Source organism: Mytilus trossulus, chromosome 11 (genome assembly GCF_036588685.1).
Source record: "Mytilus trossulus isolate FHL-02 chromosome 11, PNRI_Mtr1.1.1.hap1, whole genome shotgun sequence".
Lineage (NCBI taxonomy): Eukaryota > Metazoa > Mollusca > Bivalvia > Mytilida > Mytilidae > Mytilus > Mytilus trossulus.
This window is the reverse complement of record NC_086383.1, coordinates 17,009,555-17,081,643: the sequence shown is the minus strand read 5'-3', so window position 1 is coordinate 17,081,643 and position 72,089 is coordinate 17,009,555. Positions and strand designations below refer to the sequence as shown.

Here is a 72,089-nt window from a genome sequence, read left to right as displayed (position 1 = left end):
AGAGGCTGCAATGACAAATAGAATGGAACACCATAAAGTCGTCATTGTTCTGCATAATACGAGCATTTCAAAATACAGAGGCTGTGATCTGAAATGTTTCAACATATCCTATTTTACTAATACCATCCAATGTGTTACTTTTGTTTAAAAATGTTGAAAATTTTACGAGTTTTATCAGTTGAACTGCTTTTGAAATTAGATAAATTTTCAATATCTCATAAACTCTTTTTGTGTTCAACATGTTTTATGCCTGTTTATTATGTTTGTTTGTCAAATGCTTATTTATAAAGGAAGGATGATGAATTGTTTCAAGTGGCATACCCATGAGGTATGAGAGATAATTCTTCAAAATGTATTGCAAGTCATGTGTGCAGTTTAACCTATCAGGTATTGAAACAATTAGCCGTTTCAGAATCTAATGCATTCTACGTAAAAGTTTCAAATGCGTTCCCGAAACAGTTGTGATTGGTTTAAAACGTTCTAAACAATGGAAATTTAACCAATGACGTGATGTTATCTTAATTTGATGTACCAACAATGAGATTTTTCTTAGTCCTTTAGATTCTGAAAAAGCGAATTACTATATATGATCATTCATGTTAAATTGTGTTTTTTTTAAATGTATCCTCTTGCAAAGAGATAATTGACTTGTAAGCAGATATTGAATATCTAGACTTTTAAACAATAATACCACTAGTACATGTCTGACCAGTCATTGTAATGCAACTATTAAGTATCAATGATTTTGTACGGGTTACAATTATCTTCCTTCCTGTATGTAACTAAGGAAGCCAACATTTTGAATTTCGGAATGTATTGACATTTATTCTCAAAACATCTTACATTTAGAAATCTTCTTTATATAATTTTTATGACAACTTGAACCGGCCAAAAAGCAAGAAAAACATCAGGTCCTTATGTTTGTGTCGGAAGCCTACCCTTTGACGTCACATAGTTAAGTGGTAAAAAAAGATAACATCATGACATAAATGAAAAGTATAGGCTGAATCATGAATCTTTTGTAAGAAAATAGAAAAATCTGTGTAGTACTTGAAGCTTTGCAAACGTCCATCTGTAGTTTTACTGTCTAAAATATTCCTTATCCCTTAAAGATATTTACGTATGAAGGGCCATCGTAGTGCCTATAAATGTAAACGTGTTTTATTGATGTTATAAGATATCAAAAGTGAAGTCGGTGAAATGAAGCTATCCGTTGAAATATCAATCCAATTATGCAATGCTTCAGACAGAAATGGAAAGTGGACGCTTAAATTGCCTCATTCAAATTTTCCGCTTTCGGTTGTCAACATTTACTTTGTCACTATATGGCGTATTTATAAAAAAAACTGTTATTTATAAAACTAGTTTTTTTAAACAATATCTCAATTTTTCATACGAACATATTTCACATATTGTACCATGTTTACAGTGATATAAAAAAAAATCATCTTTTGCATGTTTTATACTTATATTGCTATGCTTAATTGATAAACTACATGCATCGTGTAAGGTATACAGCTATTCACCTAGATCTTGAAAACTCTGTCCTCGTTATTGATACAATGCTAAGGTTTTTACCTCAGGAATTGATTTCATAAGCTGTATTTGGCAAATTTTTAGGAATTTTCGTCCACAATGCTCTCTAACTTCGTAGTTTAATTGGCCTTTTAAACATTTTTGGAATCGAGCGTCGCTGGTGAGTCTTTTGTAGACAAAACGCGCGTCTGGCGAAAATACAAAATTTAATTCTGGTATTTATGATGAGTTTATATACGTTCAACCACCAATGATAGACGAGTTCAAATCAACTTTCAATTTCTCAGTTATCACAAACCTTGCATACAGTAAGTCCGATTGTTTGGCGTTTATGCATTTAAGTTGGTTATACAGAGTAATAAAGTCAGATTTAGTCCATTCTTTGGCATATAGGAAAATGCCTATACCGAGTCAGGAATATGATAATTGTTTTCTATCTGTTTAATGTGTGTAAGCTTTTGATAATGCAAATTGTTCATGAACTTCGTTTTTCATGTTAGTTTACTTTTTGATGTTCGTGTATTTTGCACTCTATAGACCATTGATGGATGTAAGATTTCCGAAAAAGGGGGCTCACAGACTAAAAAGGAGGGGGCTTGCCCCAATCTGCTTTAGTTATTTCCAAATTTATCACCCATAATTGGGACACGGGCTGCTCATCTTCCCCATATAAATCTCCATTAGATATGGTGTGCTCTAACAGAGTTTTAAGAAGAAAAAGTACTCAACTTGATAGTAGATATATTGTTACGATCACCATCAAGAATTAGTTTACGAATTCATTTATATGTGAATCAACATATAAGCGACATGTGTTTGCAGTTTGATATAATTCTTAAACAAAATAGTCGTTCAATATGTATGTGTATCGCTTGTTTTTTCAAAAAACTAAAAGTGGAATCTATTGACGATGCACCAGGTTTCGCTCTTTTTTGATACATGTTTGGTACTCAATGTTGAATTGTACATGTAACCTTCATTAGTCTTTGTTGATCTATGAAATAGGTTACATGAAAATACAATTGGTATGCACATGCATGACGGCATGTGAGGAGTAACTATGGCTAGTAATCAATTTGATACTACAGCGAACTGGAAGATATGCTTAATCGCCAGCCTTTTGGTTTTTAAGGGTGATGACAGAAATGTATGTATTTTGTGTTGTTGTTAAATATCTGTTATGTGGAGAAGAGAACAATATTACGGTATTTTTTTTTTTTGCTCTATTGTGTTGCTTTCAATGAGGTCCGCGTTTCAATTTTAGATGATTTTGAGATTTATGTTCAGTTTTAATGAAATGATCAGAGGAATTCGGAAAACAAATATGACAAAGGTTATCCCATTTTTAAAGTTTCTATATGAAACTGATTGCGTTTTAACTTATTTTTCAGGCATGCATTTTTTATTGTCTTAATGTATAACACTTCAAAAGTCTTTTTTCTTAAATTCTTTTCTGGGAGTTTTGGTAAACAGATGTTTATGGTCTTTAATTGTTAGCGCTTCTAAAGGGTTTTTTTCAATTGTTTTTGTTTTTTTGCAATTGCGTTTTGATGTTTCTGACACTTTGGATTTGATCTAGTATTTTCAACATATTTGCCAAATGCTCAAAACTGTTTCTATGATGATATATGCAGATTTTCCTCCATTTTAGTAATGACAATAATAATTGACGATCTAACAACAAGTTTACAGAAAGATATTGAATTGACAGTTATTCTATCAATCATGTCACAGAGCTTACATTTGAATGAACATAATTATTCAATTAACCGAGCATGTCTTTCAAATATTATAATGGTTTTACTTATATAAGAAGGAATTACCAAAAAACATCGATAGCATTGGTAAATTCAAGAATTAGGGGTCTATAAAACTGACAAAATCAACTAAAGGATTGCAGCTCTTTGTAACTTTGAGAACTCAAAATGTAACAAATATGGCAAATTTTGCAATTTTTAATTTCAAAGAAATTTAAAGGCATATATGTACAAGAAAACACCTAATTACCAATTTAAGGTATCATTACTACTATGTTTCATTTTTCAAAGTTTTATACAATGCTATAAGTATAAACATCCTCCTAAATAAAGTGAATTTCGTAAATTGAACGGTCGTATCACTTTTCGGTTGACTGTTACTGCATACATATTTCACAGATCATAGCAGATATGATTCAATTTGTATGCGTGAGTTATAAGTAAAGAAATACATATTTTGTTTTTTATCGACTTAAAATCCTTGCTTGTACAACAATATTAAGAGAAATTAATATGGTGTTATATCTTTAGAGAATGACCTTCTTCCAAATACAAACGGGTGTATATGGATCTTATCTAAATTTACAGGTTTTAAAATAAAATTACATTAACATTTACATGATTAAGTTGTAATATGCTGTTTAAATCAGAATTTTACAGTTTCACCTTAACTTCAAAAGTATCTGTGATTATGAAGATATGTGTACAGGAAAGTGTATGAGAAGAATTAGATGTTTCACGGACTGTTTAATGAAATAATCTTGGCATGTAGAGTACTTCTTGTAAACTGAGGGTTTTTTTCTGTGCGTATTATTGTGTTTCTTTATTCTTCATTCTCTAGAAATATAATTATGTGAGTTTTAAGATCCCACAAAACATGTTTAAGCCCACCACATATTTTTCACTATTCCAAGTCTGCCCTTTATTAGTCTTGTATATTTCTTAAATTTTAATTCATTATATGTTTTGGAGTATAATATGACGTCCATTTTCACTGAACTAGTACACAATTTTATTTAGGAGTCGGCTAAGGACCATATCTTGGTGCGGGATTTTTTAAGATGCGTTGAAGATACATTGGAAGCCTTCGTCTGTTATCTGCTCTTTGATGAGGTTGTTGTCTCTTTGACAAAGTTCCAATTTCCATTCTCAATTTAATTACCAATAATAAATATACACTTCATATATCATATTTAATACTTCTTACTTATCCTCTTTAATTGACACATAAATATTTACTTAAACTACTGATTTGACAGTTTTGCAGCATAACTACGTCGATTTGGTTCATCTATTTAGTATGTGCTTTTAGAACAACACGATGTTCGCCTGTTAAGGAAGCTGAGATAACTTTAAATTAAATACAGCCACCATATAATATTTAAGAAATATTTAATGCAAGCTATACTTTATTGCAGTTTTAACATGGATTGGCATTATATTCGTGATTATTTTGCCCGAGCAAAAGTGAGGGCTAAAATAACACGAATATAATGCCTACCGATTTAAAACTACAATAAAGTATAGCTAGCATCAAATATTTCGATTGTCATCAGGACAATTAAGGTAATTTCTATGCCCGATATGTATAAATGAAGGGCGCTTGTGTAGCCTCTTTCATGAACCTCCCTTTTTTGTTGTTTACAATCAAATGACTGGCAATGTGATTTTTCAGAGGGATGGGTTTTGAAGAAACAAACATGAACGGTTGTCGTATCTAGGTCAGATATGTCAATTTCGAATTGCAATACATGACACCCATAATAAATGAATTAGTAACAACATGTGCATCATTTAAGAGTTTGGAAGTGTGTTAAGTTAATGAATTATTAAATGCATGCCAATTTAATAAAATTCATTATTCTGCAGTAGTCAATATACGCATGTGCAAACACAAATTTTATTGGATTTAGAGCATGGGTTTATTCACAAAGCAAAAGAAGCAAGTCATATAAGAAGTTAAAAATAACATGCCTCTAGTGGAGAGATTTCAAATAAAAAGAAGAGGTATAGCCATTTTCACGTGAATTGTATTGACAATCTCGCATTTTTATTTTATACTTTTGGAAAAATATACTGAGTGCCTCTTTTGTTATTCGTGTATGATTCATTTCTAGTGACTTAATATTCTATAATTCATTTAAATGAGCATGGGTACATTTAATTGACATTACACTAATCCTGAGTTTATAAGGCGTGGTGAGGAGAAGTCAATGTGCTGTGTTACCATTTACTCAGGGTCATCAAGTCATCCAATACAGGTTCTATCATAATATCATTTCCGAAAACTATTCTAGAATACCATATTCACTGACATGAAAACTTTAGTCGTTGTTCCTCACTGAATAAAGAGTGTTTAGTATTTGTTACAAGCAGGAACCGATTTAATAGCATTTCTTTCAAAGTTTAAATCGAGGACATCATGAACGTTTACACTATCGCATGATGAGAGGATTTTTTTTCCGAAGAATTTCTTGTCGACTATTTCAGGAGAGAGTTTGTTTCGACACTTTGCAACTAGCAGTCCTGAAAATTTGTAGTGCAAATGACTAATATACGTTAAGCCAAATGTGTCCATAGAAGTTATCAATCAAGAGAAAATCGATTTTATGAACAGAAGAGGGTAATGTTTTTTCAAGAAACCGATACGTCGAGTATCATTTTGATATTTTATGTTTGGTGATAACGTTGGTTACTCGAGTAAAAGAATACTTGCTGGTATCTCTTAAATAAACCATCAGATGAGTTAAAACTAAATGTTTTATATTAGGTCCAAAATGTATCAGTCCGCAGGAATACATGTCGCAAAATCTTAACTATTTTCTCTGAAATTGGCGTGCTTAACAGAGAAGCAGGAAAACACATTCTTAATTTTTTTGTGGGACCCGATTTGATCACAAGACGAGCACGCTTCCACGAGATCACATAGACGGTATTTTTTATGCATAGAAACTGAAGAATTTCATATAAAAAGAATAAATAAAAAATGAAAATTTAACCTCATAAAAGTGTTAACTTCAAATTCTAAATAATCATATTACAAATATTGAAATAACTTTGAAATTCATGAAGAGTTTGAGTTTTAATGAATAGTGTGATTTCTTTTATCTGGCATACATGTTAGACCAACCAAATTAAATCAATTTTTTTAGTGACAATGTTTCGAATGCCCTTTAATGACCTTTAATGTTATATTTACCTTCTTTCGTTTAAAACTGCAGAAGAAAATACGAAAGTGTGTCATAGAATGAAAAAACCTGTGTCAAAATTCTTTCAACTTGTAGCAAAAGCTACATTAAAATTCATATTAAATTTGTGTCTTATATTTAATTTTTCTAACTTACCATAGAATGCAGGACATTGAGAAAAAATCTAAAAAACTAGAAGTTGAGAAAATTACACTCAGAGACGAAATCAGGTTAAAACAGGCTGAGCTAGGAACATTATCAGAGTAAGATATACATTTGTAGTACTGTGGATTCGTATCAGAATTTGTTTTTATTTACAGTTGTGACGATAAGAAAAAAATTAGATCAACGTATCTTATGCTCTTATGGTATAATATACACATGGAAAAAAGTATTGCAACACCAAATTGAAATTGAAATTAAAAAAAACACTCTTTATTTTTTTGTGATATAATTTGGTAAAATAGAACTAGTTAAACATTATTTAAGTATCACCTGAGTTTAATCAATAAATATCGACTCGATAAATTTGTATCTGCACATGCAGCTACTGTACCCGTAAACAGCAAAACAGATGCTTTTATCCTCATTGTTTTCAACACTTTAAATAACCAAGTCTTTAAAGTTATGTGATTGACACCTTGTAGTGGGTCCTTGTCAACTCTTAACTGCAGCAAGATGACAGATTATCAGCATAAGAGAAGCAAGGATGTCGCTGTAACAAATGCACGTATTGTTGGTCATCACCATTCCACTATAAGTCGTTCTGAGAATAAAGATCAGGCAATAAACGCTGTTAAAGACCTTCCGAGAAAATGAAGACCCACTATATCATTTGCTAGGGAAAATCAAGCATAATTAAGGTCAGAAGGAAACCTATTGCATACCAGACAATCATAAAAAGAGAGTGGTGGCCATACAGGAGCCTTTTAACAAGAACTGTTCGAGATCAACTCATCGCTACTGGTTATCGTGCTATAAGACCATTTCGCAGACTTTTGCTAACGAACAGACACAGTTTTCCGTATCCAATGTAGTGCAGAGCTCGCCAAAGTTGGAAATAAGCATCGTGGAGGAAGATTCAATGTTCAAATGGAATTCGGTTCATCTTCCTTTGCCCGATTGTAGCCCGGATTTGAACCATACCGAGCATATTTGCGACACTATTGGGCGGAAAGTGCACGAAAGGACACCCCAGTTCAAACACATCATGAAATAAACAATGCCCTTCACCAGAAATGGTTGCTGATACCTTAGCAATAAATTAGTCGATTTATGACAGGAATCAGAAGACGTTTAGATGCGGTTATCCGTTTGAATGGAGGCTGCGCACAAAGTACCAATTCTTTGGCGTATAACGATCAACCATGATGTGAACAGTCATCTGAAGATTATTTTTGAAATGTCTGACATTGTAAAGTTCGACTACAGTAAAAGTTGAAAAATGCATTTTTTTGTACAAAAAACCCTTCATTTTGTTATTAAAATTGTGGTTATATAAATCATGTTTTTTCAAACATTTTTTGTTCGTTTCAATGCCAATGTTATCATAAACTATGTTTCAATAATATTATACATATATGTTATTATATTTCATCCAAAAAATGAGGCTGATTTTTCAAGATTTAAAAAATCAAGGTGTTGCAATACTTTTTTCCATGTGTTTATATGTTAATTTTTAAGGTAAGGAGGTATCGTTGTGTGTTGATGTTACACTGAAGAATAAAAAAGTAACTTCTTGTTGTTTACTTGTGATAAACGTATGGTTCTGATATATTATACAAACGACGTAATTTTACATTTCTTATTATGTTTATAACTTATATCATATCTAACATTTCTGTTTATTTGTATCTACGTTTTCTGATTGATACACAGATGGGTATAAAAAAGAAGATGTGGTATGGTTGTCAATGAGATAACTCTCCACAAGAGATAAAATGCCAAAATGGAGCTTATTTCACGGGATAGATGTTTTCAGGAACAGCTTTAAGAATGTTAATGTATTGTTTTGTATACGACTTGAACCATTCGTAAATAGAAAAAATAAAAAGTGGTATGAGAAACATTTTAAAAATAATATCATGAGAACCTTAATTTAAACCAAGTGTGTTAATAAAGAATTTTGTATACAATTTTAAGTTGATATGTACTATTTTATTTAGTAAATATTCAGACGAATAGCATTACTGTTTTAGATTATTGCGAGGATCGAGAGAAAAAGAAAGAATATTAACAGAGCTTCAAAATGAAAATGAAAAACAAAAACAAAGAATTATGATAGAATTTTCACAGTAAGTCATTTTTATATGCACTTAATTCTTCGAATTTCATCAGATAGACAATGTATGATTACATATAAGGATCCTTGGCCTAGTCTTTTGTTTCTAACATCTACTATATCGGGTAGTGCCCAAAGATACATGTATATACTTAGAAATATCATGGGTTAAAGAGATCCTAAATGAAACACTGCTTTTCAAGTCATAAAAAAGGAAACAGCGTTTGTCCGTATTGTTACATTTAGAGGTAAATATAACTCAAAATATGGGATGAATCGTCGAATTAGTAAATAGTTCTGACAAAAGTTAAGATTGAAGTTTATATGCGCACGTTTCTGTTTTATTGTTCAATATACAGATTTTCTTGAATTACAATAATTCAACACAAATTATATTTAGTAAATGTTTTGAAGTTTAAAAAGAAATAAGATATTGTTTTAGATCATATTGCATGTACTTGGACCCTTGCTGTCATTTCATCTAGGTTATATTTGATTGAAAGAACAATGCTAATTGCTAATGTAGCTGTGACGCAAATAACAACAAAAAAATCACTTTCAACAAAATACGGAAATAACTTATCGGTTCAAATGATTGCCAGGGAATGTAAACCATTGCATCTCATATTCCTAACTACTCTAACTACAAGGATTTTAGAATTTACGTGTAATTGCAAATTATCTTCGAAGTGTAATCCCTACAATGATTATGTGTACTTGCAAACTTTCCTATTCGTAATGTAAATTTGATATCTACTGTTTTCACCTCAGTACCAGTCAATGCCAGTGTACATCTTCTTTTTGTTTTTCTTTATCCGAAATGATGTATTTAATAAAGCATGTTCACAAAATACAAATAATTGAACCATTACTTACGCAATAATATATTAATATTCTTGTAATATTTAGAAAATATATCAAATAACACCATTACCGACTTCATCCCGATTTTTTATTCAAGTATTAGACGGTTACCCGTGAGGTAACTTTTCGTGACGTTGATACATTCGTGTGGCGTACAGATCATTATTAAATGATGCTGTATTTGTGTTTATTGTTTAGGTGTTTGTTGTTATAATGTGGTTTGAATGTTGCAATTTACTGTTATATATATATAAGTGTCTAAGAATGTAACTTTAACACACTAATGAGTGTTATAAAATTAGGTGTTATATTTTATATATTATTCACGCAATATTTCGCTAAACAAATTAGCTTCATCGGGCGTGTGCATCTATCTGGGTGAAATCGGATACATGACAAAAAATATCTTTGTAGCTTGAGCTACACAAAAGTTTAACATATTGATTGATGATCTGTATAAAACAAATTTTTGCCGTTTATTGTACATAAATATTTATTTCAAAAATTAAAACAAATAGTTGTTTTAGTTAAATAGAAGTAAAATTGATGATTTATTCCTTTGGTTTCGGGTAGAACTGTTTTTCATCCCTCTTATAAGTCCATCAGGTTCAAGAGTATGTAGCTGATGCATCCAGAACCTTTCTCTCTTTTTTCTCATTTCGGAGTCCCAATTTTGGTTTACCTCAATTATTTGAAAGGTGATATTTTCAAAAGTATGTCCTGTTCTTAAGAGGTGTCTCGTATTGGACAGTTTCTTCCTTTTGTATAGAACGACCGGTGGTTGTTTAGTCTGATGTTGAATGTGGTTTCTGTTTCCCCAACATACTGCAGCTTGCAAGTTCCACATGTAAGAATGTAAATACTATTTTCCGTTTTGCAATTAGATGTAACATAGATGTTGTATCGCTGCTTTGTTACTGTGCTGCTGAAAGAGTGGTCAGTGTTGGCGGCTTTACAGCACTTACAGTTGCGTCTACCGCATTGTTTGTAACACCCAAATTTAGAAGTTTCGTGTTTCTTTACTTTAGATGTCACAAGTATGTCTTTGAGATTCTTGGGTCTGCGATAGGCAATAACAGGAGGTGATGGAAAAATTTCTTTTAAGGAAGAGTCATTTTCGATAAGACGCCAGTGCTTTCGGATAGAAGATGAAATATTTGTCAAATCGGAACAAACGGAATTCTATCTGCACGGGTCGTCTTATCTTTGTATTCCATGAGGCTAGCACGATCTTTTTCTTTGGCTTTATCAAAAGCGTCTGTGATGTTTTGGGTTTTATATCCTCTAGATTTCAGTTGTGTTTTGAGTTGTCCCAAACGATAGTTAAGTTTGGATTCCGAGGAGCAAATTCGCTTTAGTCTGATGGCTTGACTGTAAGGTATACTCCTGGAGCAGTGTTTCGGGTGACAACTTTTTGGAGAAAGGAACTGGTGTTTATCAGTTTTCTTTGTGTGGAGGTCAGTTGTCATGACCCCGTTTTTTACAAATGTGGTGGTGTCGAGAAAAGCAATTTTCTCGCTTGAAAATTCAGATGTAAATTTAATTGAGTGATGGAACTGATTACAATGATCTAAGAAATCTTGCAAATGTTCTGCAGTATCGTTCCATTTCATGTCAATATCATCAATAAAACGGAGCCATGACAAGGGTTTGTATGGTACACTCAAAAGGATGCGTTCTTCGAGATCCCCCATAAAAATGTTGGCAAAAGAAGGTGCCATTTTTGTTCCCATACTAGTTCCGTCAATCTGTAAAAAGTGCTTGTCGTTGAAAATATATATATATATATAGTGTCTAAAAATAGCAACAATCAACATTCAATCTATCTAGGTGTGGATCAGTTTGTAAATAAACTGATGCAGTTACTAAATTGAATTATATAAGTGTCTAAGAATGTAACTTTAACACACTAATGAGTGTTATAAAATAAGGTGTTATATTTTATATATTATTCACGCAATATTTCGCTAAACAAATTAGCTTCATCGGGCGTGTGCATCTATCAAGGTGAAATCGGATGCATGACAAAAAATATCTTTGTAGCTTGAGCTACACAAAAGTTTAACATATTGATTACTGATCTGTATAAAACAAATTTTAGCCGTTTATTGTACATAAACATTTTTTTCCAAAAATTAAAACAAATAGTTGTTTTAGTTAAATAGAAGTTAAATATGATGAGTTATTCCTTAGCTTTCGGATAGAACTGTTTTTCATCCCTCTCATTAAGTCCATCAGGTTCAAGAGTACGTAGCTGATGCATCCAGAACCTTTCTCTCTTTTTTCTCATTTCTGAGTCCCAATTTTGGTTTACCTCAATTATTTGAAAGGTGATGTTTTCAAAAGTATGTCTTATCTTTGTCCAATTTCTTATAACCTCGTTTTGTCAAAAATCCGCGAAGTTCCTGTAACCGTTTCGTGACAGCCTCCTCAGAGGAGCAAATCCTCTTGACTCTGAGAGCTTGACTGTACGGGATACTTTTTGTACAGTGTTTGGGGTGATAGCTTTGGGGAGAAAGGTATTGATGTTTATCTGTGGGTTTACAGTAGAGGTCTGTTGATATGACACCGTCCTTTATAGATGTGGTTGTGTCTAAGAAAGATATCTTAGAGTCGGAAATTCATACGTAAATTTAATTGAATGGTGGGCGTTGTTTGCATGTCTGATGAAATCATCCAGTTTTTGTTGAGATTCAATCCATTTCATGTCAACATCATCAATGAAACGGAACCAAGACAAAGGTTTGGATAAAGATGTTGCAAAAATTTGATTTTCTAATTTTCCCCTGAAAATATTGGCGTAAGACGGTGCCATTTTCGTCCCCATCGCTGTCCCGTTAATTTGAAGGTAATGCTCACCATTAAAGGTGAAATTGTTGCATTTCAGGACCAGAGTAAGCAGCTGGACTAAACATTCAGTAGGTGGTTCTAAAATGTTGCGCGAGTCACATATTTCCCTACAGGATTGTATGCCGTCATCATGAGGTATGTTGGTATACAATGAGGTGACATCTAAAGTGACAAGGAGGGTTTCCGGAGGAAGAGGGTTCATGGATTCCATTTTACGAAGATAATCTGTAGTGTCTTGAATGTGGGAAGGAAGAAATTTCTACATGAGATCTTAAATGAAAATCGACGAATTCCGAGATTTTCTCAGTCGGATGGCCGTTTGCGGATACAATGGGTCTACCAGGGTTGTTAACCTTGTGTATTTTGGGAAGAAGATACAATCGACCAGGCTTGGCATTCTCTGGCTTTAAATAACCAATTGTATCCTCATCTATGTGACCGTCATTGTACATGGTTTGTAACGCAGTGATTATTTTGGAGCTAAACTCGGAAGTAGGGTCATAGTCTAGCTTCTTATAAAATCTCTCATCAGAGAGCTGACGCACTGCTTCCGCGATGTAGTAAGCTTTGTCCATTATCACAACGGCACTGCCCTTGTCTGCTGGTTTTATCACAATATCATCTCGGTTTCTCAGCGATTGTATGGCTTTTTTCTCGTCAGGAGAGGTGTTGTAAAATGACGAGTACTTGTTGCTAGCTAGATGAACAACATCCGATTTGATTTTGTCGATAACATCTTCCAGTGTAGCAGATTTACTAGGTTTTGGAATCCATGAACTCTTCTTTTTAAAATGTGGAATTATGATTTCTTCCTCCGAGTCAGACGTGTCTGTGTCCTCCTCATTATCCACCTCTTTATCCTTGTTACCAAAATATTCTTTGATTCTGAGGGTTCTAGCAAAGTTATCAAGGTCATCTCCCAGTTTCATATCATCTATTTTATTGGGAGTAGGGCAAAAATTCAAACCCTTGGACAAGACTTTAGTTTCGTCCTCAGATAAAGAGACTGAGGATAAATTGACAACCGTGTTGTTGGGATCAATCGGAACTCGAATATTTCTTTTAAATCTACGATTTCGAGGCTTTTTCTTAGATTTTGTAGAGGGTCTAATTGAAGGGTGGTTAATTTGCACACCATCACGTTTAAATTTGTTGATCTGTTTGACGTGGAGCTCATGTGATTCAATATGGTTGATATTACCAAGACGTACTTGAATTTCGTCAAGTTCAGGATCAGACAAATGTTCACGGGATCGGCAGTGCAAATTATCACGTAGTTTATAAAAATAATTAACTTGATGAATTGCTTCTTGACGTAAGAGATCTATCAGACGAAAAGAACTGTTGTATAAAATGTTGTTCCATCTGTGAAAAAATCTGTTCGACTTTTCTCCTGTTGTAAGTGGGGAGACCTTTACAATAAGTCCTTTCGGAATAATTCCTTGGTTAATGTAGGTTTCTAAATTTGAAATGTGATGTTCTGTTTTGATAATTTTGAAAGTAGAAGATCTTAATTTCTTAAAATAAAATTGAAAATGCATGATGGAATATGCAGTAAGAAAATCGGATCGGGTGAACACACTCGATGCAGACTACCAAAAAGGCAAAAATATTAAATGACTGAATAAATAGTCAACGATCAATCTTACAGGGCGATGGATCATGTAATATGATTCTGTACACTACAAAATATAATATATAACAAGTCAAAAAGGGTACAACATCACCATAAAATAACTATAAAATATACAAATATTAGATATTTCGGATAACAGATATCCTTCTTCAATAATAGCACGATGTCAAATGAATCATGTCAATTCAAATTGAGACTCTATCAAAATCTTGATTTATACAATTTAAGCGAACGCTGGAACAATTTTAAAATTTCCAAACACACCGCAAAGACTACAGAAATATGCCAAAAATAAAAATAGTTATTTACAATGTGAAATGGCACAACTCTAGATTTCCAAAGGATGTGACAGTTGAGATGTAATAACTGCATTGAGGGCAGTCCTCAAACAAAAAAATCAAAAAAATCAAATATGTCCTAACCGATCCAGGATGGTATAAATTAGACAACGGCAGGGAAATTACAACAGAACTTAAATATTTATAAAGCCTTCCAAACGAATAGCAGTCTAATAGTGATTGAAAAAAAAGTTTAGTATAATGAGGTACAATAATTGAACGTGGCAACGTACTTATACATCATCCCGAATCAATGAAAACCTGTAATTTAAACTGTTATTTTAAAAAATAATTTGGAACTGTAAAGCCAGTACTAAATCAGGCGTTGTTTGAAACAGGTGGTCACAGAAAAATGAGGGACTCGTTCTATGTTTTTTTCATTTATGCCCTCTGGGGAGACTGTCCGTAACTTTCTTATCCAAAATCTTTCCCGAGCGACTCTGTCGACCTTCGACCAACACTCGTTGTGGTCTATAATCGTGATGGTAAGGTTTTTGAGATCAGCTTGTGTGTGTCCAGGTGATCTCAAATGACGACTTACGGGTAGGTCGGGCTTGCAAGTGTAGTCACTTCGATGACCATTCATGCGTTTGTTAAATGGCTGCTCTGTCTCGCCAACATACTGCATGCCACATCAACACTGAAGGAGGTATACAACATTCTGTGTTTTGCAAGTTACATTGCAATATATAGTGTACACAGACCCAGTCGAGTGGCAAGTGAATGTTTGAGTATTCAGTATTTGTTGTCAAGTCAGGCAACGTCTGTTACCACATGACTTGCACCATCCTGCAATTGAACAGCTTTTATTTGAGGAGACGTCAGCTCTAACATATATAGAGTTGTATATATATATATATATATAGCCCAGGTGGTCGTGTGGTCTAGCGGGACGGCTGCAGTGCAGGCGATTTGGTGTCACGATATCACAGTAGCATGGGTTCGAATCCCGGCGAGGGAAGAACCAAAAATTTGCGAAAGCAAATTTACAGATCTAACATTGTTGGGTTGATGTTTAGACGAGTTGTATATATATATATATATATATATATATAGATTGCCTAACAATGTAATTTTAACACACTATTTAATATGTAAATATAAGAATGTTTAAAATATTTACAAAATGATGAAAATAAACGCAATATTTCGCTAGACCAACTAGCTTTATCAAGCGTGCATCTATCCAGGTGAAATCGGATGTAGATGATAAGAAACTTTTGCAGCTCAATGTATATGTTGAACTTAGCTGCCTTGAAAATAAGAAAATTTTTTAAGAAAATTTTGCAGCTCAATGTCTATGTTGAATTTGGATTGAGCTGCCTTAAAAATAAAAAAATAAATAAATTTTTGCAGCTCTATGTATATGTTGCTCTTGGATTTAGCTGCCTTAAAAATACATAATTGGAAGTTGAAATTAGCAACGTCCATTGGCCGATATTACGGGATAAAAAGGACGATGCTTTGTTTTTAAATTATTCTTTATCTTTCCTGTATCTTTTCTCGTCTTTTTCGTTAAGACCATCAGGTTCTAAAGTGTGGAGTTGGTGGATCCAAAAGTTTTCTCTTCTCCTTCTCGCCGTGGTGTCCCACTCGGTGTTGACTTCTATAATTTGGAAAGTGACATTTTCAAAAGGATGTTTCGTAGAACGAAGATGTCTTGTGAGGGGACAGTTTTTGTTGGTTTTGTACGATGAACGATGGTTATTAAGCCGAATATTAAATTTGTCCATTGTTTCTCCTACATACTTAATGCCACAAGTGTCACATGTTAATATATAAATTGAGTTCTCCGTTTTGCAGTTGGAATTTGAGTAGATTGTATAATTTTGTTTAGTAACGGAGCTGATGAAAGAACTGCTTGTATTGGCAGCTTTACAACACAAACAATTCCTTCGACCACATTGTTTGTAGCAACCGGGCGATGGAGTAGGCTGCTTTACTAATACAGAAGTCACTAATTTGTCACGGATGTTTTTAGGTCTTCTGAAGGCCATGACTGGTGGTGATGAAAATACTTTTTTTAGATTTAAATCATTTTCTATAATTTTCCAATGCTTCTGAACAATGGATGACACATTTTTAAAATCAGGATGGTAAGTGAGTACAAGGGGTGTTCTGTTAGCTGCTTTATTCTTATCTTTGTACTCAAGAAGTTCTTGGCGACTAGTTTTGTTTGCTCTTTCGAAAGCGCTATCAATGATGTTGTTATTGTATCCTCGAACAACTAGATGTTTACGAAGTTGTCCAAGTCTAGTATCTTTCGTATTTTCATTAGAGCATATTCTCTTGATTCGTAATGCCTGGCTGAATGGGATACCACGGGAGCAATGTTTAGGATGGCAACTTTTTGGAGAAAGGAATTGATGTTTGTCCGTTTGTTTGGTATGAAGGTCCGTTATAATGGTTCCGTTCTTGATGTAACTCGTAGTATCGAGGAAGTTAATTTTCTCCATAGAGAATTCAGATGTAAATTTTATTGAATGGTGGAAAGAGTTACATCTGTCCATTTAAAATCAATATCGTCAATGAATCGGAACCATGATAAGGGCTGATATGGAGCACTAGCCAAGAGGCGTTTTTCAAGTTGGCCCATAAATATGTTGGCATATGACGGTGCCATTTTTGTGCCCATACTAGTACCGTCTATCTGGAGATAGTGTTTTTCATTGAAAGAGAAGTTGTTATTCTCCAGAATAATGGACAGATTCACAAGAACATCTTAATGAATTTCTAGAACACTGTAACTCTTTCCACCATTCAATAAAATTTACATCTGAATTCTCTATGGAGAAAATTAACTTCCTCGATACTACGAGTTACATCAAGAACGGAACCATTATAACGGACCTTCATACCAAACAAACGGACAAACATCAATTCCTTTCTCCAAAAAGTTGCCATCCTAAACATTGCTCCCGTGGTATCCCATTCAGCCAGGCATTACGAATCAAGAGAATATGCTCTAATGAAAATACGAAAGATACTAGACTTGGACAACTTCGTAAACATCTAGTTGTTCGAGGATACAATAACAACATCATTGATAGCGCTTTCGAAAGAGCAAACAAAACTAGTCGCCAAGAACTTCTTGAGTACAAAGATAAGAATAAAGCAGCTAACAGAACACCCCTTGTACTCACTTACCATCCTGATTTTAAAAATGTGTCATCCATTGTTCAGAAGCATTGGAAAATTATAGAAAATGATTTAAATCTAAAAAAAGTATTTTCATCACCACCAGTCATGGCCTTCAGAAGACCTAAAAACATCCGTGACAAATTAGTGACTTCTGTATTAGTAAAGCAGCCTACTCCATCGCCCGGTTGCTACAAACAATGTGGTCGAAGGAATTGTTTGTGTTGTAAAGCTGCCAATACAAGCAGTTCTTTCATCAGCTCCGTTACTAAACAAAATTATACAATCTACTCAAATTCCAACTGCAAAACGGAGAACTCAATTTATATATTAACATGTGACACTTGTGGCATTCAGTATGTAGGAGAAACAATGGACAAATTTAATATTCGGCTTAATAACCATCGTTCATCGTACAAAACCAACAAAAACTGTCCCCTCACAAGACATCTTCGTTCTACGAAACATCCTTTTGAAAATGTCACTTTCCAAATTATAGAAGTCAACACCGAGTGGGACACCACGGCGAGAAGGAGAAGAGAAAACTTTTGGATCCACCAACTCCACACTTTAGAACCTGATGGTCTTAACGAAAAAGACGAGAAAAGATACAGGAAAGATAAAGAATAATTTAAAAACAAAGCATCGTCCTTTTTATCCCGTAATATCGGCCAATGGACGTTGCTAATTTCAACTTCCAATTATGTATTTTTAAGGCAGCTAAATCCAAGAGCAACATATACATAGAGCTGCAAAAATTTATTTATTTTTTTATTTTTAAGGCAGCTCAATCCAAATTCAACATAGACATTGAGCTGCAAAATTTTCTTAAAAAATTTTCTTATTTTCAAGGCAGCTAAGTTCAACATATACATTGAGCTGCAAAAGTTTCTTATCATCTACATCCGATTTCACCTGGATAGATGCACGCTTGATAAAGCTAGTTGGTCTAGCGAAATATTGCGTTTATTTTCATCATTTTGTAAATATTTTAAACATTCTTATATTTACATATTAAATAGTGTGTTAAAATTACATTGTTAGGCAATCTATAATTTTATTTGTGTAATTGAATTAATCTCTGTACTGATATATATATAAACGAGTCTAAATTGAAAACTACGTTCAAACCTATGATTGCGTTGGATAAAAACCGCAATTTTTATACGTGTGCATGTCAAACAAATTTCGTTGTAGAAGGGTCTAGAAACAGCACAAACAACATTTTCCAAAAGACCAAAAAAGTGAAAAAGTATATTTAAACAAAACGCATTTGACTTACAGGTCGAACAACTGATGTTCTTTAACCCTGCTGACTGCCATTGACGATTGCCAAATAAAATTGATCACAAGATGTAACAAACTGGATCTGAATATAAATTTAATACGTCACAGAAAAAAAAATGTTAACTTGTGGCTACGATGTATTGCCACAAACATTCGGTGTCAATATTTCTTTAGTACACCAGATCTAGATTTCGACAATATATGTCTCTTCAGTGATGTTAGGGATCGAAACGGTATTTGGAAGGCCATATAATTTACTCTCAATTTAAGATTGACTCTTGAATTTTAAGAGACAATATATAGGATGAACGGATCATATAAAGCGGAGAGAAAACATGATACATGCCCAAACAAAAAATATAAACGAGTCTAAATTGAAAACTACGTTCAATATATAAGTACGTCTGAGTCAGTGACAACCCTACAACAGATGTATCCATCGGATCGCCATCAATTATGGTGATACATGGCTGTGTACATAATGTATATACAACTCGTCTAAACATCAACCCAACAATGTTAGATCTGTAAATTTGCTTTCGCAAATTTTTGGTTCTTGCCTCGCCGGGATTCGAACCCATGCTACTGCGATATCGTGACACAATATATATTGATATAAAAGAAGATGCGGTATTAATGCCAATGTGACAATTCCACCCAGGAGACCAAATCGACACATACATTACAACTATAGATAACGTACGGCTTTCAACAATGATCAAAGCCTCTACCCTATAGTCAACTATAAAAGGCCGCGAAATGATAATGTAAAACAATTCAAGCGAGAAAACTAACGGCCTAATTTAATTTAAAATAAATATGAACGAAAAACATATGTAACGCATAAACAAACGACAACCACTGAATTATAGGCACCTGACTTGGGACAGGCACATATATACATAATGTGGCGGGGATAAACATGTAAGCGGGATCCTGGGACAGTGGTATAACAGTACAACATAAGAACGAACTATAAAAATCCGTTGAAAAAGGCTTTACTCATCAGATGAACAAAAATATAAGTGGACGTGGTCGGGTACAGTAAACTGACTACTAGTTCGATGCCACTGACAACTAATAAAAAAATCTTGCATCTAAGACTGAATTAGTTTTGTATGTATCTCTCTATCCGGGATGTCCTTTAATTAATTTGTAATGTATTCCTGTCACGTAATGTTGTCATTTTAGCGGTATTTGTAACATTGCCATACAATGTTTGGCTGTACCGATTCAGGAATATGAGAGTTGTTGCTACAGTCTGTTTCTGTGTACGTTGCGAGTTTGTTATATGTTGCAGTTCAGTGTTTCTGTTGTTTCCTTCTGCTTCCTGTTATATAATTATTGTTTCCCACAGATTAAGTTTGTGGACCGGATTTTTTCTTTTTCCTGTTAAATCGATTTAGAACTATTGAACAGAAGTGTACTGCTATTGCCTTATGTAATAATTTGTTATTTTACTAACATTAAATTATGTGTTCAATAACTTTTATTTTTTTTATTGCAGATTAAAGCAAACAGAAAAAAAAGTAACCGGACTAGAAGAAGAGAATTCCAAACTAAAGGCTGATATAAGATTTAAAGAATTAGCTGATATTGATAAACTATCGAAGTAAGTTAGTTAAAGAAAATAAATGTTTTGCTTGGCGAAAATACCATTTAATTAAAGCTACTCTTCTCTTCAATTTGTATTTGTTTTTTCTGAAAGCGTTAATGTACATGTACAATGAATAGATATATATGTTATGAGTTGTAGACTATCCAACTTTTGACCGTTTGTCTTTTCTCGAGTGTTGTCCGTTTGTTTACGAATCATGAAATTGAATGTCCATTTCGTATCTTCTGCCTCTATTTTACAGGGTGTTTTGCAAAGACAAACAATTACGTTAATGTTTGATATTAACTAATATAATGTTTCAAGGGATTACTTATTTAAACAATGCTTCGCACACCAGTAAATGATATTTGAATGGGTTTCTGCTGGTCATTCTTAACCGATTATTGCATTTTTACTTTGGAGCTTCAATTATTACGTAATGTCTCTGGCACAATTTATTTTGTTGTCTTTAATGATTTCTAATACCTGTTGTTCTAATTATACAAAGCTGTTATCAAACCAACGATTGTTGAGAAATACCACGGAGAAACAACATCAACAAAGCATACCATTGCTTTATCTTGTTATAATTATATGTCAACCATAACTTTTTTCAACTGTTAAGGAAACGTGATCATAGGTTTGAAGGTTGTTTTCAATTTAGACTTGTTTATAATTTTAATAACATTCAGAGTTGTTTACTTTTTTAGATTTAAAGAAAACGAGAAGAAAGTAAACGAACTACAAGGCGAGAATGCAAAACTTAAGACTGACATACAATTTAAACAAGATGAAATAGACAAAAATGTTTCAGTAAGTTAGAATTTGTTTATCATAACAAATCAGTTATCAGTTTGTATTGTTTTATACCAAAGTTTACGAACTTTTGTGAATTCATTTTTTAAATACAAACATAGTTGGGACTTCTGTTTTTCAAGTGTGTTCTAGAAATACTAGAAGTTTAATGTATTGTCTATTTTTTGTGTGCTTTTCTGTGTTAGCGCTGTCAACAAAACGAAAGTTCTTTTTTTATGTATATATATATCGTCCATTATGTACACAGTGCTGTGCATGGACTGTCAGTGTAGTTGATGGTAAACTGCATAATAATTCACATGCCTTCGAATGTTATTTAAATGTGTTTCTCTCCTCAGTCTATAAAGTTTGTTTTATGTACTTGTGTATCAAGTATGATATGTGGTTTTAGATTATGTTGCTTTTAAAAATATTTGATTTTTTTTAAATCTGCAGCATTTTGAATGTTAACTAAGCTATTATCAAACACACGAAGCTTCGGACAGAAACACATTTAAATAACATTCGAAGGCATGTGAATTATTTACGCTGTCCCTGTCCGTTTCCGTTTTCTGTTTTTGTTATTGACTTTGGTTGTTGGTACCTTGATTTGTATGTTTCTGGTTGAAATCAACAAGATGGGAACAATGTTAAAACAACTGTCGCCTCATATGCCATTTTTTGTGATTGATTAAAATTGTATTTGATGTAAATTAATCAATGATATATACTATAGTAATACCGTATAGCAGGTCATTTTCGCGGTTGAAAATTTCGCTTTTTAGGGGTAATAAAGAATACGAAAAATTTTGGCGGTTTTAATTTTGTTGGATTCTTGAGGATGTGTTCTTCCGACATGTGATACAAGAGGCAAATATTACGGAACTTAGAAAATATCATACACAAATATAATTCTGTGAAAAGTGTTTTTTAATGATATTTTTGTAACCCATCAAGTCAGTCTTTTTAGCCAACAGATTGAAAAAGTAGCTGAGGGGTAATAGAAATGATTTTACCAGAGACTTGTTCATCCCATGTAACTTTCTTTCTTTTTTCAGATTTCTTAAATATGTAATTTAAAATCATTTCAAACAGAGAAGTTGAAAAATATGCATTGTGTGCTTAATACAGCGAATAATCACAAATTTACAAAATTGACAACAGGATAAATTTGACACAAAAAAGCATCAAAAAATTATATTTCTTATACAATCCACTATCGGGTTTTTTAAGATAAATGTATTCAGATTGGTCAACTTCATATTCATGAAAAGTATGAAAATAAAGTTCAATTTCACGATAAAAGCCAATAAAGATAAAGGGGGAAATACTTCATTTACAACAAAGGATGGCTTAATAGTAAACGGAAAACTGAATTGTAAATCTTGACATCTATTTAATTGGGATGCATGTCTAATCTGTAATGGAATTTATATTGGACAAATTGGTGATGCATTTTTCAGCTACAATGCATAAACAATAGAAAAAAGTAAAAACACAAAAAATACCGAACTCCGAGGAAAATTCAAAAAGGAAAATCCAAAATCAAAAGGCAAAATCAAAAGTCCAAACAAATCAAACGAATGGATAACAACTATCATATTCCTGACTTGGTACAGGCATGAGATCCGTCCGCAAGACACACGCCATGTGGTGATCATTTTGATAGTTAGGGTGGGTTATATGGCATTCAAAAACTCTCCGTTTTGTAAGATACTGTCGGTTCCTTTATTTTTGTGGGTACCAATTTTCATGGATTAAGGAAAACTTGCATGTTCGTGAATATTTAATTTCCTGGTTCTGCCGAAATCGGCTTACAAAACTATGGGAAATTTGTCATTCGTTGAACATTTTATTTCGTGCTTTACCTGTACCTACGAAATCCAAGAAAATTGGTATCCAACGAATAATAATAAATCCACAGTTGTTGCTGTCAAAACGGTTTTCAAGTCGTGGCGGAAAAAAGACAATATACATAAATCACACGAATATCAAACCGCATAATTCCAAGAAAGAACTAAGAAAGTGATTTGAGGTGTTACATTAAACAATGTGGTAAATTGCGTATTCGTAATTATGTGAACGGTTCAGTTGCTACTATATATAGACTTAAACTTAACCCCGTTTGTCCTAAATTCAAACAACCGTGTTAGTTTGCAGAAAGACAAATAGGTCTCCTTGTCAAGAGTCATAATGATTTTGATCACAAATAAACGATATAAATAGAAATATTGATGCTATGTTTTTAATATAAATCCTATTTGTCTAATTGTATGACCAAAATGGAATAAGGTTTACGGTTCATGATCTTACATCTGAAGATTTATCCTGTATGAAAATTCGAATTTAATTTACAAAGTCTAGTCCAGTAATTTATTGATGCTTTCAGGAACACACGATAGGAAAACCTGATAAACCATACGTATCAGATAAGGGGATACACTCAGAAAAGGTTATTTTGAAATGGAAATATGATATGGAATTAGGAGAGGAAGAGTTTTATCAGATAGTGATGAAGGAGCATCCTCACGGCAAATGGAAAATTGTTCATGCACAAAAGCCATGCATTACTCCCTTATTAACTGTTGATGGTCTCAAAGCAGAAACATCTTATGTATTTAAAGTCCGCAAGTCAAATGACAAAACGGGCGAAGATGGTCCATTAAGTCCTGAAAGTGACATCATTGTCACTGGCGAATCGGCAGCGTCCAAAATAATGAAAAGATCTGAAAAAATAGAAGACGGTACTCCTGCAGTATATTGTAATAGGTTAAAAGAAACAGCTCTCCGTCCCCAACCATTGAGTACTCTCCAGTATATCGAACTTTTGATTGAAAATGAAATGCAAGAACAAAAATCGGGATTTAATCAGAGAATAGAAGCCTTAGAGCAATGTAAAAAGAGAGCTGAAATTGGGAAACCTCCGATACCCGAGCTACTATGAAAGCATCAACTGCTGCAGATGATAGAATGCCAACAGATAAAAAGGAAAAGGGCATGTTAAAACAGGCAAAAGACAAATTTTCGTAACTGATTTTTTGATAAACATATCAAGCATCTGGTAATTTGACAATGAATCAGACGATATCTATCAAATTCCTTAGGATGATAGTATCAAGAACTTATCTGTTCTGAATATGTACATATATAGATTACATTAGTACAATTGTTTGCTTTCAAGTTAAGAGATAATATCCATATTTTCCTAAATTTGTTTTCTTTGTAAATTAAATATCCTTTTCATCATAAAATTATAAAAACAAATACGCTACTTTTACAGGATCCTCGCATCGTTGCATGATGGTCAGATGATTTTTTTTTATATTTCATTGTGAAATCACGATATTTCATTGCAACCAATGTAATGACATTCATTAGCATACCAAGTTGGCTTTAAAACTTTCAACATCAAAGGCAAATATAGATTTAATTTCTTTCAGTGGCATAAAGCCTCGTATGCTCTAGATATTTCATGTTTTACAGCTGTTAGTTTTAGTTTGCATCGTAATTCTTCGGTTTTGTTATTTTTATTTAATAGGAATATTCGTATTAACCTAGAATGTCTTGTGTTTTATCGGTAATTCGTATGTTTTCCCTTTGATTTTACTGCCTAATATTTTCGAGTATTGACGTACTGGCTGTATCACTGAAAATATTAGTTAATACATTGTGTGACGTCATAATTACCAATAAACAGAATACTAGGTAGTTTCGTTTTGATACTGACTATTTCATGTGGAATATCTCAAATATCTATCCTAACGGGCTCGTCTCGATATTCTACATGATATAGTCAGTATCAAAAACGAAGCTACCTATTATTTCAATATATTGGTTTAAAATGCATATAAAAGACTTTTAAAACGGATCAGCATCTCGTGTAATAATAATTATGTTTTTTTATTATAAAAAAAAAAACTATAATGATTTGTACATCCTGTTAATTTAGATGCTGCCAGGCTGAATACTTTTTCTTTAACAAAAAAAACAAGAAGGTTAACCTACTGATGTTTCGTCCATTTCATCCTTCACTGACTAATCTGATAAATAAGGACGTTGATCTATATTATGGATGTACATCTATAAGGAGCCAAACATTTCTAGATTTATACTTTTTTTCTTAACCTGATTTTGAGTTTATATGACTGTACAAATATAATTGGGAAAGCAAAAATCAAATGGTGATGCACGTCTTTTTTCTACAGCTCTTTAAAAGTGATAAGTATCCAATATTGATTATTTTCCTATTTTTCATCATTTTTTTATCTTTTCGCCAATAATTGACCTAAAATGGGTAAAAATGGCCGTTTTAAGTAATGATCGGGACACGCCACAGCTAAACTGTTGTTCATACATTCAATAAAGTTGGAGAGGACCTCTCTGAATAAAGGAGTAGGTCCGGTAAGACCCCTTTTTGGCCCCAAAAAATAACAGTTTTACAAAATTGTTAAAATGTAAACTTTTAGTTATTTATTGGACAGTTAAATGGTTCTTCTACATAAATATGGGCAGTTTTTGACAATACAATGCACATATATCGGATTGTACACTATAAAGTCATGCTAAATAACGGAAAACTTCAAAATTCTATCATTTTAGTTAAATTTTAGACGGTTTCCGTGTAAAACGAAAGTGGCCGCATTCGTGTTCATACTTAATATTGAAATGTAAGTTGTATTTCATGATAATACATAACATATACAAAGGTTGTGGATGAAAACGGATGCGGCCACTTTCGTTTTTGACAAACCATCTGAAAAGTGTCGCTTTTTGGCAGATTTGAGAGATTTTTCATACTTGAGCTTGAATCCGACCGTTTTTAATGACCTTATCAGTTAAAATCTTTCACATAAATTAATTGAATCAAGTGATATAGACACTTAAGTGTTTAAAAAGTGGTCAAAATCTTTCGTCAGATGAAACTGAAATTTGAGGCCAAAATGAGTCCTTACCGGACCTACTCCTTTAATCTATAAAAAAAGGTAGGCAGTGGAAAAAAAACATGCTGTCAGTTAGGTGAATTTATGATTTTTCTCTCTTCGTAGAACAAAATGCAATTTATTGCAACTTCTTTGTAATAAATCATTCAAAAAGTACATATCTAAGAAATTTGAAAAGAAAAAAAGGAGTATGGGGTATACATGTTTCTGGTAAAATAATTTCTGGTACCCATCACCAATTTTCTCAATAGTTTGGCTAATAAGACTGACATGATCGGTAAATGACGGTAATAATTATTATTTGAAAATGTTAATACTCAAAAACTACTTATTAAATCAACAACGACTGAAATGTGAGAAAAATATATCCTTTAGAGGATGATTTATAAAGGACAAAATATACAAAAGCCCGATGACAAGCCCAACTTAAAACAACTGTTTTGAGGCAGTTTTACATTTAATATATTAGTAAATACATTGTTTCATATTAGGGAAATACTATCTGTTTTTAGAGAGGAGGGGGAGGCTAAGAGGAAATTTGAAATAGATAGGCAGAAAAGGAATGATGAGTAAAAGAGGACAGGACAAGCAACTTGGTAAAAAGGAAGATTTACAAATATCGTTAAAAAATTCAAGAGATTACAACTAAAGATATTGCAGAAAAAAACAATGTCATACTAGCCCCCCCCCCCCCCCCCCCCCCCCCCCCCCCCCCTTTAAAACTCAAATAGTAGCTCCCTCAGAACTACTTGGGGAAATAACATTGCATTGTACCGACTTTTTGCATGGACACCAATCATTGTTGGAAAGGAATTGATTCATTGTGTTTTGACAGTTTTTGCTATAGTTAGTTGCATTGTATAATCTTTTAAATAAAATGTACTTAGGAATATAGTTTTATTAACTTACAAGCAGCAACACTGATGTATATTACACTTATATACCAAAAGACCGGACCATTTTGAAAATATAAAATGAATGAATGTAGCTTTATCGCCTTATCACCTTAGTAAGTCTTGGAAATGAAAAGAATGTATAGTTTTGTATTTTCGTAATATGGGTGACACTTAGTTGGTTTTCATTTGTTTGATGGCGAAACTTCAGTTATTTTTTTTAAATATCACAATTTGAGCTATGTTAAAAGAGAGACAACAAAAAATATTTTAAGTTAATTGTGTCGGAGGTTACACTGGGTATCAGCCTCATCAGAAAATCATAGCTTTCATGCAGAAGGAAAAAGAACAGTTGCACTGAAAGGTTTAAAATAAACATTTCTGAAAAATATGGAAGAAACAGAAATCAAGAGGACGTTTATAACTCATAAGTCGAAATAAATTGTTGCAATATATTTACATGGCAAGAAAAAGTTTGAAAAACCAAAAGACGACGATAGAAAAATCACTTAAAACTCGTACCATAAATACTTGTCTCTCATTCAAAAGAGGGACGAAAGATACCAAAGGGACAGTCAAACTCATAAATGTAAAACAAACTGACAACGCCATGGCTAAAAATAAAAAAGACAATCAGACAAACAATAGTACACATGACACAACATAGAAAACCAAAGAATAAACAACACGAACCCCACCAAAAACTAGGGGTGATCTCAGGTGCTCCGGAAGGGCAAGCAGATCCTGATCCACATGTGGCACCCGTCGTGTTGCTTATGTGATATAAAATCCGGTAAATAGTCTTATTCGGTAGGTCACATTCATGAAAGGGAAGGGGATTGTAGTTACGACGTAAGGAACATATCCAATATCATTTGTGAAACAGTTATTCCATAACGGTCAACCAACGCGTGATGGCGTCCGAAAAATTTACAAAGGGATGATTTCAACTTCGACATTTAACACTGTTGGTTTAATAGCTTCCTTGTGAGCAGCAACCCTCTATAAAAAGAATCATGATAGGAAATGCAAGCACGGGAATATCGTATCAATTGGGAGATATGTACCCCGTAGACGGTATGTAGGTGCTGATAGCATGTTGCTACTTAGAAATGGAAAGTTCACAATTGGAAAGCTGAAATCATCTCTTTTGTCGTAAAGTTTTGTTTTCAACCGACCCTCATGGTCAATTTCTAGATGTAAGTAAAGATCATTGTTTATCATTTTTTCATTTGATTGCCGGGTTGACTGGTTATTGATCATCAATGCTGTTGGTTTGAGATTACAAAAATAACGTTTGTCATTATTTTCATAACGAACATAACGCATTCTAGGTTAAAGCGTAATGATTTTCTCATATAAATATTACTTCATCATATCCGTGCTCCTCTGCTTTTTATTTTAACAGCTATTAGAAATATATAAAATTATATACAATATTCCTAGCATCAAATTAGATAATTTTACGGTATTTAATTAGCATGTAGTCATATGATTACGCTCAAAAGGTTAGACATTCAAAATATGATAGGAAATAACAGTACAAATTCGACACCGTTCCCATGTTTCTAATTCCACGTCATCATTAACCAAAACATCACCGAATGGTAAAGAAATGTGACAGAAAAGTAATAAAATTAAATTGTTGCTCTGTTACATTGTTCATACTCTTCATAGCTCAGTATAAAATTGAGAATGGAAATTGGGAATGTATCAAAGGGACAACAACCCGATCATAGAAAAAAACAACAGCAGAAGGTCTTCAATGTAACGAGAAATTCCCGCACCCGGAGGCGTCCTTCAGCTGGTCCCTTAACAAAAATATACTAGTTCAGTAATAATGAACGCCATACTTATTTTCAAATTGTACACAAGAAACTAAAATTAAAATAATACAAGACTAACAAAGGCCAGAGGCTCCTGACTTGGGACAGACAGTATCTCTATCAGAATAGAAACGGGGAATGTGTCAAAGAGACAATAACCGACCAAAGAGCAGGGAACAGCACGAGGCCACCAAAAGGACTTTAATACAGCGATAAATAATCGCATGTAGCTTAAGCTGGTTCCTAAAACATAGTGTATACAAGTTCAGTAATGAAATCAAAACAGTAAACGCAGAAACACACAAATGAGTCAAAATTAGAACTTGGAACAAATGAATCGCGAAAAGTAAGCTCCAAATACGAACTCTATCTGTGTCTGTAATTAATAAGCATTATGTACTAGTTTCATAAACTTTAGGCGAGACAAAGTCATGTTGGAAAGAAAACTCGTTTTGAGAGGTACATTTATCCATTGACTACTTATAAGTATACTTAGAAAGTTACAACTTAGCGTTATACAGCTTAGTTCGGATATCAACTCAATCCTCAATTGTACTTATATGAGCAGTATTACTGGTGGCTCTTGTGGTACTGGTTCTTGTTAATACTACAGAGCACCTGAGAAACTTCAGTCTGAGATGATGTTTGCATTGCATAGGCTTAAGTTTTCTATGTTGTGTTTTGTATGCTGTTATACGTATTTATTTTCTTGTTAAGCTCTAGGGTCAGTTTATTTTTCACCTAGAAGTCTGATTGTCCATTTGGTAGCGTTTGTCTTTCAGAAGAAAAAAACCAGCTGAGAGATATGCAATTAACTGGTAACAGTGATAAAAAGTTTAACTATCTTCCAAAAGAGAAAATATTTATACCAAGAGTGCACACACTGAAATGTCTCGCCTTTTCTTATTGGCCATTGATTTTTTGTTGATGGTCCTGACAATGAAGCTTTAATACAACTATCACATAATATTGACATGAAAATGAGGTCAAGGTCAGATGAACCATGCCAGATATACATAAAACTGAGAAAGGACATGGTGAATGTGTTGAAGCAACAACAACCCAACCATATAGCAGACAACAGCAGAAGGCCACCAATAGGTCTTCAATGTAACGAGAATTCCCACAACCGTAGGTGTTCTTCAGCTGACCCCTAAAAAATATGTATACTAGTACAGAGATATTGGATGTCATACTAAACTCCGAATTATACACAAGAAACTAAAATTAAAAATCATACAAGACTAACAAATACCAGAGGCTCCTGAATTGGGACAGGCGCAAAATTGCTGCGGGGTTAAACATGTTTAAGAGATCTCTACCCTCCCCCTATACCTCTAGCCAATGTAGAAAAGTAAACGTACAACATTACGCACATTAAAATTCAGTTACATCTATGCAATAAATTAAGTTGACCTAATACTTGTAGTAACCAAGAAACAAACTTTACCATTAAACCTAAACATTGACCACTAAACCATGACGATGAGATCAAGGTCAGTTGATATCTGCCAGACAGACATGTACACTTTACAATCATTCTATACCACAATTAAAAATTGATCTTTTGTTTAAAGTTCATGTTAAAAAGGACAAAACACAGTAATGTAACACTGAGTGGTAAACCAGGAAAATAAGGTTGGGGTTTAACAAAACCTGACAGACTGACATGTACATTGTAAAATATTTCCATGTACCAAATAAGGTTGACCTAATGCATATTGTATTTGAAAAAAAAACAAAATGCAAAAGCTTACTTTTAACCACTGAACCATGAAAATGAGGTCAAGGTCAGATGACACATAACAGCTCGACATGTACATCGTACAATTATTCCATACACCAAAAAAAGAAGGGGTGACATGAAAACTGTCCGACGACCATTAAAATCTTGCAAGGTACGCACATTCGGAAGATATATTATTATCCTATTACTCATAGCCAGAGAGAAATTAACATTAAAAAAAACATTACAAAAATTCTTAACTTTTTTTCAAGTAGTCGGACATTGAACCACTAAAATGAGGTCAATAACAATCGACATTTAACAATGTTTAACAGAAGGAAACTTCATCACATAAGGCATCTTTATACAAATTATAAAGGATCTAGGTCTCCCAGCTTTAAAACAATGTCCAGCTTTCTGCATCAAAAGTTGCATACTCAACAGACATCAAAACCCTGACTATATGCAAACCTTCAAAATATTTTAAAACAGTCAGCAAAGTTAAAGCTGTCTAGCATTCAAACTATAGGAGAAGATATCTGGAAAAACTATACACATCTTATGCAAATATATATCCCAAAAGGGGAAATATCAATAAAAATCAAAACCCTGATCACATGCACCCCTTTAAAACATGTACTAACAGCCAGCAAAGTGAAAACTTCCTAGCATTTAAACTATAGGAAAATAGCTATATGCCCATAATTGGACAGAGAGAAGGACAACTTTAAGTTTTGGGAAATAAAATATAACATGAATAGAAAAACAAGGCTGCGACGATATACCATCTACTATGCAAGTTGGGGATACACAGGAATATCAATAGTATTTGATTCTTTGGCATGCTGAGGTTGTATTTGATTAAAAACTTGGCTCAATAACATTGGTATTTCCTGCTTTTCTCGTTATATTTTGCATCTTATTATCTTGTTATATCTCACAAGTGTAAAATCATGCTAATACAGGCAAATTTGAAATCATATTCTAATTGTATCCAATTATGTCTGTCTGCTTTAATACAAATGCCTTTCAGAATAAATCTAATCCAACAATAAAATTTTCTAAATGTTTTTTTTTATCTTTATTTTCAAATATGCATGGATTATATTATCATATTGAAAGAAATTTTCATTCTGTAACTAGTGATGAAGAACCACCTAGTATACATATCAGTGTACATGTTCAATCGTTATGTTTTATTACAAAACTATTATTTACTATTTTTTCTGCAATAATTTTAATAATTTACAATAAATTCATGTAAGATATAGCTGTATCTAATGAACTCCAATAGTTCAGTAGGTTTTTTTCAATTTTGTCTTGACATTTTTCAGTGTTTGCATTAATGGATAAGATCTGAAAGTAATCATCTGAAACATTTACAATTTTCTACTATGAGCAATAAAAACTAACAATGAAATGCTGCTGTATATTATTTTTTTCTTTGATTCATTTATCAGCAAAAACAGTTTCCAACGGCTACAAGTGGAATCCAAGCATGACAAAATTGTATAAATAAAATTGAGAATGGGAAGGGGGAATGTGACATCCTGACAAAAGAGCAGACAACAGTCGAATGCCACCAATGGGTCTTCAATTTGTTAATGTATTTCTCATTCTCAAAAGTAATTTTGTTTATTGTTTTGTTAATATCTATTCTTTTGTTGTCAACAACCTATATTTTAAAAAGCTATCAAAAATAATTTTTATACAAAAGAAAAAAATCTCATTTTAAAAGATGTCTGAATACAAATATGCAATTTATGTAAAATGAGCCAAGCAGTACTATAGTTATACCTTTAGGTAGCAGGTACCAGTTTTGGTGTACCAGAACATGTGTCCCACGCAGAAATTTTGTTATAGTAAAGCATTGAGGTATATAATTGCATCATGTGGACTAAAAAAATAATTGAATGTAAATTCTAGGCTAGTATACTACACAAGTAAGTAGTTGCATACACAGGTTGGGGATTTCCTTCACACATGGGTCCAATCAGATGTCAAAATTGTGGTCTCCTCACTTGACGGCATCCAATCAAAGTAGTGAAAATATTCATTTTTTTGTAAACAAAAATATCTTGAGATTTTGATGGTAAGGATAGGTTCGGACAATGCTCTAATTCACTAAATATCCTTTATCTCTTGAATTTTGCCTAAAATTCTTGTTGGCTTTTAGCAGGATTCTGCAGGTGAGCAATAGATTGGTATCAGAGCATCACATTTTTTGCCTTATTTACAATGCATTTATAAATTTTTAAATCTCCATGCTGGACAGACACCCTCATTTAAAGGTTTTCTATATATTTACATAAGCACGCACACATCTTGGTTCCTTGAAACCATACATTTTATTTGTATATAAGCTTGAATGAATTTTCAAGAAAATAAAATCATAAATCCATGAAATTCTAAAGATTTATTGTAAAATAACTGGTTTCTGCCACCTTAAGCCTTAACATGATTTTATAATATCACAAAATGTGCCTTTTTAAAAGTTCTACATGTGGGTGGTATTATATTTGTTTTATTCATAGTCAATGTATAGGTCTGTTTGCAAGCAAATAGTTTTTACATGGATTTTAAGAATTATCAAATATCAAGACAGATAACTCTGTATTCCAATACAAACAATGACATTCAATTGATTTGTTTTGAAATGATTATGTTCATCACACTATGGTTTTATATCATAAATTATATAGAAATAGCAATTACAAAGAGAGAAAACAGTAAAACAAGCCTCAGCATAGTACTAGAAAAATCTGATTCTACTGTATATTGCCTGTTATAATGATTTATTTCATATGATATGTACATTTTCTTATTTATTGACTTTTTAACCATGAATATATGAATTCTTCTTTTTTTATAGCTCTACTACAACGTTGATACAGTAGGACAGATTACAGAAATAAGAAAACTGGCTTTTCTCATCAGCAATAGTGTGGCAATTCTAAAATTTCAACATGCGGCCTACACAGCTAGCTCATGTGGAGAAGAGATATGAGACTGGTTGCGAATAAATGTACACTTAGTTAAGTGCATCATGGATCTACAAAGTGAAATATATGTACCAAAAATATTAGTTTATTCATAACTAAGCCTTTTTCAGCACTGCAGTCAATAGAACAATGATAGTGACAAGAATTGAGACTATTTCATACCTCAAACTATGGGAAAATACTTCTTGAGATCAGTTGTAAGTGGTTTTATATCATGCATGAAACAATAAACTAAAGTAGTTTTAAACACTGTTGGATAATTTGTACACTGTACCAGAAAACTGACACAATAAAAGTTATTAAATATGAACACAATCATTTTTTTCTAATTTTTTGGCATTCAAAGCAGTATGACGGCAAAAGACACAAATATTGCTATAATAAATTTGGTCTTACAAAACCTATAAATGTTTTTTTTTTGTGCTGTAACCATATGAAATGCATGTATTTTTAATGGTTAATAACTCAAGAACTCAATCAGACTAAAAAAATGTAAATAAATTGTTTTCAATGAGTGGTTAAAGGTAGCAGGTACCAGTTTTGGTGTACCAGAACATGTGTCCCACGCAGAAATTTTGTTATAGTAAAGCATTGAGGTATATAATTGCATCATGTGGACTAAAAAAATAATTGAATGTAAATTCTAGGCTAGTATACTACACAAGTAAGTAGTTGCATACACAGGTTGGGGATTTCCTTCACACATGGGTCCAATCAGATGTCAAAATTGTGGTCTTCTCACTTGACGGCATCCAATCAAAGTAGTGAAAATATTCATTTTTTTGTAAACAAAAATATCTTGAGATTTTGATGGTAAGGATAGGTTCGGACAATGCTCTAATTCACTAAATATCCTTTATCTCTTGAATTTTGCCTAAAATTCTTGTTGGCTTTTAGCAGGATTCTGCAGGTGAGCAATAGATTGGTATCAGAGCATCACATTTTTTGCCTTATTTACAATGCATTTATAAATTTTTAAATCTCCATGCTGGACAGACACCCTCATTTAAAGGTTTTCTATATATTTACATAAGCACGCACACATCTTGGTTCCTTGAAACCATACATTTTATTTGTATATAAGCTTGAATGAATTTTCAAGAAAATAAAATCATAAATCCATGAAATTCTAAAGATTTATTGTAAAATAACTGGTTTCTGCCACCTTAAGCCTTAACATGATTTTATAATATCACAAAATGTGCCTTTTTAAAAGTTCTACATGTGGGTGGTATTATATTTGTTTTATTCATAGTCAATGTATAGGTCTGTTTGCAAGCAAATAGTTTTTACATGGATTTTAAGAATTATCAAATATCAAGACAGATAACTCTGTATTCCAATACAAACAATGACATTCAATTGATTTGTTTTGAAATGATTATGTTCATCACACTATGGTTTTATATCATAAATTATATAGAAATAGCAATTACAAAGAGAGAAAACAGTAAAACAAGCCTCAGCATAGTACTAGAAAAATCTGATTCTACTGTATATTGCCTGTTATAATGATTTATTTCATATGATATGTACATTTTCTTATTTATTGACTTTTTAACCATGAATATATGAATTCTTCTTTTTTTATAGCTCTACTACAACGTTGATACAGTAGGACAGATTACAGAAATAAGAAAACTGGCTTTTCTCATCAGCAATAGTGTGGCAATTCTAAAATTTCAACATGCGGCCTACACAGCTAGCTCATGTGGAGAAGAGATATGAGACTGGTTGCGAATAAATGTACACTTAGTTAAGTGCATCATGGATCTACAAAGTGAAATATATGTACCAAAAATATTAGTTTATTCATAACTAAGCCTTTTTCAGCACTGCAGTCAATAGAACAATGATAGTGACAAGAATTGAGACTATTTCATACCTCAAACTATGGGAAAATACTTCTTGAGATCAGTTGTAAGTGGTTTTATATCATGCATGAAACAATAAACTAAAGTAGTTTTAAACACTGTTGGATAATTTGTACACTGTACCAGAAAACTGACACAATAAAAGTTATTAAATATGAACACAATCATTTTTTTCTAATTTTTTGGCATTCAAAGCAGTATGACGGCAAAAGACACAAATATTGCTATAATAAATTTGGTCTTACAAAACCTATAAATGTTTTTTTTTTGTGCTGTAACCATATGAAATGCATGTATTTTTAATGGTTAATAACTCAAGAACTCAATCAGACTAAAAAAATGTAAATAAATTGTTTTCAATGAGTGGTTAAAGGTAGCAGGTACCAGTTTTGGTGTACCAGAACATGTGTCCCACGCAGAAATTTTGTTATAGTAAAGCATTGAGGTATATAATTGCATCATGTGGACTAAAAAAATAATTGAATGTAAATTCTAGGCTAGTATACTACACAAGTAAGTAGTTGCATACACAGGTTGGGGATTTCCTTCACACATGGGTCCAATCAGATGTCAAAATTGTGGTCTCCTCACTTGACGGCATCCAATCAAAGTAGTGAAAATATTCATTTTTTTGTAAACAAAAATATCTTGAGATTTTGATGGTAAGGATAGGTTCGGACAATGCTCTAATTCACTAAATATCCTTTATCTCTTGAATTTTGCCTAAAATTCTTGTTGGCTTTTAGCAGGATTCTGCAGGTGAGCAATAGATTGGTATCAGAGCATCACATTTTTTGCCTTATTTACAATGCATTTATAAATTTTTAAATCTCCATGCTGAACAGACACCTTCATTTAAAGGTTTTCTATATATTTACATAAGCACGCACACATCTTGGTTCCTTGAAACCATACATTTTATTTGTATATAAGCTTGAATGAATTTTCAAGAAAATAAAATCATAAATCCATGAAATTCTAAAGATTTATTGTAAAATAACTGGTTTCTGCCACCTTACCAATGTTTCTTTCATAAAATCTGATTTTGTTGTCTCCCTTTGAATATAAATCATTTTGAAAAAAAAAAGAAAAAAAAAAATGAGAATTTTTAAGTGTTTCTTTTTACATTCATCAGAAATGATTAAAGCTGAATATTTGAAAACTTTTCTAAAAAAATTTGCAATCAATATTAAGAGGTGTCCTTTGTCCTCCTCAATGATATTCAATATTCAAATGTGATTGGATGATAACCACTTGTGATAAAATTATTCCAATAATAAATATGAACAACAAAATTTACAACTTACATTTAAATAAAAAAAAAATCTGTTAACAACCATGCTGAGTAACAGAAAAGAGTTATTTTTGTCTGATTCTCAATTTGTGTAGTGAGTAGCTTCCCTTTTAAAGATTTGAATGATGACTTGTGATTTAAATGATTTTTCATATTGACATAAAATTGCTATTAATATGAGAGATATAAGAGTTAAAAGTACCAATATATTAAAATTATTATCCTTGACTACAAATTATAACTTATATCTTTCTTTTTAAAATTATTTATATTATGCAGTCAAGTCTGGTAATGATAACGTGATCTGAATGAGTTTGTACATTTTGTTGCAATGGCCATTTCTATAAAAAAGGAAACATGGCATATCTAATTAATAAAAATCTTATATTATCTTATTTTGAAGTTTTTAAGAGATTTTAATTTAAATATCAACAGTTCAAACATCTACATGAGAGATTAAAAAAAAAATTGATTCAAAACCAGGAATTCTTGCAATTTATTCTGATGAGAGCAAACAAATGCATTTCTGATGGGACTCACTAAAGTTTTCAATTTGCACATTGCTGGGACTCATAATTTTTTAAAATGGTATGTTTCACACAACTAGTCAATTTCAAATTAGTACAAGTATCTCAAAATAGAATACATTTTCTCACCATGGCAAAAATATACAACAATGGCACATGATATTATGATACATTACACAATTTAGAAATATATATCTTGCTTAATAAAATGAGTATGTACAGTGTTGAGACTCTGTCTCTAGAGGCTTATATTATTTACAAATATATTACACAAAATAATTATTAAAAAATTTAAATTTATAAAAAAAATGGAATGTATTTACACATATTTTCTGATTTTTTTTTCATTTGATAACTTTGTGCATGTACAAAACTGTATATGTATATACAATTTAAAAAAAATAATGGAAAAGTTTCAAAAAATTCTTATTTGAAATTCAAAAATTATATCTTCATATTTTTTCCAAAAACAGAGAAGGTATTTAAAAACATGTATGAAGATGGCATTTTGTTTATAAGACAACTATTTAAAGCAATCATTCATTTATTGCATTTTGCATAAAATGCAAGCCTTTTTTTTATAGTACTAGTCTTAATTTGTCAAAATAAGAGAAAAAAATCCAATATTTCACCACCTGGATACAAATTATATATTTTATTCTTAAAATACATCAATAGAACTTGTGTCAATTTGCCCCAAAAAATAATCACTAAAATTTAAATTCATTTAAAAAAACCTTGTGAGTACATGTACAAAATGTAGATGTATAAAACATGTAAAAGACATTAAAAAGTCTACTCCAACAAATGTAAACGAATCTTTGAAGACCGCACAGATCAAGAATGACACCTGTACATTAAATAATTTTTTTTTTTTCAAAATGAAAAAGATGTACATAACAAGAAGTCAGAAGCTTCAACCTTTGACCTCTTATGAGTAATAAGGAGGTTCGTGTCTAGCTTCGTATCCTGCGTATGGCTTGGCCCTGTGGCTGTACTGGTTTGCTAATCGCACCTGTAGAGCAGATACAATGATGCACATTCCTCCAAACAGGATTAGGAAACCAGAAAATACAACACATCCGAACGACCAGGACAGGAAATTTTTATCTGGATTCTCTATCCATTGTCTGTCCACAACAGACTTCGCTCCAAATATAACGGTACATATGGCTGTCAAAATACCTGAAATTGATTAAGTAGAAAATTGAAATTGATAAATAAACTGTGTGAAGCTTTCAGTAAATTCAAACATTTTTTGGTACGATGCTTTTTTGCATATACATGTAACATCAATTTAAGTTATCTATACATATTATTATAACTTTTAAGTAAGAAAGATTGTTGACTATAATGAATGTTCTTTAATTTTATGTCTTAGTTTTCTCTAGACATCAAGTTTAACGTGAAGAGGATTGAGGTATCAGAATTGGCTGACTTGATGTCCATTTGTCATATATCATGTTTATCTTAATCATTTAATTTTGGATGTAACACTTCTTCTGATTGGCTGACATTGTTATGTTTATCAGCTCATAGACATAATTTTGTCATGTGACCGACATCATCAACGCTTTTTCATGGTTTACTCTCGTTTAAAATGGAATTTAGAATTAAATTATAAGAAATGACGGTACATTTTTTCTGTCTTTTCGAAATAACATAAAAAATGTGGTGCACACTTTAAAATAACCCGCTACATGTATGACCTTTGTTCAGTTTGATTTGTTCACAAGTCCTTTTTTTTAAACTTCTGACTTCATTTATCCTTAAAGATTGTGTGCTATCCTCGAGTATTGTTACATGTGTACGATTGCTGTCATATTAAGGTTATAATACCTTACAATTTCTATAGTGTGTATGATGCTTCAATGTACTGTACCTGAACATAATCCTATACCACCAAGAATAAATAGTCCACAGACACTATTTCTCCCTGGGCAACATCCAATCAGGAACAACACTGCCAGTAATACCACTGAAGTCTCTGCTAGTAAAGCCAATGTCATCATTACTTGGATTCCAAGGAACCATGCTAGAAATAAATATACAATATACAACATGTACATTAATCATTCTGCTAATTCATATATATAATACAATTGTCGGAAGTACTGTAAACCAACTTATTTTGGCGAGCGATTTATTTTTGCGACTTTGCGAGAAGAAAATTAATGTGAATATTAATTGTCACGAATATGTAATACTTGGATCATTCCTTATTGAATTTCAGAAAATCGCGAAATTAAATAGTCCCAAAGACGTCTAGGGAGGGTAAAACGCAAAATTAAGTATCCTGGAAAATAAGTTAGTTTACAGTATATATGATAAAGAAATTATAATGCATGGTCTTTGCCAAATCAGCCTGGGTATCATCACTCGACCCTTATTGAGCTGATACATGTATGGGGTCTCGGGATGATACCCAGGCCCTTTATGGAAAAGGCCATGTATTAATCTCTATGGATTATATGTACATTTTTATAAATTGTAATATGATTTTTAATAAACAGTTATATTAAAATATTGATGGTGCGTCACAAGTTACTAATTAAGCAATCTACCATATTAGCTAGGAACAATTATTACTATTAATATGATTAAGAATTGTTTGTTTATGTAGTTTTCATATATTATTGAACTGTAAAATCATTGGGCAAAGCGCTAGCACATCTAAAATGAAGACAATTAATTAGATATAAGAAGATGTGGTACGACGATGTACAATGTATGAGTGCCAATAAGAAATCTCTCAAACATGGTTGAGAACGGTGACTCTTTGAAATTTTTAAGATATCTTAAGTTTTGATTAAGTACTGAGCAAGATAGAATTCACGTACAACATGTACAGCAATTAATGTATGCGACTCAAATTTTAAAAATCTTTGTTTTTTCTATGCTCACATACATGTGATTCTTCCGGCGGGAGTCAAAATCTCCCGCTTTTAAGACCCTCTTCCGTCCCTCCCGTTTAAATTTGAAATCTTCCGCTTTTTGAAAATGTCAACCTCGAAAAATTTTCAGTAGAAATTTTTGTTTACAAAATTGTTACTGACAGAGAAAAAGTCAGAGAAACTCGAAATTGATATCGGAAAAGTCCGAGAAAAACGGAAGTTTCCTTCAATTGTTTTGATGTCAAAAGGTAAATAGCCTCGAGTTGTCTATGAAGGTGTTAAGGATTAGACAGTATATACAGCAATAAAAGGGTATTGGCAATTACCTGGTGATCAACTAGCATGTTTAAGACACATGCCTGGATGATTAAAAGTGAAATACCGACAATGGATTAATTGTTAAAAGTTGTAAAAACAACGACTTTGATGTGATGCAGTTAAAAACATTGAACAGTTGAACAGTTATGACCAGTTATATTACTGAACCTCAAAGACATATGTCTTAATGATCTCAAATATGATATGTATGCCTACTACACTTGTTGCAAAGCTGACTATGGTGACCCTAATGACTTGACCACACATATGGAGACGGCAAACCCACCAGAAAGCTCACAACTCTATCAATGCAACACCACTGTTCAGTAGTGGTACCAAAATTGACAATGTAGTTTAAGCAGAGATACTTTTTACCAACTATATATGATGGCTGATCACTTTATCTTGAACTTTACATATAATAAATTAATATTTAAAAACCCCTTATCTTCTATTTCTATCAAGTAAAAATGGCTATGGAGTTATAGAATCATTAACAAAAAAAGAAAATATGCAGATAAAACACCAAAAAAAACCATTGCATACGTCGATAAAAATGTCGATAAAAAATCTCCAGTTATGAGGCCCAAACTCCAGCTGAAAATTTCCAAATCTCCAGTTGTGGCTTGACAACTCTGTCACATGTCTGTGCTCAATAATGAGGGTAAGTTATCATGGTAATATTGCCGTTTACTGTCAGGCGTCAAAAATCATTTTCAACTACAAAATGAACTATTAGCGCCAAATTGGTAAAAGTTTTACTGTGATTTGTCAAAATGTTCGTCATGCACCTAAAAATACTGTTGACTTCATTTACAAAAAATGTACATGTAGCCACAATTTTTTCCTTATTTTGTCATTTGTTTGTCTGAAGCTACCCCCTCAAATTTTAATGACATTTAATAAATGATCCATGAATTTGTCACACTTAAAGAATTCGAATTATAAGAGGCACGAGAATCATAATGATTTTGAACTACTATACCCCCCCTTTTTCCAAAAAAAACAAAAAACAAAATCCTTTTATTAATATTGTCAAACCATTTAAATGGAAAGGACAACAGATTAATCAAAGAGTAAATGTCGTTCCTGACACAAATCAACTTAGAAAAATGACAGAATTATGAGAATAAAAATAATTTCTTTCTTTTCAAAATACCGGAAGTAAACAATAACAATGGTGTCTCCCACAGGTAACTTCAGGTAAGTCATCAAAACGACATTATTTCTGTATTTGATCAAAACAGAGATTTACTTAAATGTGAATAAAACTTACGAGGGTTGATATAACTCCATATTGGACGATATTCGTACGAAAAGATCCACCAACATCCGTTGTAAGTTTTGCCAGTGTAGTCTCTGTAATATGCCCAGTTGTTAAAGCACGCTTCCCACAATCCAAGCTTTTCAAACCCACTGTTTGTTATAAACTTAGTGTCTAGTTCCAACCAATGTGGTGTCGCGAAACCAATAACAAGAAAAAGAAGAGCAAATCCCGAAAATACTAGCCCTGCTACGAGGAGCCAGTCACCTCTTGATTTCGCCATTTTGAAATTTACCTAACAGGTAAGGGCTATTCTATTTCAATATTTTTAGTAGGGGTGCTCATCAATCATGACTGGATTATCTTTCCTTCCGTGTTTTTTTCACGTCAGAAAAAATGTCATTTTCTTTAACATTTTAACAAGGACGATATATTAGATATGTTAATTAGTTATACGTCCTTGGTTTTAATTAGTGACATTAGTATCTGCTTTTTCATAATTATCTTAAAAACTGTATAACATCAAATAACATGTTCATAGTTTTTTCAAAAACAATCAAGAAAAGTTAAATATAACTGTTGGAATATCGTTTCTTTAATTTTTTTCTGCAGTGGCGGATGCAGGAATTTTCGAAAGGGGGGTGCTAGCCCAGGGCAAAAGGGGGGGGGGGGGTGCAAAACATATGTCCCGATTCAAATGCATTGATCGGCCAAAATAAAGGGGGGGGGGTGCGCACCCCCGGAACCCCCCCCCCCTCTGGATCCGCCACTGTGTCCGTGCACCATTTAAAATTTAATTCGTTATCACGAATTTTGTAATTTGTTATAACCGATTAAATTTGTGGAAATCGTTTTAGAAAATTTTGTATATTCGTTATTACGATTTTTTTTGGGTCCTCTATGCTTCCTTATTATATACACATGTATGAATTTTAACCGGCAGTCAAAGCTTATTTGACAAAAAATAATCAAAAGTATACATAACCAAAGTGAACCAGAAAGTTGGGTGGGTATGGTATAGACTGTCATACAGACACAAATTCATCAAATTATGGTCATAATTTAGCATTTAATTCAATTCAATTCAAAGCTTTATTTATAGTCGGCATGTCACATAACAAATAAACATAAGCTCTCTGAGCTTTTATAACCGACAAATGCATACATTTACATAACAATCATACACAATACAAATATTAAAACATAAAAGACATAGAACATACATTTCATGCACATTTAGGCGGCACTATTTAAATACTATATTATACACATGCATAAGCACTAAAAGCAGACATAAAAACTAAAGCACAGCATTCACAAATTAAATAAATAAATAAATAAATAAATAAATAAATAAATAAATAAATAAATAAATAAATAAATAAATAAATAAATAAATAAATAAATAAATAAATAAATAAATAAATAAATAAATAAATAAAACTAAGCAAATGCATTTTTTATGAGTTTTTTAGACTTTTGAATTGGGTAAAAGATGTTTCAGTTCTAAAGTGGTTTGGCAACTCATTCCATAGTTTGGCAGCAGAATATCTGAGAGATTTCAAGCCATACCTTGTTGTTCTTACCGGTCAGGTATTTTAGCTAAATTTTGGTATCTGAAAGAATATTTTGTTTTTTTAATATTTATAAGGTCATGTTTCACCTCCCGTTTTTCTGTAAAGTAACCAATTTTTTTACATGTACATAAAATTCTGTATTGCGCAATTTAAAATGTATGTATTATATATATACTGCTCGCTCGACTTGAAGAGCACCCGCCTCAACAAAACTGATTTTCAAAAAATATATACAATGAAAAAAAAACACTCGCCCGACCCATACTTTTTGGATCTTCTGTCCAAAGAACTATTAATCAAATTGGTTTTGGCCAGAAATGGAAAATTTCTGTCTTGTACACGCATGCTCTCTGTGATTCCATTGAAAGTTACCTGTTTTATTGAATTTTCAAAGTCAGCATCTGATCCGGCAATCGATGAACTTTGATATTGATGACAATTCAACTCGTCATAATTATTTCAACCAACCGTGCAGCTACAAGACCGTGATTGGTAGTTTGGGTCGTTACCTTCGTCCTCAATTTCAATGCTCTGCCCAGTTCGTGATTGGTGGAGATTTTCATGTCGCATAACTTGTGCGTCCGTCTGTCTGTTCGTCCTTTCGTCCCGCTTCATGTTAAATTTTTGGTCAAGGTAGTTTTTGATGAAACTGAAGTCCAAGCAACTTAAAACTTAGTACACTTATTGCTTATATGATATGATCTTTCTAATTTTACAGTCAAATGAGACTTTTGACCCTAATTTCAAGGTCCACTGAACATAGAAAATGAAAGTGGGTGTTTCTGGTTGAAGTTTTTGGTAAAGTTAGTTTTTGATGAAGATGAAGTCCAAACAACTTAAAACTTAGTACACATGCTCCCTATGGTATGATCTTTCTATTATTTTTTTTGGTTTAATTTCAAGGTCCATTGAATATGGAAATGATAGAGCGAGTGGGGCATCCGTGTACTTTGGACACACTCTTGTTCTTCCTATGTTTGCGTTATATAACGCAATTTAACGCAAATATTTGCGAAGTTACACAAACCTTTTGCGTTATAAGTAAACGCAAACCTTTGAGTTTATTCTTATTTCTTATTTACGATTTTTAAATAATTAGCAGTTATAAATGGAGGAAGCTCCATACATTAAAATTTATACTCCTGAGTTATCATTCAAAGACAAATTCTTAAATATTTAAATATATAATTGACTAATAATAAGTAGGATAATATATATAAGAAGACGTGGTATGAATGGCAATGAGACAACTCTCCATCCAAGTCACAATTTCTAAAATCAAACCATTTGATACGGGTCAAAATACGGTCTTCAACACGTAGCCTCGTCTTACACCCCCCAAAAAACAAGCTATTCTGGACCTCAAAATTTATATACGTGAAAAATACACGTGTATGTATATATATTACAAATAATATTGAATCAAATAAAGTAATATCGATGAATATATAAAATCAACTCTGCTAATACAGATAAAGGCAAATATAAATATACTTCCAAAGTAAGCTCTCATTTGAGGACTGTGTGAAGTTGGTTAGATTTAAACAAATTACATGCACTTTGGCAATAAATATAAAGAATAAAGATGTTTTATGAATACAATCATGATCTCCTCTTCAAATTGCTACACAGAAATCTTAAAATACTTCACTATATATTGAAATGACATCCCAATGAATTTTTATCAAAGAATATGTCTTTATCATATTCCGAAATTTGAAGAAAACAAATGTTTCTTTATTGATTATTCTTTTAATAGCAAAACTATCATTTTTATCTATTTGACTTAGAAGTTTCACAATTGTATGACATTATTTTTTTATCTTTCAATTAAAATATACCTATACTATCAGGTGCGGATCCAGAACCTTGATGTCTGGGGGGGGGGGGGGGGGGGGGCACCATGAAACCAACATTTTAGATTTTTTAGAGATGTATATACGGTATATGCGTGTGAGTGTTTTGTTTTTTGGTTGTTATTTTTTTTTAGAAGGATCAGATCATCGTTTCTATATCTTTATATTTCTAGATCTTTTATTGTTTTTATTTATTTCACTTTATATTTTCTTTCTGCCAATAGATCTTTATTATATTGGTCCTCAACATGCATCAAATATTTGCCACTGGACGTCAAACAACATACAATCAATCAATATTTTCTACCATCACTTCTATATTTGTTTGACCTTGCTTCCAGACTTACTTTTTTGTAAAATATTCTAATTTCTGTAAAACACCTTCATATCCTTACAAATGGTGACTGTTTTTTAGCCTCGTACATGTACATGGCAATTGAAACAAGAAAAAAAAATATAACTATATTCTCGAGCATTTAAAGAAATGATTAAGTCCCAGATTCAGTTACAAAAGTTTAATAAGAAAATATCAACTCATCATGTTTTCCTAGGCCGGTGGAAAGGGGGGTGGGGGCAATTGTCGATTTCCCATGTAAAATAAGAGGGAGGGAAATAGGACATTCCATTTAAAAAACAAACGTGTATGGTATTATAAAATAATACATGATTTGATTTATCTAAGAATTGAATTCTTCTTTTTGTAAATTTATTGGGGTGTAAAAGCGTTGACCGAAGTACATTTTGTATGAAGCGCGGAAGCGCTTCATTCTAAAAATGTACGCACGGTCAACGCTTTTACAACCCTATAAAGTTACAAAAAGAAGCATTCAATACTTATAATTACATTTTTTAGCTAGGATTATAAAAACACGATTTTCATGAAGTTAAATTTTTAAATTCACCTGTGCACTTTATTGTGGGACCTCGTGTCATCATGAATGAAATGTTATTGTCTCATGCAACTGCTTACGGAATAACATGTGATGTGCAATTAGCCAATCAGAATAACGTATTATAATGAAACATACATCTACGGTAATTATTGCTGAATAAATTCACAAAAAGACGGTTTTGAAGAGAGAAAAAACATAAATTCTAAATAAAATGGTATTGTGAGTACTGTATTTTGAAATGAAGAGAAACTAAGTACTATTAAAATATAGATGTATACCAACATTAAACACATAATTTGTACCTATTCTTTAAAGGTACACAGATCAGGAGTTTCACCTGGTAATCGATCTTAATCAGTATTGTATAATTATAAACCAATAAAAATTCGTTCTATTCCAATCAACATGTATATGTATTTTATATAATTTAAGCTTCCAAAGAGACATTAAAAACACACAAAAGTGTCAATATTTACACACCCATCGATAAGTTGTCATAAATCATGCATGTGGACGCTGGCATTAATTAACGGCCAGTTTAAGAAGTCAAATCAAGCTGTGATAAATCAAATTAAGAAGATTCAGTAGCAATAAAATTATGTTAGAAATTATTTGTTTGGTGACCTGAACTGTGCCCCCCCCCCCGGTAAATCCGCCACTGACTATATCTATTTTCTTGTTAAATTATATACTTTTTTGATGCACAGATCATTCTTTTTTGATGCACAGATCATTCTAAATGTATGTATGATTGCACTTCAAGTATTCCCTTATTCCTATATAAACAGTGTAATTTTTCTGATAAAACAGTTGGTTCAATATTTTTGATTTTTTTGTATTTTTGCCAAAGAGTCAAAGTAAAGAAAATTAAACGAGTCAAATTAATTTTAGTTAAAGTGTTGGGTACCACATTAATGAATAATTATCAATATGCAGTTTGCGTTATTTCGCAAGTTTTTGCATTAAAAAAACACGAGATACATTTTCAGATCACCGATCGCCAGTATGGAAAGTCTGGCCATCGGCATTGCATTTGAAAATATATTGCTCCACTACGACGATACAGATAAACAGCTTCTTTAGGATTTCGAAATGCTTGACTGTCCCAAAACATGCAAAATTTAAAAATTAAAATTAAAAAACATACTATAAAACACGGCGATCAAATATTGACTATATCAAGTTCCTAAAAATAAAAAAATAAAAGCATGTACGCAAAATACTCCTTTTGAATAAAAGGAATATAAGAATAGTTATTGTGAACACAAATTCAATACTTCTTTATATAATTGCAGTGATGCATTTTTTTAGGTGCATATCGAATATTCACGAATATACACTAAGTAATCTAGTTTATTGATAAAACGGTCGACCTTTTACTTTTAAAATAAGAAGGATATTTCTTTGTGAAGGCCAGGTCATCTTTAATAAAAATCAGTGAGTATGTATAACTTATACCTTCAAATTTTATTTTATCGCTTTATCGCGAGAAAAAAAGTTCAGGTAAGATATATAATGTAAGTTTTCAAATACTGATTTCAAACTCAACTAATTGTTCAGTGCTCAGCCTCGTTCTAGGTGGAATTCTTCGATGAACAGCTATTGTTGGAATTGTTATCGTTTTGGAAGGAATAACTGTTTCTTACGAATCAAGAAAAGCTACAAAAGTGCTGTTACTTTCATGCACTGTTTTTTGTCAAGTACGAGTTTGGGCTTTGAGCTATGACAAAATATACATCGCATACTAGTAACTTCTTTCGTCGTATAAATTTGACGGTATATTTAACACATAAGATTTCCTTCACGATGTCATCCCAGTTCTTTCTTGACCACAGTAAATTCACGATGTAGTATCACTAACGGATATAGGTACCCTCGAAGTGATTAAAAAACAAATACTAGTAATATTTGTGAAGTTATCTTAAATCAAATTCTTGTTGTCTTTATTTTACTATATATTCATAAATATTCGTTGAATACCAACTTTCGTTCATTTCGTGGGAACAGGAGAACCACAAATTTAAATGTTAGATGCAAATTTATCTAAGAAATATATGCAGACTTTGCTAAAACCACGAAATTGAAAGTCCACGAAAATCCAAGTTTTCCTCAATCTACGAAAACTGGTTCTCACGAAAGTAAATGAATTCTACTTTTTGCTGTCAAGTTTTGTGATACTGATCTCTAATTATGAAGATACTTTTTTTAAAAGGCTGAGTACCACACTAATTGGCTCTACTTTCTGAAACGATGCAATATTTAAAATATTTTTTTTCCGTTTTTTATTGGCATGCAACAAGTTCTCATTTGCTTGTTAATTTGATTATTTGGTGATACTCGGGATTTTTTTTATGTTCGTTTTTTTTCTGCGTGCCTCCTGTTTTTTTTTAATGAGAATAGTTTGCTTTTACTTGAAATACATTTTTAATATACATATACTTAAGGACATGGCGGACCAGTTTGAGTGCGAGCCTTGCATGAAAAGAAAGAGACAATCAAACGCAGGAATTTCTGTGTGCAGAGTGTATGGCGAGTCATAGACGTATGAGAAAGCTTCAACATTGTCAGATAATAGATGTCAAAGATATTCCTCTCGTTACAAACATGAGAGTGCAGAGTTGTAACAAACATGGCGGTGTACAACAGATGTATTTCTGCGTAGTCTCAAAAACATAAATGAACAAATTAAAAAAAATAATACAATACTTATAAAGGCCAGAGGCTCAGTCCTGACTTGGGACAGGCACAAAATGTAGCGGGGTTAAACATATTTTGTGAGATCTCAAACCCACCTCTATACCAAAGCCAATGTAGAATAAACAAGCTACTACCAGTTACTGACATGCCAGCTTCAGACCTCATTTAAACTAATTGAAATTGAAGTAATACAGAGATTTCTTTCGTTAAAATTAAATGCGTTGACGTTGTCACACACACGAGCGAATCGAACAAGTTCAGATATAAAAACAGCATAAGATGACAAGGGAACATTACCATTTAAGGGCATGCATACGATACAGTTTTTATCCCGTATTTACAGTTTGATGAACATTTCCATACAGGCTATTTTTTGCCTGATTAAATCAAATATGTCTTTTTTTGTAATAAAAAATATGCCTTCATGTGCTACTTTTTGAGTTAATTGAGGTCGAAATTTTGTATATTTGCTCCAAATTCGGATTTGTGGCCGTATTTTCACTTTCGAAAGACAACCATAACTTTTTTGTTTTAAAAGATAAACACATATTGTTTTTTGGTAAATAAATGATTAGTTCTGTGTTTTATTTGTATCCTAAAAAAATATGCATTTTTTTATTCAGAAATAACTCATATTTATCAAATGGTCATGAATTGAGAAAAAAAACCGCAATGTTTTGCTGTATATTAATCAAATTAAAAAAAATTGCACTATTTACAGTTTTATAAAATTTGGTCCACATAATCTCCCTTCAAAATTAAACAAAACTAAAAAAATAGGGGTCCATGCACTCGTTTTCAAATTGAATCAGTTTGAATGATAAAAATCAGTCAAAAATGCATCTTTTTCCCGATATGTCATAGTCAATAGTTTGACGTCGCGAAAATAACATTTCACGTTAGAAACGTCATTACCTCCCCTGTAACAGTATCGTTTGCCCTTAGAAATGGATTAACAATAGGAAATGAAAAATCTAGCTTATCTTGTAAATAACAGATTTATTTTGCAAATAGAACAGTGTCATCGGCATATACATAAAAACATAAGTGATCCACCATGACAATTTCAAGCTTATGGAGGTCGAAGAACGTCATTGTTGGAAAACTATTAAATCCCTGATAGATATCGAGATTGCATGAGCCAATATTGTATTTTATAAATTGGTGTCTTCAATAATACAAATTAAAGTCATCGTCCAACAGTCAGTCAGCTGGCTTCAGTATAATGCTGGTATTTGGAAAGACTCGTTTTAAATTAATCATAATAACATGACAGACATTTTTGTTTAAAAATGTTCAAGATAAAATATACGAAAATGTAAATTTGAAACAATCTGCCCTCATAAACCTGGAAATTGATAGTCAAATATAGTGATCGACGTTTTCTCACCATGGCGTTCTACCTCCATAAGCCTTGATATGTCATGGAGAGTCACATGTATCTTTTAGTAAACTGTAAGATCGTTTCCATATCAGACTCTAGACATTTATGAATTATATACATGACTTTTGAAATATATATTCATGCGTGAGGTTTACATAACTGAAACAGTTAGGCGGTTGGGTCCATGGACGACTTGGTGGGCGTTTTGTTTTAACATGAGAACATATTAACTTTATATTGTATACAGTAAACTTATTCAGACAAAATTGACACAAGATACATTTTAGTATTAATTCGGGGTCCTTATTAGTCATATGGCTGTTCAAGTCTTTCGGTTCTAATACAGTGTTGCCTTTCAAATATTCGGCTTTGGGAGTTCCTGAACAAGAATACAGACAAATGCTTGAATGTATAACTTGTTGTTTTCTTTTTTTTCAACGTCATTAAGTTATGATCTGATGAATTCCTTTTTCTTTACTCTTGTGACATGAACTATCAATGTGGCCCGTTTCCGAAATCAAATTGACTGTTTAAATGTTAAAATCATTTGGTTCATTACTGAAGATTGTCCATCTCCAAACAAAGTTCATAGGGCTTCAGTCAGATTTGACACACCGTTTATAAAAAGCTGCTTAATTAAGGGCATACGATACAGTTACAGGGGAGGTAATGACGTTGCTAACGTAAAATGTTATTTTCGCGACGTCAAACTGTGACTTTTCGGGAAAAGATGCATTTTCGACTGATTTTTATCATTCAAACTGATTAAATTTGAAAACGAGTTTATGGACCCCTATTTTTCAAAACGGCAATTTTTTTCTTTTTGCAGGGAGAATATGTGACCCAAATTTTATAAAACTGTAAATAGAGGATTTTTTTTAATTTTGTTAAACATCATCAAAAAATGACGTTTTTTTCCTCAATTCATGAACATTTGATAAATATGAGTTATTTCTGAATACAAAAATGCATATTTTTTTAGGATACTTACAAAATACAGAAATTAACGATTATTTAACAAAAAAACAATTTGTGTTTATCTTTTATAACAAAAAAGTTATGTCTTTCTTTCGGAAAAGAAATTACGGCAACAAATCTGAATTTTGAGCAAATATACAAAATTTCGACCTCATTTTACTCAAAAGTAGCGCATGAAGGTATATTTTTTATTACATATTTGATTTAATCAGGTAAAATATGCCTACATGCAAATGTTCATGAACTTGTAAATACAGGATCAAAACTGTATCGTATGCCCTTAATTTGGATTTTCAGGAGAAAAGGGCATATAATTTTATAAAAACAGTATATGAACTGTCAATTAAGTGTAGCGATGCGAACAAATTACTGAGCGACAAACATGAGATATAAGTTTTTGTTTACGACCTCTAAGACCTCATCTCCCTAGTCCTTTAATATAAGACTCTGAAGGTTCATATCATTTACATTCAACGTTTTTTATCGGATATTTTTTTACTATCAATGTTGAGCAGGTTCTTTATCGGGGGTCGCCACTGATTTTGGTTCTCCAACTTTCACGAATCGAGTTTCACTGATAAGTGCGTTGTAGATAGACGTGTGTCAGCCTCATTGATGATAATAAATGATTACCCTGTTATCTTTTATATTAAAGCTTTTATTTAACATGTTAATATGGAAGTCACAAAGAGCTTTGACACCACCTCAAGAACAATGTATTAAGCACGTTATATAATAAAATGTTCATGCATGAAATCAGTGATGCGCTCCGCGGCAATCATAAGTCATTATTTTTTACTTTGAAAACACGTATATCGTAAAATTTACATGCCACATAGAATTTACTGTAGTCTTTGCTGAATGTAATCGCTATTGGGCAGTATAACTGATCATCGTCCGATAGGACAATATCGATTAACTTCCCATCACGTGACAAATGGTGAATGTTGTGAGAGTCTTCTCCAACAATGTATATATGTCCACTTTTGTCAGCTGTAACTGTTTTTGTCTTCACGAGCTCAGGGGACTGGTACTTAAAAACTGGTTCCCCGTCAAGTGTTACGCATTTTGTCTCATCTGATCCATCACTATAACAAATGCTGTCGACGGAAGGAGTGCAAATGTAACTGACTGTGCCTTCAGCTGACACAGTGATGATTTTCATTTCTGATCCCTCGTGATCAAGCACGTGTATTTTACCTTTGGCTCCAACCAAAATGCTTTCGTCAGTAGTAGCAATAGCTCCTTTTGAACTATCTTGAACTTCAACGCTTTTGATGAATGACGTGTTGTTAAGGTCTATGAAATGTATGCTGTCTACGTCACGTGACGAAACAACTGCACTACTATGTCCAAGCGAGGCTATATCCCAGGGTTTGTTCGTCAATTTGATATAACTACGGTAGATATCTGCCGTATCAAATAGTATTATTCTGGATTTCTTTATGTCGCATAACATAAGTTCGTTTTCGCCAGATATGGCCATGCTTGTAATAGTGTAACGGTTGGACGAACTTAACGGTGAAAGGTCCAATTCCTTCAGAAAAACGAACGAGCAATCTAAACGTTTCCTTCCGACAAAAGACTGCGAATGGCGCAAAACCGACGACGCAAATGGCTTTGTCCGTTTTGTTTCTATGAAATCTAGCTTTCCTATTTCTCGAGCAGCGTCTTCAAATGAACTTCTTATGAAAGAAATCTGCAACTGCAAAGAGTTACCATCTAGTTTAGCTACTCTGTTTTCTATATGGGTTAATTTTTCTTTAGAATTGTGAATTAATAAAAACGCTTGCAATTCAGATCCGTTTTTCCTGACGAAGTCCATTGCGTCTGCGTGTTCTTGGGACAATTGAAGAATGTCATCTGTTTCTTTTATGCTTCGTTTTGTTTGTGTCAGATATGCTTGCCTTTTCTGTACAAGCTCTTCTAGTGTAACCTTTTCGAGCGACTTGATGTACCGAATCAGGACTTCTTTTGTATTCGCAATTTCTTCTTTTATGTTCTTTGTATTAAGTTCAATATGTTCTATGTTAGAAGCCAATTCATTTCTAAGTCCATTCAACGATTTAATAATGTGATCAATTTGTTTATTTAATTCAACAAAAGCATGTGACGTTTTTATTCCGTTAGATGCCTGGTCGATAGGCATAACATTCCTACAGAAGTCCCCTTTATGATTTTCAATCACGCATTCTGGACAACAGAGGACATCGTGATCTACGCAGAATGACGTCAGAATCAGACCGCCATGTTTTTTACAACTCTGAAATCTCATGTGTGTAACGAGAGGAATATCTTTGGCTTCTATTATCTTGCAATGTTGAAGCTTTCTCATGCTTCTATGACTCGCCGTACACTCTGCGCATAATAATTCCTCGCATTGCAAGCACCAATTGTTTGCTTTTGATTGTCTCTTTCTTTTCATGCAAGGTTCGCACTCGAACTGATCCGCCATTTCCTGCAATATATCAAATATGAAATAAAAGTAATGACACGCTTTCGTAATCCAAACAAACAAAGTAAGCAGACAAACACAGAAAAAAGGATAAAAAACCAGCATCAACATTACAAAAAAAAACCACACACAATCAAACAAACAAACAAACTAGCAAGTAAGCAAACACACAATCAAACAAATTGACAAGAAATAAACATGTAGAACATTTTACCGGTCAGTTGAAGGCAAACATCTTTTTTAAATCCTATATCGTATATTTAATATTATATATATATATTAATATAAGTAATTTTATTTACTTGTTCAGTTCTGACATGTACTTGAAACGATGTAAACTGAAGTACGTTTTTTAAAAACTATAATTATGTTCAAATTATATTTCTATCGAATTACATCGTTAATACATCCTACATTGTATACGAACTGTATAATTCATACTCATTATATTCATATCAAATTACATTTTTCACAAGACTTCTATGCCTGCACATTTCAATAAAATATCAATATATTTTTAGTTTACAGCTATTTGCCTTATGCATGTGTTTAAAGGGTTGGTTGGCTTGCTTGTTTTGTTTTGATGACTGTCAGCTCAAGCATTTTGTATTAAGTTTTACAATTTTATTAATCAATTGACAGGTTGTTCTTTAGATTTTATATTGAATGCTTGTGAAAACATTTATACAAACAAATCAAGCCAACCAAACATTCATACTACATGCATTACGAAAATAGCTGTAATTACGAGTGTTTGTATTGAATACTAGCTATTCTGATTCAACGCACCTTACTTACAGGTCTTCTAGGACTTGGTTTGATTTGGTTTTTGTTTTTTTAACGCCACTTTAAAGTATCACATTTTGGGCTTTTTCGTGGCGGCAAGTTTTTATTGGTGGAGGAAGTCGGAGTGCCAAGAGAAAGAAAACTGACAATCACAGACAATAAAGATTAGAGTCGATTGAACCCGCACAAGCTTCAGTGTTGACTGGGAAGTGATTACAGTTATAAGAACTTCTTAGACCACTTGACCGCCGTACTTACTGCTGTTATAGTCATTATATCCTTTATTTGCAGTAAAGTGTACCTCATACAAATCAAGTTCTCCATATGCCACAAACTACTGAACCCTTCTAGCTTTTTATTCAATAGCCTTTGTTAGTCTTGTGTGGGTTTTTTTTCAATTTAGTTTTAGGTCGCATACATATACATATACGTTTTGCAATTTAGAATGACGTACTGGCATTTTCATTTAACAAGTTCGCCTTTTTTAGGGGTCAGCTGAATCCCGACTCCGGGTGCGAGATTTTCGGGTGATAAAGACACATTGCATGGTGGTCTTCGTTTTGTTTCTACCCTTCGATCAGGTTGTTTTCCCTTTGACACATTCCCTATTTCAATTCCCAACACACACCTTTTCCTCTAGACAAAGTTGTTTTTCTATTGTGTGTGTTTCTATTTATCATTATTATTATTACACATTTTATGTATATATAAGTGTTAAGATTGCATTGGCTATATATAATATATTTGCTACAGGAATATGCTCTCCTGGGACCCTTATATAAAATTGGTGAATAACAGTGTTGTATTCTATTCTTTATCAATTAAAACTGGATGTTCTCTTCCAAATAAAATGCAATTTGAAATCATAAGTAAGAAATGAATTATACTCACAGTTTTTTTTAAAGATGTCCTGATATTTACAAGAGTGTATATTCGTCCTATTTAAATGTTAAAAATTTACCGTTTTATCAACAGAATAGATTGTTAAATGTAATTTCACGTAAATCGATCAACACTCTTTGTAATTCAAATATGTATCTCTATGAAATACATAAAGAATTTAAATTTATGTTCTCACAATAACGTATTACACCTCCCATTATTAAGAAGTATTGTGCGTACATTTATGTAATTAAAAGAAAATCATTGCAGGCATTGAATGAAATTTAAAACCTGCAAAGGTCCATAATTGAATTAATAAAGAATTTCTATTTCTATAATACATATTATGACTTGCACCGAACAATAATTGTGTTATTAAATTTCTACTTTGAAATTTAAATGTTGTTGATAAACATAGTCATTACCTTTTATCTGCGAGTGTCTTTTCATTGGTTTAGAGCCAGCATATGATTTTTTTTTCTCCTGTCGAGATGATGAGGGAAAGGAAGGGGGAGGGAGGTCGCTATTTGAAATTGAGGCAATGATGAAGTGAATAGAACCTCTTCATATCATGCTTAATATCTATAGAACGACAAGCTGGGATGAATTGTAAAACATTGCTCTTATTAGTAACATTATTCTAACTACGAGCCGACCATTCTTTGTTCATATGACTCCTTGATGTTGCGCGCTTATATTAGAGAAATAGCAAATACATAAATAAACATTTATATTTGATAATATGTTTAAACTAATACCCGTACTGATGACGGTTCGTAAATTATTGTAGTTCTAACCTTAGATACTAGATGAACTTGAACGAAAGAAACATAGCATATATATATATATATATCGTATATATGCAAATACATGTATATTCCATTTTTACAAGTAAAAAGAGTGAAACCTAGATAATAGAGTTTTACTATAATGTTATCCCATTAACATATTACAAATGAAGGAAAGTTGAAGGAAAACCTTGATTTATTTCATATTCTTCCTTATATTAATTAAGAAACGAGTTACTCGCGGCAAAAAGTTAAGACAATAAAAAAAAACTATGCTGAAAACAACTAGGGTCGGTTTATGGCAATGTTTGAAATTGAGAATGGAAAGGGGGAATGTGACAGAGATAACAACCCCGGCGACCAAATAGTAAAACAAAAAACAGCCGAAGGACACAGATGGGTCTTCAATGTAGCGAGAACATTCCGCACCTGAAGGCGTGCTTCAATTGGCCCCTTAACAAATATGTGTACTTTTTCAGTGAAAATGGAGGCCATACTAAACTCCCAAAAATATACATGAACTGAAATTAAAAATCATACAAGACTAATGCATACACCAAGGAGACAGCAACACATTGACAAAAAGACAATAGATATAGAGGGCAACATGAATTTTTCAAACAGTTTTCTCCTTTGAATTGTCATTTCGATCCAGGGCTTGTGTTGCTTACACAGAGGTATGAGTTTTGCTCATTGTTGAAGACGGTAGTGACCTGAACTTGTTTACACCCTTCAACGGTCCTTTAATTGGTCTCTCGACAGTCTGGTTGATAGTGATCGAAATTGTCCAATTGGCATCTGGATGATCATGCTTCATCTACATCAATATGTTGAAAACATTTATAACTGTATTCAGTATGAGTCTGCTATATATAGGCAGCTATAGGGCCGTCATTTTTTTTTTCTTGTTTAGTTGTTTTTGTACAGTTTTTTGCTTATAAAATCATTTGTTTGTTGATTTTCTTTTATTCTTTTGTAAGTAATGCCGTTGTGATGTTTTCCAAGGGTTTGTAACCAAATCCTTGTGTTTTCCTTTACAATTTCAGATCTTAATGAAAATAAAACTTACCTTATATTTGAATTGGATTCGTCCAAGTTGTTGACATTCCTAGCGAATGACATTGTAGACTGGTACCCGGTTGCATTACATTTACCTTCCCCATACAATTCGCACCTGTCAAATAACAGTCGAAACAGGTAAAACAGAAAAATGGCCGAAAAGAAATCGGTAATTGGTTTAATATTCGCAATAGCGGCTGTGGCGTTTATGGTTGGATCATTTGCCAGCCCTTATTGGATAGAATCCTTTTCTAAATCTGAAAACAGATTTGTCAAATGTGGATTATGGGAGTTTTGTTTCAATGACTACACGTTTTGGAAGGACTATAATGGAAAACGATACCTCGGTTGTTGGTATATCTTTTCTGACCAGTACAGACCAATCTGGGAATGGCTATCACCACGTAAGTCTGAAATATGTTTAGTTTTAGATTGTCACACATTTTACAAGACTTTTATTTTAAATTTACACGGTAGTTACTTAAAATTTTATTTGTTTACCTGTTCTTTTCAAATACCGGAAGTGATTTTTCACACAATGCGATATATACATATACATGTGTACACCTTATTTTCTATAATATTGTTTCACATGATACCCACATGAATACCATAATGGCATTATACATAATAAATCATATATATATATATATATTTATCAATAAATTTTGTTAATTCCAAACAAATAATAGGGTGGTAATGGTATCGGGAACGTTCGCCCTAATAACATGTTCGCCCTGGGTACGTTCGCCCTGAGTTCGTTCGCCCAGAGAGTCCGTTCGCTCTACTAAAAAATATTTATTTTCAGGGCATTGAACTTGAATAAACTTATTCAGATATTTCTAGAGTATATATTCTTGAAATATATGGAAACAGGGAAATATTTAAAAGTTTATGGCTTGTTTAGGATCGTTAATTGTTCAATGACAAAATAATTCAGATCACTAATTATTGTGATACTTGTCTTTTGATGGATTATTAATAATTTAAAAATATAATGTTTTGTTTTCATAAGATATTCAGCTTAAAACACAATGATGTACGAACTGTAAATCATATGTATTTTACTGAAATACGTTGATTTACAAGTTCATTTATTATTATACTCGGAGACAAGTCTCATACTGCATACATTCATGATTGACTGAAATTTCAATTATTTTGTAATATTATTAGTATTCTACTCTGTAAATCAAAGGGAAAATGAAAAAAATGATTATGGTAATGTAAATATTCTGTCATTTTTTACAAACTAACATATTTTGTTCAAATACTTAAATTTATGCGACTAGACAACAAATAGAAAAAACATAAAAATCTGGGCGAATGGACCCTGGGCGAACAGGTATCAGGACGAACAGGTAGTATGGCGAACGAGAATCAGGGCGAATGGACCCGGATTCGGTGGTAATGTGGGTACTTTCATGACGAATAAAGGTAAAAAATCTGGCCAAATGACGTTGACGGTAATTTATGGTGCATGACGATAAAATATGCACATTCTTTTAGACGATAAAAAAATCAAATGATTTTGACGAATCACATTAATTTTTTTCCAGTAATAACGGTAATGATAATTATTTGAGACCTATGACGAATCACAATACGGATATTTTAATAAATTTGGCCTTTTGATGCCTGACGTTAAAGGGCATTACTACTTTCAAATAAGAGTGTATCAGATATATAATTATTTTTCTATACATAAATAAACTGACAAGATTCATGACAAAATAAAAAGATATATTTAAAATATGAAGGCAGATGAAACTTTATGATTGCCAATGAGAAAACTCACCACAAGAGACCAAAATAACACAGAAGTTTGCAACTATCGATCATTGTAAAGCCTCAACAATGAGCAAAGCGCATACTACATGGACAGCTTTTGTTTTTATTAAAGTTTACATTAGATATGACATGTATGAGCATGATGAAAGAGAATTGGAAGACTATGGATCTTCCAAAAACACCCAGATTATCAAAAATAAATAGGGCAAAAATCACACATTGATGACATTATAATTTTAAAAATAATACATGTATGTTTTACACTTTGACTTTAAAAAAAGCAAAATGCATGTCTAAGCTACACAAATGTACAACTACAAGAGGTAAGACTGTTATTTTTATTTTAGATTTTGACCTCCCCCTTTTCATTTGAACTTTAGTTAACTAATGTATGATTTACATTTCAGCATGGTTTATCGTATGTCAAGTTATGGTCAGTGTATGTCTGCTGTTTCACGTCATCATCACGTTTGTCCTAATTCTAATGGTACTGAATTGTTTGCCGTACTACCTGAAAGAAGTTATCCTCATGGGAATTAGTTTTGTCTACTTTTTTGTGGGTGAGTATTAAAAAGAGGGGCCTGATAGGAGGTCTCATCATGATTCATTAGTTGTTTTTTTGTCAATCACGATTCACCATGTTCACAGATAATAAATTTTTATGATCATTGATGATCATGGATCACGATAGCTAGGATGTGCTGATCATGAAGAACAAAAATAATCCATCATTCCCCTCTAAAAAGTAAGAATAGACTTATTTACAATTGTATGTTAATATGTCTGCCATTTATCATGTTTATACATGTACATGTACATGTCGGTAAAATATCCGTACAATTTTGCATCATAATTTAAAAAAATTGATGTCACAATTGTAAAGTGGTTGTTGTTTCACATCGACATAATGTAACATAAAGTTATTAGGAGCAGATCTAAGGTCATTCTTAGACAAAATTTAGCTAAATACCAAGAGTGTAAATAGTACTAAATACATTTAAATGATTTATATATAATTGGATATTTGATGCTTAAAATTAAAATAAACAATTTCACAAATTATTTGAATTCATCCGACTCTGAGAAGCGACTCTGAGAAGCGTCATGATGTAGTACATTGTAGTTCAAAAATTACATTTTTTACCAACAGAGAGGCAACAGTTAATACAAGTGGTATCACAAAAAGTTAATGTAAAATCCTGATAAAGAAGGGATTTAAAAATAGCAGAATTTAAAAAAAAAAGCATCCATAAGTATTTTAGATAGCATCACATTTACAAAAATATACATGTAACAGCATTACCATGATGCTTAATGATCATAAAGAGCACATTTAAATATTCCGCAAAAGAAAAGAACATTCACTGATTTGTTCATGTACACAATGCATAGAAGGACATTTAACATGTTTAAAAGGTATATTTAATTATATACAATGAGTTAACTTTTAACTGTTAACAGCCTAAATAAAGATAAAAAACAAGCAATTTTTTTCTTTCTTAATTTTTCAAATGCTAGTCATCTACATGTCTTCCGTCTAACAATATTAGGATGACTTTACAACATGTTCAAAATTCAAATTCTAGTTCTTACCGAGGCCAAGGATTTGTATAGTAAGACATACTTTACAAATCCTTGCTGAAGCTAAAAAAATAAAAAATATAGTAATCCAAGATAAAATATTGAAGATACATGTATGTCATGTATATATAATAGACATTATTGAAAGTTAATTTTTTTCCAGTGCTGGTTGGATTCATACAAATGGTTCTATTTGGAGTGAAGAAAGAAGATCGAGGTTGGATGCCGCGCCCAGACCAGAACTATTTATCTTGGGGATATGGATTTTTTGTCATTTCAATTATTTTCACTCTGATTGCAGCAGCATTGCTGTTGCTGGCTGGCAGGAGCATCAAACAAGAACTAAAGGAGGATTATCCTCACAAAAACTACTACAAATAGACCATACTGGATTATCTCTCAAAAGACATTTTCTCAAGCATTGTATAGAAAATGACACTTATTTTAATATATCAATTTTTCAACTTGATTTTGTATAATTTGATTGAAATCTTATAAGATCATAATATTTGTTTTTCATATATTTTTACTGGAGAAAACATGACAGTTTCTATGAATTTTCAGATAAAATTCACCTTATACACATTTTTATTCAAGTGTATATTTTTTAAAGATCTTTTTTGTTTTTCAGATAATTGCCTCTAAATAGGCTAGTCAGTAAAAAATGTCAGAAAGTAAAAGTCTTAACATTTTCTATTTTTTTCTCATTGAATATGTGAATATGTATGTTAAAATGTACATATTAATGCACACTGTTTATTTTAATAAATTTCCAATTTTTTTTTTTAATATTCATCATGTTCATGATGTTCATAATTATAAAAAATCAAATTTTATAGAGACAATATACATTGTACAGGTTGTGAAATGTCACATGTTATTATTACATGTGAAATTAAATATATATCAGTTGTCATAAATCATATCTATATGTTCAGGCTTTTTATGTGTTTCACATTGTATATATCTTCGTTAAGTGCCATTGTAATTCTTTGATCATTTTGTCAAGATATTCTAATGTTTAAAAGTTTAGCAAACATCATGCAGAAATTTCTGTAAAGATATTCTGAAGTTAAGAGAATTTCTTGTAGAAAAAGTTTTGAACACGGAAAATTTTCCCTTCAAATTTAAAGAATTATACACACTATACAGGAAGAAAGCAGAGTCTGTACTATTTTATTATTTTTTTTATCAAAGGGAGATAATTTTGATAACATTATTTTTTATTTTTGGAACAAGCATATATACATAAGATCAATGTTATATTTTTTTGGTATTGTTTTATACAGATAGTAGCTGATAAGGTGAATTTCACTTATCAAAAAGTTAACCATGTTTTACTGGAAAAGATGTTACCAATTTTTTTTTACAAAAGAGTGTTTTAAAAAAAAACTCCTTTTTAAAATAGAATGCACCTAATTAACAGATAATTGACAGATAATTCAAATTCAAATAATTGTTATAAAAGGCTAAATTCATCACTACTTCAAATATTTTTTAATAAATAAAAGCAACTAGAACATTCCATTTGTTTTTATAGTAAACATATCAATTGTTAAATAATGTGTTATTTACTGTGTGTACAATTCTAATTTGTACAGAAAAATCATTTGTAATTATTTTATAATCTTTTTTACTCAAGTTTTGTACATATGTATATACAAGAATCATTCAGTATCATTTAAACACTATAAAGTTCAGTTAACCAATTCTTTCTTAAATGTATCTGAAACAAACAATTTAAAAAAAGTTAGTTAATAATTGGAAAATTAAATCAGAAAATCATTTTCAATTACAGGAATGTATTAGAAAGTCATTAAATTCTAAACCTGTATAAATAAATTTTCAGAGATACTTATATGATTTAAAGAGTCCACCAGATCTAGTATGGTGGGTATATGCAAGGTTGGAAATAGTTCTTTGAGGCAAGATTATTATTATGCAAATATGTCACATGTATGTTTTTTTTTAATTCAGATACTTAATTCATCAATCATCAAAAATGTACAAAATTTTATAATCTATGTAAAGAATAAAATTACCTTCTTACTTGTTTTAATTTAATGTTATTGAACAATTTGAAAATTTTACAGTCTGTAAACCCCTCTATGCCTGTCTCAAGTCTGAAATGTCTGGGGTTTCATAGTCTTTTGATTGAGTAATTGATTGTTGGTTGCTTAACGTCCAGTGGCAATTATCTTAGTCTTGTGTGATTTTTGTCGAGCCTTCAACTTTTGTTGCAGAAAGCTTGACAAAGGGATAGTGATGCGGCAGTGTTAGCTAACTTTTTAAAAGCTTTATATTTTAGAAGGTGGAAGACCTGGATGCTTCATACATTGTATATAGATGCCTCATGTTACGAAGTTTCCGTCAGTCACATGTAAAATGTCCTTGACCTCATTTTCATGGTTCAGTGACCACTTGGAAAAAAAGTTCAGATTTTTTGTAATGTTGAATTCTCTCTTATTATAAGTAATAGAATAATTATATTTGGTATGTGCATACCTTGCAAGGTCCTCATGCCCGTCAGACAGTTTTCACTTGACCTCGACCTCATTTCATGGATCAGTGAACAAGGTTAAGTTTTGGTGGTCAAGTTCATATCTCAAGTACTATAAGCAATAGGACTAGTATATTCAGTGTATGTAAGGACTGTAAGGTGAACATGCCAAACTGACAGGTGTCATCTGACCTTGACCTCATTTTCATGGTTCAGTGGTTTTAGTTTAGTTTTTGTGTTTTGGGCTGTTTTTCAAATACTTTATGCAAAAGATCTACTATATTTGATTTATGGAATGATTGTAAGGTGTACATGTCTAGCCAGCAGATGTCATCTGACCTTGACCTCATTTTTATGGCTGAGTGGTCAAAGTTGAGTTTTTGAGTTTTGGTCTTTTTATCTAATACTATATGCCATAGATCAGCTGTATTTGGCATATGGAAATATTCTGTGATCTACATGCCAGTCGCACAGGTGTTATTTGACCTCGACCTGATTTTCATGCATGGTTCATTGCTCAGTGTTAAGTTTTTATGTTTTGGTCTGTTTTTCTTAAACTATAAGTAATAGGTCAACTATATTTGCTGTATGGAAGCATTTTTAGCTGTACATGTCTGCCTGGCATGGTTCATCTGACCATGACCTCATTTTCATGGTTCATTGGTCTTTGTTTAGTTATCTTGGTTAAAGTTAAGTTTATGTGACAGTTTTTGGAAAATGACGCAGTCATTGTTCCATAACTGCCGACCTGAACTTCATTACATTGCTCTGCCTACCGCGCTTGGTTTCGTATTTTCTATTTTCCGAACAAACTGGAATCTGCTTGTGTTATCATTATGCATCATTGTGTAGTATTAAACCAGCCAGGACCCAGTTTACACTGGTTTTTGCTTGTATTCCACTACACTCGAACAAAGTGTTGTAGTTTGACGGGAACCAGTTTTAGAATTTGTAAACTACAAAACGTAATCGGTTATTGTTCATTCCGTTTTGGTGTTTCATACCGACTTATATGGTTTGAATAAGCTTAAGACCATTCAAACATTAATGTGATAGGTATATTAAAGATTGTTTTACAAAAGGATTGAACTGTTTTACTTTCAAAGTCGTACTATAGGGATATCTGTCATATACGGATTTCCACTCTCACCGGTTAATTTCTTCTTTTACACGTGCTTTGGAAACTTCCTGTTTAATCGCAAGTTTTAAAATTGTTTTTGAGTGAATTAAACTTATTTTAACAATCATGAAGCGTTCCAGAATCATTTTAAAGCAGTTTCTTCTTCTCTTTGATGATGGAAAATAGGTTTTCTCAAGAAAATACCGCAAACGATCGCAGAGGAATTGAAACGTACAAGTCAAGTCGGCACCTAGTTAAATTGGCATCTAGTCAAATCGGCACCTATTCGACGTCAATTCGGCATCCAATAATATTTGATATAATATTTTCTATTCAATTAATTAATTACTGTTACCAAGTACATAGTGAATATGTTGTTGTGTATTTTGGTTAACCACGAAACGAAAGTGAATATGTAGTGTAGAAAGGTAAACAACGAAGCCCTTACCAAAGCTGTTGTTTTAACAATTAGACAATTTGTGTAATTGTAAAAACAAGTCAATTATTAAAATAAAATGGAAAACTATGAGTCCCTTTCAATAAATCAAACTTTCATGCCAAATAATTAGCAAATTTAAGGTGTTTGTTTTTCAGTAAAGTTTAAACAGCATTAAACCAACAATCCTGTAAAATGCTCAACTGGTTAAAATAATGCAGAAAAATACACAATATCTCATGTATTAGTCCAAATAATTATGACGTCTGGCAAGGCTATTTTATTATTTTTCTGGGACGCCTTCCTACGACGTTCAGGTGCCAATTTAACTAGGTGCCAGTTTGACTAGAATTCTTTGACAAATGTTTGAAACTATCTGAGTTTCATTAGACCTTTGATAGCAGTAACAAAAGATTATTTACTTAATATTTTGTGGGAGAAGGGGGTTCAGACTGTGTGGCATCAAGTCTGTTTGTGCCCAATACATTTTCGCACCCTACACGTTCGCACATTCACACTCTACTCATTCACGCCCAATTTTAATTCAAATTCAAGTTGAATAATTGGAAAATTATGGTTGTTGTTTTAAATTGCTTTGGTGTAAATACTGACTGTATTTATAGCTTCGTATGAGTAAAACATTGAAGATTTTAAAGGAAAAAACACAAAAGATAATTGTTTTTAACAGCTTGGTCCCATTGATCTGAAACAACGAAACAATAAAACATAGAAACCAAAATATAGCAATCCACTAATATAACCAAAACATGATAAAATTTATTCAACACGCAGAAACAAACATAGTCAGAATCTCACTTCATTTTGAAACAAGTCAATGAAACAAGTTATAGCAATACACTAACCAAAACATGATTAAGAGTTATTCAACACAAAATAAAACGTTGACAAAATACCACTTTATTTAGAAAGGATTATTATTATTTTTAGCAATACCTTATCCAAAGCATAATTAAGATTTATTCAACACAAAAAAAAATTGCTGTCTCACTTTATTTTGAGACAATGACAACAATTATACTTATAAGAAAACACTTGCTTACATAGTTATTAAACACAAAACCAATTAAGATTAGGTGCGAACATGTAGGGTGTGAAAGTGAAAGGGGTGAAAATGAGTGGGCGCAAACGTGAATGGAAGCGAACGGACTCAGATTCAGACTATGTACCAGTGAGAAATATACAAGCCTTTCTACGGTATTTATTTGTACAATTCAGCTAGTCTTGACCTATTCATTTGTCTTAAAAAACCAGCCAGTTGTCACCTTCACTTCACACACACACACATATACGAATATCAATTATATGCTTACGATACATGTTGCATTGTTAAACTAATTACGGTATGTGAAAATCAAGACTTGCATAAAAACTATCCCAATATTAGAGACAGTGGCGTCATTTTTCTTCAGAGCTTTCAGCTCTTTGATTAATAAAGCTTTATACTTAGGACTATCAACATAATATCAATGATAAGTAAAGAAGGCGAGACATTTCAGTGTGTGCACTCTTGTTAAATTTTAGCCCATTTATATATTTTGGAGTTTAGCATAACATCCATTTTCACTGAAGTAGTACATAAATTTGTTTAGGGCCATTCAGGGTTGCCTTTTGTTTTTTTCTGCTCTTTGGTTGGGTTGTTGTCTCTTTAATGAATTCCCCATTTCCATTCTCAATTTAATTCAAGAAATGAAATATAAAAGACTTGGATAAATGACCACACAGCCGTTTATAGCTGACTATGCGGTATGGGCTTTGCTCATTGTTGAAGGCTGTACAGTGACCTATATAGTTATAATTTCTGTGTCATTTGGTCTCTTGTGGAGAGTTGTCTCATTTGCAATCATACCACATCGTCTTTTTATACAAGTACAGTTCTTTAAATTACTCTTACTAAAAACAACCATACTAGTCCAGATGAAACATTGCAAGGCAGAGCATAAAGGTCAACATACAGTCTTTGATAATAAACAAGTGAATATACAATATGTTTTATTATGCCCTACCTACCATAGTAGAGGGGCATTATTTTTTCTGGTATGTGCATTTGTTTGTTCGTTTTTTCGTTGGTTCGTCTGTCTGTCCCACTTAAGGTTGAAGCTTGTTGATGAAGTTGAAATCCAATCAAATTGAAACTTAGTACACATGTTCTCTATGATATTGTCTTTCTAATTTTAATGCCAAATAATAGTTTTAACCCCAATTCACGGTCCACTCAACAGAGAAAATGATAGTGTGTGTGGGGTATCCATGCATGTACTGGGAACACATTCTTGTTTTTTAAAAAAGGGTACATGAAATGTACTGAAAATGGTGTCTCTGTGTTTGTTTCTGTGTTAAAATTGGTGTTCTGTTATGATGCAGTGTCACAATACTTGGAAGGAAAAGTTTCAATCACATATTCTGCACATATGCGCATTTTAAATAAATCAAATCAAATATTTTATTGTCGTAGAAACTTTACAGTTTGTGAACAACAAATACAATAAACATATATATACATAGATATGGAACACTCAATTAAAACAGCATCAAAATTTATAACAACAAACAAGCGGTTAAGAGTCTCCTGCCCTCAGTTCTACTAAATTAATTATTTACTAAAAAACAATAAAATCATCAGAATTAATTTTAATAGAAATAAGAAGATGTGGTAGGAAACAACTCTCCAATCAGGTCATTTTGTGTTTAAAGCAATCAAAGAAAGGTCAAAGTACGGCCTCCAACACAGAGCCTTAGCTCACACCCTACAGAAAGCTAAGAAATGTCTCAAAGTGATTAGTAATAGTGTAATACAATTCAACTTGAACAGGAAAAACCAACAGTCTTATCTATATAAACAAGAGTGAACATGCTGAACTGTCTTGCAAGCCTAACTGCATGACAATTGATATCAGGTTGAAAGTCTAAATATAGATCTTTTGTACTACATGAACTAGTTTCTCCATAACTTTACATTGAGTAAAAAAATAAGCTCACGGTCAGATTAACCAAACCAGAAAATTAATACGTGTACACCTTAATCATTTCATACACAAACACACCAAATATACATGAACTATTGTTAATAGTTTCTTAAAAACGAACTGAAGTCCAGAACATAAACAAATGAACCAGCATGCAATAAAAAAACGAAATCACGGTTAGATCTATGATGCCTGCCAGACAGTCATATATACACTTTACAAACATTCCATACACCAAAAATAGTTGACGTAACAAAAGAATATATTAACACAAAACTACTTTAACCATGAAACCTGCCATTTCGACATGAAAATGTTATAATCCGTCCATACAACAAATCTATTTGACCTATTACCTTTAGTTAACCGCTAGCGCTGTCGCTATCAATGCTATGTCGCGCTTTTGGCGACAGAAGTCACATGCTTGGAAAAAAACCCTGAGAAACAAGAAACACATCGACAACCACAGAACAATTATAGGTCAAATCTAAGACAAAAAGAACTAGTTCCTAAACGTTTCAACAGACGAAGAAAACTATAAAAACTATGAAATTTTGTATAAAAAAAACCTTGGGTTATCTTCCTTTGAACGGCAACTCAGGCACATTTAGCCATGAACGATTATTTCATAGTTGTGATCTTTTATTGTCTTTTTTGTTTGAATAAACTTCTGTTATCCGTTCGATACATTACTCATCAAAGAACAGAAATTGTCTAGAATATGAAAAGCTATAAATCTATTTCCACATATTTTAAGATTATTAACATGTCATATTTATAAACAAGTTATTTCTAACAAATGTCAAAAAATGACCACAAAAAATAAATAATAAGAGTCCCCTATCCTCACCACTAAGGCCGTTTTATTAAAGAACCCGTGTTTTTCAACTGGTTCATATAAAAAGGATTTAGCAGGACAACTATTTTAATTGTGTTCTCGGGCCACATTGGAGAATCAAATGCGATGTCATGAAAAAAAAATCATACATAATATTATATTATTTAGACAGTAAACAAACATGGTAGAGGAGAAAGCGGTTTTCAACTTTTCATCTTTTATGGTATTACGATTTAGACGTTTTCTTATGTGTCGAGGTATATTCAGATCTGCCCTTGTTTATATATAAAAAAAATATGTTAATTATGGTCACTGATTATATTTTTTGTGAATAAACGTCTAGTTTCAAAATTTTGATTTCTCAGATATATGTTTTGGTCTCATTGGAATCTCTATTGATAAAGAAATACAAATGATTTTCTTTTTACTATCTGTTTATTAAGATAAATCTTCGCATAAAGGAATATATTGAAAAACTGAAAAGATTTGTAAAGGCAGACTGAATCAAATAATTAGGATTCAGAAACAAGCAAAGTTGCATGCTTTTATACAACTCTGCTCAACTTTTCTCGGGTTGATGTGCCCAAATATTTTTTCTTTCAAATAAAAATCAACCACTAAAAAGGTTTCTGAAATGAACTGGTACACGAACTAATCACGAGGTTACATTTTTTTTTCTTTCATTTTTTGAAATCATGATGACAATAATTTTGGCATGATTACACTATGTTACAATTTGTTGCTTTGAGAATATAAAGTGGGATATTTATGTCGAATATTTATTATCAACTGACCACAGAAATAGCAAGTTGTAATTGATATACAGGTATTCAAAAGATTAAGACCCCCCCCCCTTTTTCCTCGTTATTTGTTGTGTGAAACAAGCATAATATATACTTTATAGATAGAAAAATAAAGATACAAAGAACCAAAGAATTAGAAAAAATGAAACATTTTGCAGCTCTAGTCTTCATGTTGTCGTAAAATATATATTGCTAGCCTATAAATATATAATATCAGGCTCAGATATCAGGTGACAGCTTATCTATTTATATGTGTGAACTTTTCAATTTGAACATGCCATTCAAATACTTCTTTGTTGACTAGCTTCATTAAGCACTTGAAGTGTGAAGCATATATATGACATACACTACAAATCATATTGAAAATATTTATTTAGAGTCGTACTTTTAACATGTTAAATAACGATAAAATATGAATTAAACAATTCTGAATAATTCAGGAATTTTAAATGATAATTTAAATATTGTTATACACATGCGCAAACACAATCATTACTTCCCTTTTAACTCAAGACAACAAAGAAAAAGGTAATAGACTATGTTAAAAATTTAAGAAATTAATATATTATCGACAAGTGCATGTTTATAAGAAATAAGTTAATTGAACATTCAAATTAAGTCTTGTATCGATACAACAGGCACTCGCCTAAGAATTTCCCCCTATATTATAATTGATATATATATATAGGAACATTTTTTTCTGAGACTATCTATATCAATAACATCCTCAGATAACATGGATAACATCATATCCCTAACAGAAAAATAAATAAACAAATTGCTTTCAAATCGTATTCAAATCTCTTTCAACTTGAATCGTGATTCTGCGATTTGTTAGTACCAGTTGATGATGGATGCCAATTTATTTACGATTTGCTTGTGCTTTGCTTCGGGTAGGCATTTATGATTTACTTCTGATTTGTTAAAGATTTGATAACAATTTGTTAATAATTTGTTTATAATTTGAAAACAATTTGTTGATGATTTGCTTGAGGTAGGAATATGATTTACTTCTGATTTGTTAAAGATTTGATAACAATTTCTTATGCCCGCGTCACACTGTCCCGATTTTTATATACGATGGACACCCGAATGCGAAAATTGTAAGTTCGTACGAAGATTGTCCCGATCTCGTTAAAATACCAAAAAGTGACCGAGGCAAGTACGATGAATAACGACGTCTATACGATGGTGCCGAAATTATATACGATAGCAAAAGATCGACATACGAAGGTTAACCGAAGACGGGTATTTAAGCTTCATATCCCAGCCGAAGCCTACACGATCGATCACGAAGGCTACACGATGAATTACGATGGCTGCGCGATGGCCATACGATGTATAAAAGACGTTGTGTACAGCTTACGATGCATTTAAATTATATGCTCAAAACTTGGTATGGTGTTACACGTTAAGAATATCTTAAGCGCTATTGACTTTAAAGTTCAAAGGTCACTGTCACAGTGGCAGTTCTTATATATAGACAATAATAGTGCATTGACTTGACATATCAACGATATAAGGATGAGGCTTAGAAACGGGGAAATGCGAGGCTGTGCCGAGCATTGTCCCCGTTTCGGGCCGAATCCTTATATCGTTGATATGTCAAGTCAATGCACTATTATTGTCTTTATACAGCAATCTAAAAAAAACCATTCTCAATTGTTGTTTAGTGTGTTAATGTTATTTATTTGATTTCAATATTGAAAAAAATCCCCCTTTAAAAAGGCCTCATATCACACAGGCGGAGAAATATACAATTCAACACGATGAAATGTACATCATTACCTGTTGTAAACCGCAATCAATGGTGAACGAATTCGTTTGTTTACAGACTAACATATCATCAATTAACATAAAACATAATAATTTATAGGTTGCAAACAAAAAATATTAATAAGTGAAATATGTTTTCCCAAAAATTGTAAAAGAAACAAGTTTGAGTCGTTAAACGCATCGTTGTTTACATTGGAAACAAGAACAGGTTGAAGAGGTCGTATGAATAATTAAATATAATTTGACATTTTCTATTTAAATATTCATGAGGAAAAGTGATAGCAGGTCAGTGACTGTATATGACATAGAAATATACGGTCAACGCATTTTGACTGCTCAAATAGAACGAGTGCAGTATAAAATGTAATATCACCCTAGTGGACACTCTGAAACCAATATGTTTCAAAAGATTTTAACCACATTTGGTATATTGTTCCTCCTTGTAATGATCTGACATTTTTTACGTTCAAGGCCAAAGGTCAAGGTAATGCAGATGGACTTTTTTTTTCTCCTTGAAATAGCATAATTCACAGGAAATTGGTTGCTGATTTTTTTACCTGCTGGTTCTTAAGACAAAATTAAAGGTATTTCCAGTAACTGAATGTTTTGGTTGATTTCTAAAAAAAATAGTTTATGTATCAAATATGCATATTCAATATACCACTTTCTGCATGTGTCATATACAAAGATAGTGTCCATATTTGTCCCCAATATGTTACATACGATGGGATTCCACGCTCGGTATTGCCTTGTTTGAACTGTAAAACGTGTGCGCTAGTCTGAATAATCACCCATAAGTATGCCCATGTTTACTGGTCTATCTTAAAGGTAAGGTATTGGGTTCGTTGATTCCTTTTATTCAAAAAGAGCTCTTTCAAGGAGAATTTCATAATAGTATAGACAAAAGGAAGGATGTGGGGAAAGCAACAAATGCGGCAAAATATGACATATATAGAAAACAAAATGGTTACGGAGTAAACATTCGTGTGACTTCAACTCAGACGATACATAAAATATCAGAATAATGAAGAAAAAGTTGGTTTCCCTATCTAAGTGTACCTGCAGTGTTGGTGTACGAGG

The 72,089-nt window shown here is 32.3% G+C and overlaps 3 protein-coding genes and 1 long non-coding RNA gene across 4 annotated transcripts; 2 read left to right on the top strand and 2 right to left on the bottom strand.

Annotated features, from left to right (window-relative positions):
- The first annotated feature begins 32,455 nt into the window (after window positions 1-32,455).
- On the top strand, window positions 32,456-36,192 carry LOC134690797 (uncharacterized). Its single transcript, XR_010102027.1, has 3 exons — window positions 32,456-32,595; window positions 33,525-34,564; window positions 35,248-36,192. It is a non-coding gene; the product is annotated as an uncharacterized LOC134690797 (long non-coding RNA).
- Window positions 36,193-36,607: 415 nt separating this feature from the next.
- Window positions 36,608-42,148, bottom strand: LOC134690796 (uncharacterized). Its single transcript, XM_063550850.1, has 3 exons — window positions 41,838-42,148; window positions 39,232-39,384; window positions 36,608-38,534 (listed from the first exon to the last, which is right to left on the bottom strand). Exons 1-3 carry the CDS (start codon window positions 42,106-42,108, stop codon window positions 38,281-38,283), a joined length of 678 nt encoding a protein of 225 aa, XP_063406920.1. The 5' UTR covers window positions 42,109-42,148; the 3' UTR covers window positions 36,608-38,280.
- Window positions 42,149-51,988: 9,840 nt separating this feature from the next.
- Window positions 51,989-53,545, bottom strand: LOC134689781 (uncharacterized). The gene has a single exon (XM_063549751.1). The coding sequence runs from the start codon at window positions 53,543-53,545 to the stop codon at window positions 51,989-51,991; it is 1,557 nt and encodes a 518-aa protein (XP_063405821.1).
- Window positions 53,546-57,262: 3,717 nt separating this feature from the next.
- LOC134690795 (uncharacterized) lies at window positions 57,263-62,601 on the top strand. The gene is made up of 3 exons (XM_063550849.1): window positions 57,263-57,584; window positions 59,379-59,531; window positions 60,716-62,601. Exons 1-3 carry the CDS (start codon window positions 57,332-57,334, stop codon window positions 60,931-60,933), a joined length of 624 nt encoding a protein of 207 aa, XP_063406919.1. The 5' UTR covers window positions 57,263-57,331; the 3' UTR covers window positions 60,934-62,601.
- Window positions 62,602-72,089: the final 9,488 nt, after the last annotated feature.

Bases quoted from the DNA above. Each gene is read 5' to 3' on its own strand.
- LOC134689781 (XM_063549751.1), bottom strand. From the start codon at position 53,545: ATGAGAAAGCTTCAACATTGCAAGATAATAGAAGCCAAAGATATTCCT.
- LOC134690796 (XM_063550850.1), bottom strand. From the start codon at position 42,108: ATGGCGAAATCAAGAGGTGACTGGCTCCTCGTAGCAGGGCTAGTATTT. The intron at 39,385-41,837 runs GTAAGTTTTATT...ATTTATTTCTAG, and splicing joins ATGGAGTTATATCAACCCTC to CATGGTTCCTTGGAATCCAA. The intron at 38,535-39,231 runs GTACAGTACATT...AATCAATTTCAG, and splicing joins TGGTATAGGATTATGTTCAG to GTATTTTGACAGCCATATGT.
- LOC134690795 (XM_063550849.1), top strand. From the start codon at position 57,332: ATGGCCGAAAAGAAATCGGTAATTGGTTTAATATTCGCAATAGCGGCT. The intron at 57,585-59,378 runs GTAAGTCTGAAA...TTTACATTTCAG, and splicing joins CTGGGAATGGCTATCACCAC to CATGGTTTATCGTATGTCAA. The intron at 59,532-60,715 runs GTGAGTATTAAA...ATTTTTTTCCAG, and splicing joins TTTTGTCTACTTTTTTGTGG to TGCTGGTTGGATTCATACAA.